At 35.3% G+C, this 72089-nt stretch overlaps 1 long non-coding RNA gene across 1 annotated transcript; it reads right to left on the minus strand.

Annotated features, from left to right (window-relative positions):
• Positions 1-461: 461 nt before the first annotated feature.
• On the minus strand, positions 462-53825 carry LOC143647959 (uncharacterized). Its single transcript, XR_013158279.1, has 3 exons — positions 53740-53825; positions 7021-7121; positions 462-526 (listed from the first exon to the last, which is right to left on the minus strand). It is a non-coding gene; the product is annotated as an uncharacterized LOC143647959 (long non-coding RNA).
• Positions 53826-72089: the final 18264 nt, after the last annotated feature.

The raw sequence follows: 72089 nt of genomic DNA on the forward strand, positions 1-72089 counted from the left end.
TTCCTCTAAAAGCTGTAGGGGAGAATTCTTCTTGCCTCTTCTAATCCTGGAGTGCTCAAACCTTGACGTTGATTGGTTTGGGGCTACAGGGCTTCAGTGTTCACCTCTATCATATAATAGCCTTGTCCTCTGTGTCTGCCTGTCTCTATGGCCAAGCATCACTCGTCTTATAAGGATAACAATCATGTTGTATTAGGGTTCATCCTAATCCTAATTAGTTGGCTTCAACTAATCACATCCTCAAAGACTTGAGTCCCCAAAATGGTCTCACTTTCATAGGACCTGAGGTTAAGACTTGAGCATATCTTTTTTGGGGAAAAATGCAGCCTATGATTAATATATCATATTCTCATGAGTAGAAAATAAAGGGACTAGGGGAAAAGCTTTCTAACTGATATCTATCATGTAGAGCTTGCATTCTTGTGGATTCTATTCCATTATGGTAGATACCACATTTCTCACCATTTTATGCTTCAATTTTTACTTGCCATATCTTCTACTCTGGTTTTTCCTCTCTTTTTTTCACCTATAAAGAAAATTTTAGCAGCTTATCATAGCCATTTCCAATAGAAGATGTGAATAGTTGTACAACTCCTGAGAACAATATGGAAGGAGAAAAGTCTCTTCTCTTTTTCCCCCAATTTTTTTAAAATTTTTACTATAGTAGCATACATACAGCTCAAAATTTCACATTTCAATCTCATTAATTTGTACAATTCAATGATAATAATTACATTAAAATTATTGTGCTGCCACCACCAGCATCCATTTCCCCAACTTTTCCATAACCTCAAACAGAAACCCCACTCCCATGAAGCAATAACTTCTCTCCTTCAATCCCTATCCCTGGTAAGCTGAAATCTATGGTCTCTATGAAATTTGGTTATTCTAGATATTTCATGTGAGCAAGATCATGCAATATTTATCATTCTAACTCTTAATTACTTCACCCCACAAGATGCTTTCAAGTTTCATACATGTTGTACCATGTATCAGCACTTCATTCCTTTATGTGGCAGAGTAATGTTCCATTGTTTGTAAGCCACATTTTCTTTATCCCATTCATATGTTGATAGAAACTTGCACTGTTGTCACCTTTTAGCTATTGTGATTAATGTGGCAATAAATTTTGGTGTGCAAATATCTGTTCAAGTCCCTGCCTGTGATTCTTTTGTACATATAAGAAGTGAAATTGCCTGGTCATATAGTAGTTCTGTGTCCAACTTTTTTAAGAAATAGCAAATTGACTTCCACAGTGGCTGTACCATATTACAATGCCACAAACAATATACACAGTTATACTACCCTCATCAACACTTTTACTGTGCATATGCGTTTTAATAAAAGCCATCCTAGTTGGTACCTCATTGTGATTTGAACTTGCATTTCCTTGATGATCAATGATTTTGAACATTTTTTACTTTGATTATTGGCCACTCATATACCTACTTTGGAGAAATTTCTAGTCAAGTCCTTGACTCCTTTAAAAATTTTGTTATTTGCCTTTTTGTTGCTGAGTTGCAGCTGTTCTTTATTTATTCTGCATAATAAATTTTTATCAGATATATAGTTACCAGTCATTTTTCTTCCATTCAGTAGTTTGTCTTTTCACTTTCTTGTTAGTGTCCTTTAATATACAAAATACTTTTTTCGTAAAAGAAAGAGTTAAATATTGCCCACGAATGCAAGAAGATAGCCTAATAAGCAGGAAACTAAGAAGGTTGTCCTGTGAGTTGATTTATAGAAAGAAAGGAGCTACACACTTTACGAAATCAGCATTATATATATGTCTAGTAGAACTATCTGGGTGTTGGAGTTAAATATGCTCCACACTTTCTTCTTTCTTTCTGAATAAAACAAAATGCTTCTATAGAACATACATTGTCTTTATCTTTACTATGATAGTTTTTAAGAAATAATTTAATTTTAAGGAAAGATAAGCCAACATAAAATTGAAAAAAAATACAAAGTGGAAGAAAATGCTATTTGCTTCAGTGTGTAGTTGTATTTCTGCTAAAGGCCCCCAGAATTCTTAGCCAATTATTTTATTTCAGGTTATTTTAGAATATTTAATTCAGAATATTTAGTCTAGAGATTATGGTTTTCAAAAATAAATCAAATCTAATGAACTACATCTCCTTGAGAGAAGTAACTTTGACTAAGTCTTTTCTGTTCTACCAGTATATCTATATTTAAAAATAAAAAAAATTAAAGATGAAAAAATCAGATTGAAACTGCATAGACACTTCACAAACTGATAGCCCCAATTCTTAATGAAAGCTTAGCTCATCCTAACTCAATTCAGTCTACTATATTTCTGGACTAAATAAAACTCACCTGTGAATAAGAAATAAATATGAGAGTAAATCTGGAGATAAAGCCCAGTAATTTTCTTTCAGTTATCACTGTGTTTATGATGCCAAAATGTTGACTAATTGATTCTCCTAAAATTTTATTGCTTTTTTACTGCTATTACCTGTTCTACTTATTTGAACATTTTTATACTGGGTGGCTCCAAGTTTTAGATGTGACTAGATATTAACATACTCTAAAATAAATCAAATTTATATTGTACTAGTAAACAATCTTTGTTTACTAATTGATACTATTGAGAGTGAATGAGAAGCTAAATTAATATTTCTTCTTATACTTCCAAATTGTAAATGAATTGTATATACTAAAGACTTCAGATATTCCTAAGCTCAAGTCTATATTTGTCTGTTTAGTAGGACCTAGTCTGTAGATAGTAAAATTTTCAACAGGTTTAATAATGGCACTAGTTAACACAAGTCAATTTGCAGTAGGAAACTTACTTCAAATTCAGAATTTTACTTTAAGTCTTTACTTTCTAAGCACAATGAACTATATAGTGAAGACTTGAAATTGAATACCTAAAATCTTTTGTTTTACTGAGGAACTCTTGTCACTGAAATAGAGAAAGATGAAGTAGCTAATTAACCTTTAAAAGGGTTTTAATCCATGTCTACTGAAAAATGCTTAGAATATTCTGATTTATAATGTTTTTAATCCTTGAGAAATGATTTAGAAAATGTAATCATGACACTGGGTTTGAGTTCCTCTGACTCTGATGCTGAGTTTGTGTTTTTCATTGTGACATTACATGATACCATGGATGATAATTTTCCATCAAGTCAACTCACATCACTTCAATTCTATTAGAAATGCCAGCTCAGTTAAATATAATAAAACTATTTTGGCATGCCTGTTTATCCATTTTTCCTTCTTTCCATGTTTAAAAAAGGAGAGAAGTCTTGTTTTGACAACATTCTTGTCGTTGTTACTGCAAATGGAGTAACCAGATGATACTATATAATATTGTCTAGGTTTCTTATGTTGTGAGAGCTTTGCTAGCTTCCTTGATATTTGATGTCATGTCACAGGACTATAAATGTTAAAAATTACCACCAGAAGAAGCCTCAGAGACCTCTTTAAACATGCTCCTTTTTCCAAAGAATTGTTCAAAGCTTAGAGATATAAAGGACTTGCACAAGGATGCCAAGATATTAATGGGTACAACTGGATCTTGATCTCAATATTCTAAGTTTATTGTCCACTTCTCCTTAAGTAATCATAAAACTGAATACTAAAGAGGTGACAAGGACATTCTTCTGTACCCATAACTCTCTCCTAAAATAAACTTTTACCTAAAGAGTTGCTCTCAACATTGATATATACATGATTGTTTAAAATATGGTGAGATATTTTCCTTCATAAGCACATAAAAGTTCCCCCCTTAACACAAAAGTAAATTGCATTTTCTATTTCTTCCCCTCTTTTGAAACGTTCTTTGTTATGATCATTACTATCTCACTGTCCTATAACATTGACTGTTTCACTTGACTGACTCCTTTGTTGCATTTATAATAACTGCGTTTATTTTTAACTTTTTTTTTACTGAGAAAGAAAAATAGCATTGTCCTCTTCTCAATCAGCTAATCAGAACGCCTACATATAAAGAAGTCTTTGAAGAAATTCTATTTCTACAAATTTCCCTTAGCTTTATTGTCAAATGGATGGAATGAAGAAAGATTTTTCTTTTCAGTTAAAAAACACATTTTTTTCTTGCATTTTAAAAAGCCATTTGAGCTCACATTTAAGGAAATAAATTCTTTATGTTTAATTGAATCCTCTTGTCTTCATTTATTTATCATTAGGTCAAGTGCTGGAAAGAAATCTTTTGTGATTTATTCATTTTGAAATCATCATTTATTAATTAGGGTGTTAGCACATTTACAACAATCACTGGTAAATGATGTGAAAAAATATTTAGCCCACTCTTCTTGATTGTAATATATTCTCTGAAACCTTCTTGGTTTTCAAATTGGCATTTAGAAACTTCATTTGGATGAAGTAAAGCATATTTTGCTTGATATATGACTACAAGATCTAACCTGATGTCTTCCCAAGACTAGTACCCTCTTCCCTATTTTTTGATGTATGCTCTCTACTGCTGTTTAATTACTCCTGGAGGATGACAAAGGAAAGAATATGGCATTTCCAATATATCAGGCAGAGAAATTCTGTGTTCCAACTTGGACCATTAACAATCAAATAAATAGTCTTTCCAGATGCTAAGTGTATATCTGTATTATTTTATAAATGTGAGCCAGACCTCAGCTCCTTTATTTTGGTTATACCACATCCAAATCATAATTGCCAGCATTCAAATAAAGGTACCAGTCTACAGCTATCTTTAAGCCTTGTACCATCTCTCTTCAGAAGAATTGGTATAGGGCCATTAGCAGGCACATCTTGTGATGTGTGCAACAAGACAACTACTTAACTATCAGAAGTAGTTTACTTGGTTGTTTTATGTTTACATAATAAAAGCTTTATTATTATAACTATTTGATTATGGCAGCTAAATGTTTAAAGGCATATATTTATCTATATAGTGAGATCATTATCTTCAAGCATCCATATAAAGTCACTACAGATTGCCGTTGATCTTGAAAATATTGCTGTCCAATCTGTATTGTTTTAGGTTACTTCATTTGGTCCATGATACTTACATTTCCTCATCTTAATCCAAAGTTTATGGATTCTATGAAACTGATCAACGAGTTCCTGTCAGAGTCAATAGGAATTATGTGAGACTACAATATTGTATTGACTATTTGAAAACACTAAATTATAGTTAACAAGGAAAAGGAAAAGATCATAGGTCTACTCTAAAAATTGGTATTATCTCAATTTGTCTAAAGCAGTTAGTTATATTGGTGGAGGCAATGTTTGAAGTCTGAAATGTGAGACAAAAAAAAAAAAAAAAGCTTGAACCAAAAAAATGGCCAAGTCTTTTATCTTGAAAATTAAACAAGAGCTAAAAAAATGTTTATATCTCATTGCTTTGAACTTAAGATGTATTCTTGTGCTCTAGGATCCATACCTTATAAGTATGCATTTCAAAAAAATATGCCTTACACTATGTATTATAAAATGGCAGCTGTTTCTGTCTCTTCATTCCACTTTCTGAGACTGTTAAAATTATTTCATTGGTCACACTATGCCACTTCTTTTTCATCTTCCAATTTTCTTGAAACAATTCAGTAATTTAAGTAAGAGATGATTTTTAGAAAATACATGTTTCTTCATAACATTTAATGGGCAGAAGCTAGAAGTCAAATATATATTTATTATTGGTATTAACGAACTTATTGAAGCCTTTGTGACTGGACATCTGTGCTTTTGTGTCTAAAAATAGCAAAAAAATGTAATATAAACCCATTTTCTTGTATCTGCTATATATTGTCTAATAAAATTCAAGGACATTTGCCAATAGTTGGTAAAACAACTTGGGCAAAGCTGTTGAGTATTAATACTAACAGTATTTTATTTCATGGAGAGATAATACAAAGCCTTTCTCACGTAAAATAAAGAAGTAAATTGGCCACTGTCATGATCGGGTTCATGTGTCAACTTGGTCAAGTGGTTGTGCCTGTCTGTCTGGTTGGGCTGGTGCTGGCTTGTCTGTTGCAATGAGGACATTTCATAGATTTAAATCATGATCACGTCAGCTGCATCCACTGCTGATTCTGTTTGTTGTCAGCCCGGGGGGAGTGTCTACTGCAATGAGTGATGCTTGATCTAATCGCTGGAACCCTTTAAGGAGGATTCCGAAGAGACAGGCTCTCTTCCTGTTTCAGTTGGCAAGCCTCTCCTGTGGAGTTCATTGAGACCCTCCATTGGAATCATCAGCTTCACAGCTTGCCCTGCGGATTTTGGACTCTGCATTCCTATGATTACATGAGACACTTTTACACATATTATATTAGCGAGTGTTTCCTGTCGATTCTGTTTCTCTAGAGAACCCTAACTAATACAGCCACTCTCTGAATTCAGGAACTCATTTTATAATTCTCTCTGTTCTCTTTCTCCTCAGTTTTTATTTTTAAAGATTCAGACACCCTTCTCTGATGATTTTATACTAAAATATCCTTAGATAGAGTTACAAGAATGTCAGCATGCATCAGATAATTAACAAAATTATTTGGTTCAGGTTATTGCAATAGGGAGAATGTTCATTATTGAGAAATATCTCAAAGAAAAGAAAGGGGACTTGGGGATTTAGAGACAAGGAAAATGAACAAATGTGGATGACAAATTTTAAGCATGCCAGGAGAAAAGGTGGAAGCAGAGTAAAGGTAATGAGTTCTTGCAATATGCAGAAAGATTCTTTGTGATTCAATTCTGGCCCTGCTCATTGTTGTTCATGTTTTTTGCACCTCTTTTAAATTGTGGGCAACTGATAGATAGCCAAAATTTGTCTCAATTGTTGGAGACATAATTAATGTTCTCCACCCCCTATAAAAACAGAATTGGGGAGTTTTCAAACATTCTTGCTTCCCAGTAGCACAAGACTCAGATAATGTTCTACATTTCAGTCATTTTTTTTGTTCAGAATGAGTATAATTTGTTACTGAGCAACTCAGAAGCAATCATAACCCTCTTGAGTCAGAGGACATAGAGTCTAAGAAATAGTTTCTAGAAGACTCTGGTTACCTTTATTCCTGAAAATCAGTTGAACCCATCTGTTGAAAGTTGATAGCATAGGTCAGTTGTTTGGGGATTCTGGAGATCAGGCATCTTAAAAAAAGGGATGCCTAAAATGGAAGAGAAATATTAATGTAAAATGTTGCATTAATGTAAAAATTCAGAGTTGAATCCCAAAAGTAACCAATATTAAATGGATTTTATGAGGTTGATGAAAGGAAATGTTCTGTTTATCCTCATTGAATTTCTTTATGCTTTCAAGCTCAGATGCCAATGCTCTTGGCCATATTTTTCCATATCATGGTTAATCTTCATATAAGGACATGCATGACTCAAGCATTTCTCCAGATGTTCTTAGTGGTCAACACAAAGGTTTGTTCAGGAAAAGATCCAGTACATACATGGTCTGCTGTGGTGAGTCCTTTGAAGTTATATTAAGTCACCATGCTTCAACTCAAAAAGCTCAAATCCTGGGGAAGTGGGCCAGCTGTAAGGCAACCTCAAGTCCCCACAGAGATCTGTGCAGTCAGGTTTAGTTTCTCAGTGATGCTAAGTCAATCAGAAGGGAGAAAAATTGAAATCACTACTTTGGAAGGCTGCAGTCATATTGTAAAGGTGACTGGAAGAACTGAAAATTTGGTTAAGAAACCACGGGGCTCGAAGAAACCACGGGGCTCGAAGAAACCACGGGGCTCGAAGAAACCACGGGGCTCGAAGAAACCACGGGGCTCGAAGGTCTGGAGGGCGCGTGACCACAATAAACCGAGAGCAAAGAAATACTTGCAGCAGTTTATTGCAGGGGTAGCTCGCGGAGCCTAGCTGGCTGGCAAGGCTTACAGGCTAGGCTCCCGAGAGGGGGAAAGCACAGGGTATATATAGGGTTGGTGAAGGGGCGGTAACATAGGCGGGGAAACTTTGACGGACGGCTAGTATGGAGTATGTGGATTGGTTAAGGAGGTGTGAACATGGTCCAATGAAATAGCTTGAAGATGTTGCTAGGCAGAGAGCGAGAGGAGGAAGGTTGGGCCAATCGGAGAGTGAGAAGACAGTGGTGCGATGTGAGGTCAGCAGTTGCTAGGTGGAGGGTTAGATTAGCAAGGCTTGCAAGATCGAGAGATGTTTGGACACGTCAGGGCATGTCAAGGACTGATGATAAGGCAATAGAATCTAGTCCAATTTACAGGTAGATATCAAAGCCAGCTTTTGTTTTTATTTTTGTTTTTGCTTGGAGTGGATGTCAATTAAATCTCTACCAGACAAGATGGAGTTTACCTATATATTTGTTATCTGCAGTTTCCAAAGAGGTACAAAAATCACTCATAGACTAAACAGGGCCAGTATCTCACAATGTGGAAAAGGGGTGCTATGGAAAATGCATAATTTTCCATTGAAATACAGAAAATGTTCCCTACAATAACCGCCCTTTTGATGAAAAATAATTTCATGGAAAAATTATTTTTGCTCAAAAAAAGACTTGTATCAATAGATTGGCTTCTTATTAACACAGTTGTAGCAAAGTGGTAATTTACCATATAGGCTTTCTGCAGTTTTGCTGGAAGTTTGCATAAGCAATCTCACATAGGACTTTGAAAACTTCTTGAGGCTAGGAAGCCAAACCTTGAACTTGCCACCAGATTATATCTGCAGTGCCTATATATATATGGGTAAATGCCTCTCTTACTGTGGTCTTTCAAATATCCTAAATATCCTAAAGCTGCCAGGTCATGACTTGGAATGTCTTATTAATTATGTCTTATTAACAAACAGGGCAGATTCTTATTGAGGCTAAACAAATAATTATATTGCCACAAAGATAAGACTATTCAACAAGAATTTCAAAATCTTTAGGGATGAGGGAAGAGTTATAAGATAAAAGTTACAAATGTAACCTGTTATTAGTTACAGAAACTTAAGAAGATAAGGGTTTTCATACATTCAGAAAACAGGACATTAGAACTTCGGTAATATTCCTAACAAAAGTCACATTTATCCTTCATACTTTATACAATCCTATGCTATTAATTCTTGTTCTTCTCAATCTTGCTTTAGCATTCTCATGACCCATCTGCTCCTTTACTAGGCTTCCTGAAATCCTGATTTGATCCACTGGCATGGTCTCAAAATAATTTAAGCAATGCCATTAGCAGTGTAAACCTGAAAGTAACTGGGATATTCCTTTTCCACGGTGCTTTGAAACAGATTTTTTTGACTATGATGCATTCAGGCTTGTAGCTGATTACAGGAACTTTCAGAGCAACATTTTAGTAAAACAAAAAACTGTAGATTATAAAAGATTTAAAGCTGTAGTAGTTAACTTGCCCTAATAATTTTCAAAAGTGAGAAATCTAAGGGGAGTTCATTACCAAAATAGTACAACCAAAAAGGAAATTTTGTTGTTTTTGTAGCTTGAAAACACAAGATAATAAAGTCAATAAATGAAAGTAATTTTAGACAAGATAACTATAAATATAATGATTAGCTCTATTTTCACAGATTAAACTTATAAAAATGGAAAAACATAATCCTTACAGAGTAAAAATCTTTAGTAATAATAAATAATAACTCTGAGATATAGTATATGCTAAATATGTCAAGAACATAGTTTAGTTAGAATATACCAAAGAACATATAATCAAGTAAATAGATTCCTTAAGTCTACAGTAGGTCCCAAGCATCTCTATATTAATCTGTATATTAACAAAATTCCATAGGTAAGTGATGTTGATCTCAAACTGAAACTGCTGGCCCAGAGGACACTAGATTCAAATTAAAGAAATAAAGTTGTAATCAAGTTAACTTTTTAAAAAGTAACAGAAATTCAGAGTGAAAGAAATAATCTGTTCTAATGGATACTAGGCAAAACAGTACCAGAAACATATTTCTGATAAATAGAAACATATCATGACAAATTTCTAGGAGCCTCCCATATAGCATACAGTTTCTAAAATATTTTTAATAATTTCTTACTTACATAAATTTGACCAAGGAAAGCTAAGCATCTCTTTTGCCAGAATGCTAGGCATCTCATCAATAGTAAAATATCAAATAAATTTAATGATTCTTATTGTCACTCTTTGTAATTTTAAAGGACAAATGTTTGTGCTGTCCAGAGACCCTCCAGCTCTAGGAAATCTCACAGATGGTTTTAGGTGCAAAAAAACATCAGGGATTCAGTTTTGGAAAAGCAAAATCAAATGTTGCCTGGAGTTTTGAACACCTGATTAAGGCAAGATCATGGGTTACTGGGAACATACTTGAAACAAATGCAATCAAAGTGTCAATAAATGATTTTAAGAGATCTTATAAAAGCTAACATGATTGTAAAGAACATAATATTTTTCAAATTAAAAAAACCTTTGTTGTCTTAAATGATCAAGGACATGGTAAAGCCAATATAAAGCATCTATAAATGAATATGTAGTCCAAGCCAGTCCAATGAGATTTTTAAGTACATGCTAAGAGAGAGAAAAACTCTCCTTTTCTCTGAGAAAGAATGATGAATGCCTGGAATTGTTTGCCACAAGGTTTTCACCTTCATCATTCCAGTGGAATTCGTGTGCAACAAGGAAGAAGGATGATTAGGACAATACACAAGAAGTGATAAGTTCTCAAAGAGAGAGACAATGAAAATAAGCCACAAAAACAAAGACACATAGAGAAATCTGAAGTCACTAAATCCAACTCTACTTATAGACTTCTCAGTTATTTGAGCAATAAATTCCCTTCATGAATAAGCAGTGCAAGTGGAGTTTCTGTCACATACAGCTGAAAGAACATTTACTAATACATTATTTAAGGATAAAAGTAATGTTTTATTCATATATTTATCTCAGTGTCAACATACTGTCTGGCATATTCTAAGTAAAGTATTTGGCAAATTTTAAATCAAAGAATAAAATAATAGATATTCTTAAGATCACCTTAGGCAAATGTTTTTAGTCATCCCCAAATTCATGAAATTAAAGGCTTAATTCAGCCTGTAAATCTGTTAAAACATATATACACTTTATTTAATTTAAAATAATTTGAATTGTATGTAGTAAAAGATATCCTGATTTTTGTAATATAGAATATAATTGCCACTCTTAATGTATAGTAATAGAAGCACTAATTTTGACTCCCCTTATCCCTTTAAATTAATTCATGGTGCTAGTCCTTGAATGCTTCTAGAAGAAATTTTGGCTAAATCAATGAGTTTTCTGGTCACTTCCTTGTGATGCAGTATCTTCTGATCAATAATAAATAAGTCCAGTTCAATAAAATAATCAAAACTTTAATCTTCATTTCAAGGTAAAACTTTTCTTATCCTCCAGGTCAGACTTGATACATCTGTCTACAGTGGCTAGGATTTGGGGGGTTAATTATGTTTCTCTCTTTTCAACTTTCACATCTATGCTCACTTGTCAGTCTGGTAGAGATGCTTCTATACATTTCCAGGACAGGAAGTGAATCAAAAAGATAGGAACTTCTTGGGAGAGATGATCTGAAGGAGGTAGGAAGAAAAGTTCCAACTTGTTTGAAATTACAGTGATTCAATGTCATGATCTCAGGCTGTGACAGGCTGAATAATGGAACTTGTTTATGGGTTTCTCTATTGCTGGGATCTCTCATTTACAATTCTATAGTCTATTCTGGCTGGGTTGCTAACTTGTCACAGACACTAAGCATCTGGAGTCAAATGCTTCTTTTTGCTAAAATCCATTTGCCCCTGAATGTGCTTTCTTGGATAGTAACTGGGATTTACCCACGCAACCTCTCTCCCATTTCCCAATCAAGAGAAACTTGTTCTCTGGAAGATTCATAGATTCTTGGCCCAGAAAAACTCTGAGCATGCAAATCACTCTGCACCCTTTTGTTGTTAGATGTGAATTAAATTCCAGTCTTAAATTGCAGGGGACAATTTTGAAACTTTCTGAATTGTCTCCTTAAAAGTTTCTCTCCCTTGACTGAATAAAGTAGGAAGAAAACCCAACCCTATAACAAAATTGAAGTCTGACTAAAACTCTACTTAAAAAAATAAAATACTTCTCCAATATCCAAGCAATTTATAACCTTGCAACAAATGGGGAGATTAAAACAGCATTATCTTGTTGTAACCACCTCTTTCCGTGTGTTCTTCTCATACCATTGAAATGTACATTGTCTTTGGGCCTCAGTAGAGAATTCTATTTGGAAATAAAAATATATACATACACTCACTAGAAAGAATAAAGTACATAAAAATACTGTCCCACAAAATCTTTAGAAGCCCAGGTTCTAAGAAGAGATATCCTGGTTTGAAGTTCCTTCTCTGCCTGCCATTTTTACCAGATTTATGATGTTCACAAGTAGTTTACAGATGTTATGCTTCAGTTTTATCTCAAATATTAAAGATGTAACAATACATCCCTCCAAGGATATTTATTGGTAAGACCAATGATTTAATGTATTTAGAACACCAGTGTATCTTGAACATGGCAATTTCTCAATCACCAGTATCAGTTTTCACTAAAACTCTCCATATATATATATATATATATATATATATACTATTATACTGTTGCTGAGTTGAGTGATTTAGAGTGATATATATTTATTTAGAGTGATATATATATTTACTAATTTGAATATTGTTTTACTGAAAACATGAAGAAAGAAACAAAACTAAGTCAAAATTAAAATTAATTACAATTGAATATAATAAATAATATATTTCTATGACACTTGAATACATGCTTATGGGGATGCAGGGCCCAGAAGTCCCTTCGACATTAAGAGCATTGTACTCCATATGTAGAGCAGGTCATTGCATGTAGCCATCTACATGATTGGGACAGACATTAAAGGTCATCCACACTCCTCAGGGGGGAAAGAATGTACAAATGGTATCATAAACAAGGCACTGAAGTTCCCTTCCCTTATAACTGCTGAGAACAAACTTCCAAACCCATGTCATGAGATGCTGCTGAAATTCTCTTGTCACACTTAATGAAATTTCTTTGTCTTGAATCCCTATAAACCACCCTCTGGCATTCCCCATCCTTTGGGGAGCCTTATCCTTCATTTTCTACAGCTGGCCACCACCAGGGAAGAGCTCTTGCTCAGAAGTCCTAATAAACTCATGCTTAACTCTGTACCAGTCATATTCTTAGGTCTTAGGATTCAGCTGGGTTGTAAAAATTGGTGAGCCAGCCAGGAGACCAAGAAGCTGCCAGCTCTAGTGGGAATGAGTTCTGGGAAGTGAAAATCCATAGAAGAAATCCCAAATTAGCCTCAATCATCCATGTGGGGAGGGGTGGCTGCCCTTATAGATGAATGGGGACTACCGCGAAAGTATGGGGACACACTGAAGAGTCTGGTAGGGTTGTTAGCTGTTTTGCAACAGATGGCAGAACAACTAAATTTGAGTAAAAAGAAAAAGATACTGCCAAATAGTGGCAGCCATAGCATAGCCCATTTCAGGAGCCCAGTAAATGGCTACCAAGGCAGAACAAATGACAAAAGCCACTGCATGCTATTTAAAGGAAGAATTAAAACTAGAAAAAGACATGTACCTTGTCGAGGTGGAAATGAAGGACTCTCTGGCTGATTGCCTGTGCATAATAGACAGTCAGTGAGAGACTCTGGCATGCAGACATGCCCAAGTCAAAGGCCATAGGTTGCCTTAGGCTTGAGTCTGGAAGAATTTAGCTACTCTGGGATAGGACCCTAAAGAGTGAGACTCCATAGACTCCTTTTTAGAAAATGAAGGCGAGGAAGAATTGGAGGCAGAAGAGGATGAAAAGAAGAGTCTCAAGAGGCGCACCCCATAATAAAACAGAAATGGAAGACAGCCAAGATCAATCACACAGGGTTCAAAAACTCTAACCATCTAAACAGAAATCACACAATATTAGGAGAGATTATACTGTTGCTGAGTTGAGTGATTTAGAGCAGTAATATATACAAACAAGCAAACAAACAATAAGGGAATCCCTACCTGATTGGCTTCTGGGAGCAGAGAGGATAGTGCTATCTGGAGTGGAAATGAGTAAACTGATCTATCACAATCAACCCTTTACTATGACAGTGCTTGTATGCTACCTCCTTGCTGATATGGCTGATTAATGTGTATAAGGCTGTATGCCTTAATGAGGGCAAAATACTTGCACAATACCCCTCATTGGCAAAATATGAAGGAGCTACAAGATGTTTTAAGAGGGCTGGGAATGAAACACACCATTTATACCATGGTCTTTGTAGGTCCTGACACTGAAGATTTTACTACAGGAATGCAAAATGCAGCACTAAATACTGCCCCCAACTAATATTATAGCCACTCCTGTCGATCCTGATTAATAGGACAACCCATTTCCCCTTGCTGCTTAGGCCATAGCTGGCCTCAGAGAGGCAGAGAAGCTGTGGGAAAAAGGAGTAACGGCAGTTGAAAGTGCTCCCTGGGGGATAACAGCCCTAATCAGGTATCCCACAAGCAGATGTGAATGGATCTCATTACTGCAGACACAGAAATAGTTACTGTAGATAGGCAACCTAATGAAGTCCTGGCAAAACTACAGAACAAACTGCCAAAGGATGAAAGATTACTGAAGTAAACTTCCAAGACTCCAAGGGAAAAAAGAAGTCAGGAAAGAAACTTCTGATTGAAGCCTTGGCTGGGGACCCCTCCACTCTGCTGGAAGACGTGTGGCAAACCTCTTACTCTTTCTAGAGGTGTTATGTCAGGATCCCCAGGTCTGAACAATACCTAGGGACCTGGGGATCACAGGCTATATGTATAATGAATGATTTACTGGTTCCCCATTAACCAACAGCATGTGTTAGCACTAGTAGACACGGGAGTTAAATGTACTCTAATTTATGGAAATGTAGCTGAATTTAATGGACACATGCAGTCATAGATGGCTATGGGGGAAAGACAATCAGAGTGAAACAGCATAATTTGATCTTTCAAATTGGGAGAGTGCCCTCCCCCAAGTGTATATGGTATATATTTTTCCTATACTGACATACATTTTAGGAATTGATCTTCTACAAAATGCTACACTGCAGACCACCATAGGGGAATTCTGTCTCAGGGGTAGAGTGAACAAAGTGGTCTTAAAGGGGCAGGGAAAATGTTCCTCTATAAAAGCATCTTTGCCTCAGAGGGTCATGGCTACAAAAAATATATAAATTTACAGAAGATCACCAAGAAATCCTAGCCACTATCAAAGAGCTGGAGTGGGTGGGGATAATAATACCTACCCATAGCACTTTCAATACTCCTGTATGACCAGCACAAAAACTTGATGGAACATGATGCATGACAGTAGATTATCAGGAATTAAATGAAGTAACATCACCATTGTATGCTATAGCACAAAATTGCTAGTTTATTACAAGAAATTAATATCCAATTGTGTCAATATCATTTTTGTGTTAGATCTTGCTAATGCTTCTTTCGTCTCTTCCTAGAAAAATCAAGCCAGCCTGCATTCACCTTCCCTTGAGGAAGCCAATGATAAACTTTCATCGTGCTTTCCCAAAATTAAGTACGTAGCCTGACCATCTGCCAGACTCATGGCAAAGGATTTGACTATGTGGAAAAGTTCCACATGTGTAACTCTATTTCACTATGTTGATGATGCCATATTGACCAGCAACTCTATTTTCATAATTAAAGGAAGCTTCAGGCTCATTGCTTTCTCACCTTGAATATCTGGTATGGGCAGTAAATTGAGAAAAGCTACAAGGCATTGGCTGTTCTGTCAAATTCTTGGGTGGTATTGGTTAGGTAAAACAAAAACTATATCTTCTGCTGTAATTGATAGGTGAAATAATTCCCCATGCAACAAACACATTAAAACAATTAATGGCTCTCTTGGGGTTGTTGGGACTGAAGGCCTTTTGTTTCTCACTTAGCCCAAATGTTAAAACCTTTATATATTTTGATTAGGAAAGGCCATCCATGAGAATGAGATTCCTCCCAATAGACTGCTTTTGAAAAAAGCTAGAGAATAACACAAGCACAAGTACTGGGGGTGGGGGCTGTTCCAGACCTGCCCTTTGAATTGGATGTAGCCAGCATTGATATTAGATTTAGCTGGGATATGTGGCAGAGGTAGCATTCTAAATAATTGTCTCTTGGCTTTCAGTCACAATTATGGAAAGGGGCAGAACTGAGATACAGTCCCCTGGAAAAGCAATTGTGTGTTGCATATAATGCCTTACTGCAAGTGGTGGAACTGACATAAAGATGCCCAATCACCTTGAAAATGGTCATCCCTATTCAGGTGGACACCTGGCATGGCTTCTAAGCTACTCTCTAGCAGTGCCTGACTGAGCACACTGACCAAATGGAAAGACTACCTGCTACAGTGTAGCATTTTCAAAACCAACCCTCTGAGTGTAGAAATGCACAAAATTCACAGGTCACTTCCAATGTGGAGCATTTAATAGCTAAACTCGCTGCACCTGAAATAGCTGTTGAAATGCCTACTTTAGAAGGCACAGGTACTGTTCCTGAGTCTGCTTGATACAGTGATGGTTCCGCTAGTGGGCAACATCCCACCTGAACAGCTGTGGCAGTATAACTCACTACTGATACTATATGATGGATGACTGGTGATATGCAAAATAAACAGTGGGCTGAGTTAAGAGGAGTATGATAGTAATAGTTCATGAGCTAAGAGATGTGCTAACTGTCTGTATGACATCTGGGGTGTTTACAAAGGCCTTATGACCTGGATGGCAACCTGAAGCAGGAGCAATGGATAGTCATAGGTCACTTCTCTGGGGACAAGAATTGTGAAAAGACATCTGGGATGCCTGCTAATAATGAAAGTAACTGTTTATCACATCTCTGCTGACACTACCAACATGTTACCCAGAAATGTGGAAATAGATGCACTTGTATGAGTTTAGAGCAGCACAGCTGAAACTAGGAAAGTGGCAGAATGGCTTCATTGGAAAAGCTAACACCAGGACTATCAAATCCTGTGGCATCTCACCCAGCAGTTCCAGTTGCCAGTCATGCACCAGCAGTTGGTGGACATCACTAGAGAATGCCTTTCATGATGCCTGCATTGACCACATAGGATACAACACCAGATGGAGTACATCAACTGGTCACAAATTCCAGTGACCTGGTAGCATGTGGACAGCATCAGTCCCCTTCTGCTCCAGGAGGGGGTAAGATCTGCTTTTATTGGCACAGACATGCTACAGGATTTTTTTTGGCTTTCCCAGTGTGGAAGGCTAACCACAGGGCCAATATCAGATGTTTGGAAAAGATGAGTACTCTGTATGATATACCTATAAAGATAGATAGTGCTTGGGGAATTCCTTTCACTATGCAGATAACCCAATCCTAGGCCATGAATTAAGAGATCATGTGGACATTCCATCTGCCCTACAATCCCACAGGTGCAGGCCTTAATGAAAGACAATGGTTTGTTAAAGGAAGAACTAAAAGACTAATAAGAGATCTTTGCAGCAGTGGACTAAAAGACTCTTTCAGGCTTTAGCCGGCTTGAATACAACACTGTGAGCTGCTGCACTGCCCCTCCCCCTGTTGAAATACTAAGGACAGGACTGATGCAAGTGCTAAGAATACAAATTAAAGGGCCAACTGCCTTACAGTCTAAATGGGGAAATAGTAATAACTTGCATCTCAGACCATACAAAGTGGGGATCGATGAGATCAGTTGGCCATGGGACTGGCCAATATCTTTCTTTTTGTTTATAGCACCCTAGCAAACACCTTGCTACTGTGGACTTCAGTGGTAACTCATGCCCACAATCAGACCCAATGTTGGGTTTATAAGGATTTACCATCTTCCAGGTGCTACTGACCTTCTTTGGACTATCAAGACTGTGAATTGACCTAAGTGGAATACCCTGCTGGCCTGGCAGAAATCAGCACTTTGGAAAATCTGGGAAGTGATCTCTCATTTAAGACTTAAATCCAGCTACCATCTTACAATGATAACAGGGCTTGCACCTCCTCCCTTGTATGGGAACAGATGAAAAAGACCATACCTGTATTGGGGTATGTGGTATATGATGGTTTAGGGTGGTTTACAACAGAAGCTTGTTACAGTAGACCATGTTGCTCTTGTTCATATGGAATGACTTCATGGAGTTCATGATGTGGGGTGGCTACCTATGAATTATGTAATTTTACTGTTAAGCTGAAAAATAGCTGGCAAAATATCTCCAACCCACATAGAACATATCCTTCCCTGAAGGGATGGCAATGGGCTTGTGGGCAACATGATTGGCCTTATTTACCCTATAACTGGATAGAACGTTGTATGTGGGAACAACCGTATGTCCTTGCTACCTCATGCGACTCTTTATCCCATATTGCTAGTAATTGGGAAGTGGTTAATTCTAGATATGGAATGAAATGTACTCCCTGGTGGCATTATCCTTTTGCCATCCTTATATCAGGTGGAACTGCAATAGCCACTGAAGTACATGCAGCAACTTTAGCCAATCACATTGGCTAGGCACTTTATTTCCAAAATGGCTATAGCCTTGTTAAATGAAGAAACCACATATCTTAGAAAAGTAGTTTTACGAAATAGAATGGCTTTAGACATCGTCACTGCAGCACAGGGTGGCATCCATTCCTTAATTAATGTGAAGTGCAGCATATGTATTTGTGCTGGTTTGAAAGGATATATGTCCCCTAGAAAAGCCATGTTTTAATCAAATTCTGTTTCATAAAATAGAATAATCCCTATTCAATATTGCATGTTTGAAACTGTAATCAGATCATCTCCCTGGAGATGTGACTTAATCAAGAGCGGTTGTTAAGCTGGATTAGGTGGTGACATGTCTCCACCCATTTGGGTGGGTCTTGATAAGTTTCTGGGATCCTATAAAAGAGGAAACATTTTGGAGAATGAAGGAAATTTTGGAGAGAGCAGAGAATGCTGCAGCACCATGAAGCAGAGAGTCCATCAGCCAGCACTTTGGAGATGAAGAAGGAAAACATCTCTTGGGGACCTTCATGAAACAGGAAGCCAGGAGAAGCTAGTTGGTGACACCATGTTCGCCATGTGCCCTTCCAGATGAGACAGGAACCCTGACCATGTTCACCATGTCCTTTTCCAGCTGAGAGAAACTCTGACTGTGTTCACCATATGTCCTACCATTTGAGAAAGAAATCCTGAACTTCATCAGCCTTCTTGAAACAAGGTATCTAAGTGCCTTAGATTGGACATTTCTATAGGCTTGTTTTAATTGGGACATTTTCTCAGCCTTAGAACTGTGAACTAGCACTTATTAAATCCCTCTTTTTGAAAGTTGTTCTGTTTCTGGTATATTGCATTATGGCAGCTAGCAAACTAGAACAGTGTTTCTCATCATTTGAGCAATGTTTCACAGGTTCTAAGTGTATTGTTTGTTTTCTTGAATAAAAATATTTACAAGATAATATGCATGTGCATTTACGTATTAGTGATCAATTATCAGTAGACCCTTTATCTAAATGGTTTAATTCCCTGTCTTGGCCATGAAGACATCTATTTGTAGGGTTGTTTAATCTATATGGGGGACCCATAATGCTTTATTTTCTCTTATACTGTTGTTGTGCTGTCTATAGTCAACATAGAATGCTGTGTAGGGGTGGATTTTCGGGATCCAGAGCCCAGAATTTGCCTCCATACTGAGAAGATTACCCTGCATATGGAAAGCAGCCATTATATGTAGGTGCCTACAATACCAGAACAACACTAAAGGCCATTATACCTCCTCAGGGTGAAAGAATGTACAATGGTATCATAAACACGGCATTGAAACTCCCCTTCCCTGATCACTGATAATAGCAAACATCAAAATTCCTTCATCATGAGACCCTGCTGAAACTCTGTTGTCATAATCCATGAAATATCTTTGTCCTGAACCCTAAAAGCTGATTTCTGTACTTCCTACCATTTTCAGAGCACTAACCTTCATTTTCTTAGCAGCTGGCCACTACCATGGAAGATCTTCTCCTGTCCCTAAGTCTTAATAAACTCATGCGTAACTCTGTGCCTGGTGTATTCTTTGGTCTTAGGACTGAACTGAGTTATAACAAAGCTTCATTCTCTTCAACTCTTTCCCCATTTTCTACCTTCTATTTTTCTGTCCCTTTATTTCCAACTTTCATTTTTCCACTCTCATTATTTTTCTTATTTTTGTCTCACTTCTTTCCTCCTCTTCCTACATAAGCTCTAGTGCCACTAAAAATCCACAACCCCTCAGCTTTTTAAAAAGATATCAACAAGTACTTAAATTTTGAAAATTTTGTCAAAACTTTAATGAACTAAAATGTCAGTGCATTTGATATCTTCTCTGAGAACACCACTGCACATAATTTAGACTCATAAAGTAGGAATACTAAGAAGAATCTCTCTCATTTTTATCATTGTTAGACATCCATAAAGAAAGGTAGATCCTCATAACACAAAGATTTCCCATATATTTAATAAAGAATCTAACATGTAGTGTCTGTCTACGAAACCTGTCTGAACTGATCACAAAAAGAGAGAGGAGCTTAGAAGAATGAATGTCTTTCATAATCAGGCATTACATGGGTGTTGGAGCAGGGTGATAACTTCCTGTTCTGTTCTATTTCATAAGACTTGGAGAAATTACATGGATGAAAGAGGATCAGATAGCTTATTCCTTTTAGTTCTCCTAAATTTCTTACACTTAAGTCTGGTATAAGACAAGGAGATGAAGAAAAATCAAGTTAGACACATCATTGGAAGCATGGCATACTAAAAGAAGAGTTCATTATGATCAAAGTGGAGGAAATCTTTTGCAGACAAGAAGTATGGAAGTAATGTATCAAGTCATTTACAGGATTTCAAAATTTATGTTACCCAAGGCTGTAAGTAGAAAGGGTGCAGAACTTCCTTCCTCCCACCAAAGAGCAGAATAAAATGAATCTGTCCACTCTGCAATGTATTTCCCACATTTCAAATGACAGAAGTTTTCCCTCAATTGCTCCAACCCAACAGCCTGTCTCCTTGCTTTGTTTCTGAATTTGGTAAAACATTTTATGGCTCAGTAGCCAGGTAAACATTTTCACAGGAGAGGAAAAGAAAATGACACCTTAAGCCCACACAGGCACTCTGCTAGCAGCCTACTATTCCTCTGGTCATTAATAGACACTAACATCCTAACTGGTGTTCTCAGGACATCCTCTCCATGCAATAATATTAATTGAAATATCGAATACTCATTGAATGCTTCTGAAATATCCAACATGATTCTAGGATTTTTAAATGCATTCATTAATTTTAACATTCACAATAACCCTCTTAACATTCTTATTAAAATAAAGCTCCATTTTAGCCTCACACATAAGTTAAAGTTTTAAAATATGAACTACTATTTATTTTCAACACCCTACCATATTGACATTCCTAAATGTCAATAGACTGAAGCAAAAAATGCTTATTTGGCACAAAATTTATATTTTGACTAATGCATTTCCTAATATAACTTATGTGGACAGCTTAATTGAACACCATAGTAGTTAGAACCTTGAGTAGAGAATGAGATTTTGTAAATTTGTCCAGAGTGATGCCCTGATAAATCCCAGAGTGATTTGAACAGTGAATAAAAAAGTATCTGTAATGTCCTCTTGGGGGAATGGTGAGGAAGTGGGAAAATTAAAAAATAAATAAATAAATAAACAAAGCTCTGAGAGCTAAACAATGTGATCATGGTAACTTAGCCATCAAGACCCATGACTGGGTTTTAATGTAAGCTATATAGCTCCACAGCCCACAATTTTTATCATTTATGTCATACTGTATTTCTTTAAACAGATCCCCCATGTAGTTGCATATTTACTAACTCAGACCAACTGGTATAGATCAATATAAGAGGCACCTTTCAGAGCAGTTCTAATGTCAGAGATTATAACAAGCAATAATTTTACTATATTTATAATTCTTAATATAGCTACTGCCTTTATTTTCAGCTGCTGGAAAAGTGGCAGCCATTCATAGAAAATTTTCTGTCTAAAGGAAACTGCAATTTCAATCCATAAGGAATCATCATTAGTACAGCCCCAAGGATAAGGAGTCTTGATTTTTAGATTATTGGTCCTTATACCAAGTATTATGTTACTTCCTGGTCACCAAATGGTTATAAAAACCTTTATATGTTTATTAAAAGTCATCTAAAAGGGAGAAGGCTCATCATGAAAATTTTTCAAGATCATTTTTCATGGAGATAGAGTAAAAATGGGCCAGAAGGTGAATTATTTTCAAATTCTTACCAGATCATAAAATTCTTCTAAAGTTTCTAAATCTCCAACTAAATTTTTACAACTCAGCATTAATTATAATTAGTTTTCTATTTTGATAATTTGCTTTTTAATTTACAAGGTTGACTAGTCATGACTTTGAAGAATGTAATATTTGATTTACATTTAAAATGGAATATAAAAATTAATCTTCCTATTGACATTGGGAAGCCATTTCTACATTCATGAATGTATCTATTAATATTTGAGGTAGAAAAAAACAATTAATGTGCCCATTGTCCTTTCCTACAGCACCTCCATCTTGTATTAAATTATCTTATTCTATTCTTTAATTTTGTATCTCTATGTGATCTTGATCCAACCTTTTAGAGTATAATTGGTTTGTTTAGAGCTCTATTAACTTCATGTCATCTGTATTACTCCTCTAGATGTACTTAACAGCACAGCACACCTTTTCCACAGATATTAAACAATACAATTCAAACATGCTTTTAGTTTTACATAAACAGCTGGATACTTATTATTTGTGCACTTTACAATAAAATTAGTAGGCCCCTATTAGGTTATTATTGCTGCTGTAAAAATTTCCACAAACTTAGTGGCTTATAACAACACACATTTAGTCTCACACAGATCCAGATTTCAGAAGTCCAAAATCAGTTTTATGGACAAAGTTTTCAAGGTGTTGGCAAGATTGTTTCCTTCTAGAGGCTCTAAGGGGAAAACCTGTTTTTTGTCTTTCCAGCTTCTAGAAGCCATCTGCATTCCTCAGCTGAAAGTACTTCCTTTGCATCATTTCATCCTCCTGTTTCCTAAGTCACATTTCACATTTCTAATTCTGACTCTTCAAGGGTCCCTCTTATAAAAACTCCCTTGTGATTACATTGGGCCCACCCAAATAATCTAGGATAATCTCCTCATCTCAGGATCTTTAATTTAATCACACGTACAAAATCCCTTTTATCATGTGAGGTAAAATATTCATAGGTTCCAGAAATTAAGAAGTGGACATACTTGGGCAATTGAAAGAGGGTCCATTATTTTGCCTACCATAACACCTTACCCTATAAAAATGAACTGGCCACTATAAGAAAAAAAATTCTTTTGCTTTCTCCCACCCAACCCCATGAACAATTATTCAATAATATTTTAGTTAAATGTGTACAGATTATTCGTATAATGTTAATATTTTTTCATCATTAAATCTTATAAGTGTATTTAAGAAAAGTATCCATTGAGCATTCTAAACTATGCTATATAAAATTTTTATACAGAAAAGATAAATGGTGATTAATAGTTGTTAATTTTGTGACAAAGCACACATACACACAAAAAACCCAAAACAAACAAACAAAAAAAAACTCTTTTTTTTTAATTTCTCAAAGCATATTGGGTTTTTTGGTGTGGTTTTAACTTAAAATTAGCAAAGTTACTTTCATGCAAAACAGTAATTCATTCATTCAAACATTGATTTAATCCATTCAAAAATATTTTATTAATCACTCAGCACTTTATGTGAAGCATTGGCCTTGGAAATGAAACACTAAATAAAATCTCTGCCCACATTGAGTCCTTGTTCTCATGAGTATGGGAAGAATAAAAGTTGCTGGAGCAAAATATAAACCAAAATTGAAAAATAAAATTATACTATTACATTCAGAGGCAAGTCAATAAATTTTGAAAATATACTAACAAAGGAAAAACATATATATTCTATCAGAAGCCATATCTGCCCACAGAAAATGCCAAAGGAGATTCATTATGCTTTATATTTCTTAACACATGATTTAATACTGGGGGGCTGAAATTGTCTTAATCATGCATGAATTGACTCCAGTACACATTTGTTGATACATATCATTAGCACATTTCTTATGTAATTTATTAAATAATTTAGTTAAGGTAATACAAAGTCATCTATTTCTATGAATGTGTATTCTGGTAATTTACTTACCAGTCTAAAACTATCATTTTAACCACTTCTAAGTGTATAATTCAGTGTTAATTAATTTTATTTGTAACATTGTGCTACCATTACTGTAATCCATTACCCAAAGATTTCTGTCACCCTAAATAGGAACTCTGATCCCATTAAGCAATAATTCCTTATTCTTCACACCTTCATCTGGGCCCTGATAACCTGTAATCTACTTTCTGCTTCTGTGAATTTGCTTATTCTAGGTATATCACGTAAGTGGAATCAGACAATAATTGTTCTTTTGTTTCTGGCTTATTTCATTCAACGTGATGTATTCAAGGCTCATCCATGTTGCAGCAAACATCAAAACTTCATTCCTTTTTATAGCTGAATAATATTTGAGTATTATAGTGTTCAATATTTTATCTATTCATCTGTAGATGAACACTTCAGCTGCTCCCAACAGTTATTCCAACTGTTGTGAATAATGTTACCATGAACATTGCTATACAAATATCTGCTTGAGTCCCTGTTTACAATTCTTTGGGGCATACACCTTGAAGTGGTTGACAGGACATATGATAATTGTATGTTCAAAAGGAATATAAAAATTAATATTCCTATTGACATTGGGAAGGCCATTTCTACATTCATGAATGTATCTATTAATATTTGATATAGAAAAAATGCTCTATAACAGCATTTCATCCCAGATAGCTGCAGTATTTTCCTCTCTCTTCTACTGCTCTCTTCTACCTCTCTATCCTACTTCTCTTTCCTAGGTGAATTCCAGGTTAAGTGACCCAAGTTGGTTTTTGAGTATTTCATTTATGGAGTTACAAATTCAAAGGAAATGTTATGAAATTATTTGGACTCCAAATGAACTATCAAACTGTGTTCCAGAGGAGCTGCACCATTTTACACCATTTACCCACTAACAACATACAGCAGTGTGCTATTTTTTCACATCCTTACTTATACTTTTTATTTTCCATTTTTAAAATAACAGTCATGTTAGTGGGTGTAAAATAATGTCTCACTATGCATTTTTTTGATGACTTATGATGATAAGCATCTTTACGCATATTTACTTATTCGTATGTTTTCTTAAGAAAAATGTCTATTCAAGCTTTCACCCATTTGAAAATTGGACTGTTCATCTTGTTGAGTTGTAGCAGATCTTTTTATGTTCTGGATATTAATTCATTATCAGACATATGGTTTTTAGCCATTTTCTCCCATCTCCTATATTTTTGAGTTGAATATCTCTTCCAGTGACTATCTTACTGGCATGAATTGAGAGACAAAGAAAACAGCCAGCAGCAGCATTGAGTGAGAGACATGAGAATTGCCTCCAATACTGGATTACATTTTAATTTAGTGGTATTTCTTAATCCAAATAATTTCATAAGATTTCCTTTGAATTTGTAACTCCATAAATGAAATACTCAAAAATCAGTTTGGGTCACTTAACCTGGAATTCACCTAGGAAAGAGAAGTAGGATAGAGAGGTAGAACTGAGAGGTAGAAGAGAGAGGAAAATACTGTGGCTATCTGGGATGAAATACTGCTATAGAGACAAAGGGCAAAGTGTCTTTCTGGGGCATCAGGATGAAAATCTGGGGAAAGAAACTCCCTTTTGGGAGGCTGTTTGAAACAAGAAGCCAAAGTCCCCAGCAGATGCCAGCCACATGCTTTTTGAGCTGACAGAGGTATTCCAGACCCACTGGCCTTCTTGAACCATTGTATTTTTTTCTGGATACCTTAGTTTGGACATTTTTGTAGATTTACAACTGTGAATTCACAATATAATAAATTCATCTTTAAAAAGTTGTTCCATTTCTGGTATATTGAATTTGAGCAGAATTGACAAACTAAAACAGACCCCAAAACATGAATAGGTTGAAAGTGAATGGATGAAAATTACCTCCCAAGCAAATAGTAGTCAAAGGAGAATTGGGGTGATTATACTAATATTAGACAAGATACACTTTAATTCAAAAATTTTTAAAAGAAACAAAAGTCACAATAAATTAGTTATGGGCCAATATTCCAAGAAGCATTAATAAAAATATATGCACATAGCAACAGAGCTTCAAGATACAAGAAACAAGCACAAAATTGCTGGGAGAAATAGACAATTCTACAATATGAGTTGGTAACTTCAATTCACAAGTTTCAATAAAGGATGGAACATCTAGACAAAACTTCAATAAGGACACAGAACAATATTATAAACTAACTAGACCTAACAGATATATATAGAACATAAACACCCACCCCCAACAACAGCAAGATGCACCATTTTCTCAAATGTGCATGGTTTATTTTCCAGAAGAGACATATGTTAGGTCATAAAACAAGACCAGTTTAAATATAGTTTTACTACATTTAAAAATATTGAGATCATACAATGATTCTTCACCAACTACAATCGAAAGAAACTAGAAATAAAAAGAAAAAAATTGGAAAGTTCACAAAAATGTGGAAATTAAACAATGCACTTAAATAATGGGCCAAAGAAGACAGTGTAAGAGCAGAAAATTCTTAGAAATGAATTAAAATGAAAGCATAACATACCAAACTTTATATAATACCTGCAGCAATAGTTGGGTGCAGAGGAAAATTTTAGTTATAAATATCTACATTAGAAAAGAGAAGAGATCTCTAATCGATCACCTGACTGTACATCTTGAGGAATTAGAAAAACAAAAGAGAAAGTAGAAGGAAGAATATGTTAAAGATTAAGGTGGAAATAAATGAAATAGAAAATAGAAAAACATATGCAAGAATCAAGGAAACCAAAAGTTGGCCTAAAACATCAATAAAATTGGAAAATCATCAACTAGATTGAAAAGGAAAAAGATGCAAACCACTAAAATTAAAAATGACATTACAATAGCGTGCCAAATATTAGAGATATCCAAATGAATAAGCCAAGCCCTTGATCTTGAGACTTGCTCTTGTGAAGCTATGAATGTAGTGGAGAAGCTCAGCCTACCTATAGATATGCCTAAGAGTCACCTCTGGAGACCCTCTTTTGTTGCTCAGATGTGAACTTTTTCTCTCTAAGCCCAACTCTGCAAGTGAAACCACTGCCCTCATGCCATGTGGAACATGGCATCCAGGGATGAAATTCTCTGTGGCAGCATAGGAGATGACCCCTAGGAACGAACCTGGCCCTGGTACGATGGGAACAACAATGCCATCTTGACCAAAAGGGAGAAAGGAAGTGTAACAAATAGGGTGCCAGTGGCTAAGAGAGTTCAAGTAGAATTAAGAGGCTACACTTTTATACATAAGAGATCACTCTTATGCATGCTTCAGTTAGGCATTACTACCTATCATAGCTGACCAACAACAACCAGAACCATCCTTGCCAATCCTCAAGAATACCTAAGGCATGACATAAGATTCTACAAAGGTTCCAAGCACCAGGGTAACTCTCCAAAACCTACAATCTCCAGATGGATCCCTGGACCAGATAAGTCCTGAAATGCATAGGAGCCACCTTTTCCAAAACATCAGCTACTTCCCATCTGCCCTTCTCATATTATGGACAGACCCTCTAACATAAAATAGGAATAGCCCAAATACCCCTAAAGAGTTGGAGAAAGGTCAAAGGTGAAGATGGAGTTATACAGAGAAGGCTGGGTTTAACACTCATACTGAATCATTACACTGATATTTCTTTTAGCTTCCAGTACCTTAGAGAAACTAGAAATAAAAACCTGAAATTGAAATTGTAGTTCATATCAAACTCTGAAATCTATTCTACAACTAATTGTTGCAATATATTTTGATATATATTGCTTTTAATTACATATGTTGCTTAAAGAGAAGGAGGAATATAACAGAGGAGATAGGATTTCACAAATGAAAATGACTGCTGAATCATTATATTGATATTTCTGTCACTCTCCAGTGTTTTGGAGCAGCTAGAAGAAGAAAAATGAAAAGTCATGGAACTGTGACCCAGACCAAATTTTAAAAGTTGTTCTATAACTACTTTTAAAATGTACTTGAAAATTTATTGCTTTTTTGTATATATGTTATATTTCACAATAAAGAATTTAAAAAGAGAGAGAAAAGCAAAAAAAATGACATTACAAAAATAAAATGGGTTATAAGAGATTACAATGAATAATTGTCTGTCAATGAATCAGATAATCTAGAGGAAGTGGGCAAATTCCTAGAAACACACAACCTACCTATATGGACTCAAGAAGAAATAGAATATCTTGACAGGCCTGTAACAAGAAAAGAGATTGTATTAATAAATGAAAACCTTCCAAGAGAGAAAGGCCTAAGGCCAAATAGTCTTATCAATGACTTGAACAAACACTCAAAGAAGAATTAACATCTATGCTTCCCAAATGCTTCCTAAAAAATTTGAAGATGAAGAAACTTTTCCTAATTCATTCTATAAAAGTAGTATTACTCTGATACTAAAGGTATATAAAAGTGGGTTAGTGAGGTGTAGAATTTAGTTCATCCTCTGGAGCAGCTAGTAAATAGCCAGGAACAGTACAGAACAACTGCTGGGGCTACATCATTCACTGAACACAGTGTGAACCAGTCTGGACCAAGTGGAAAGGCAGAGACCCCACAGAACTGTAAGACCCTCAAGCCACAAGGGCTGGCACCCCTATCCCAGAAGGCACTGTGGGCTGGTTCCCTGAGGGGAAAGGAAATAGACTAGCAGCAAGAGCTTAGCTTAATCAAACACCAATTGTGGAGCTAATTAACAAATTTTGACTACTGAAAATAGAACCTCAGTACAGATAAAACTGTCATTAGGAATCTTTGCCCCAGCAGAAACAGGGCAGGGCTGATTGAAAATAAAAAGAACCCTTTTGAGTTAGACAGCACAAAATGCTGGAAAAGGGCTGGACCCATAAAAGGGAGCACAGAGAGCCTGGAGATACATAGAGCCATGTACCAACTTAAGCTCCTGTTTGACAAACCCTAGGAGCAGGGGTCCATCTATGAGAAGCCTAATTTTTGCTTTTATTCTACTCCTTAATAGCACAGTAGATAGAACTGGGGTGCCCTCTCAGGTTACAGCACTGCTGCAAGCAAGGGTGGAATTAAGCTTTTCTGAGAGACAAAATACTTAGGTAAAAGGACAAATTCCCTAAAGGTTTTATCTTCCCAAAGAGGAAGGTGGGGCCCAGTTCAAGTGGAATCCCTCCTTCAAGGATTTCAGGCACCAGGGACTGGAAAACTGAACCAAATTAATGACATCTTATAGCCTCACCTCTGTGTCAACCATGCCCCTGACCGGGAGAGTCTGCTAAAATTAAAGGCACCACATCACTTTATGCTGGTGGGAATCCACAGAGAGACAAGCATCAAATGCTAGGCAGGAGAGGAAAAGCACAGACTCAAGGATCTTCATAGAAAAGTCTGACATTCTGCTGGGTCTCATCATCAGGGAAAAAAGATACTGGCAACTCTTTCCTTCTGAGACATTGACTTGTATGGCCTGGGAAAATCTGACAGAGGTCTATAGGATCTGAGGAGACCGTCCTCAAAAAAGGAAAAAAAGGAAAGAAGGAAAGGAAGGAAGGAAGGGAGGGAGGGAGGAAGGAAGGAAGGAAAGAAAGAGAAAAAAAAAGAAAGAAAGAAAAAGATCCATATAGGCAGGGGACTCCTCAAAATTAAACACTTTTGTGCATCAAAGAATTTTGTCAAAGAGTAAAAATGCAGTCTATGCAATGGGAGACAATATTTGGAAACTACATATCAAATAAGGGTTTAGTATCCAGAAGATTCTTCAGCTCAACAACAAAAAGACAACCCAATTAAAAAATGGGCAAAAGACATGAACAGACACTTCTCAGAAGAGGAAAAACAAATAGCTAAAAGACACATGAAACTTCACTGGCTACTAGGAAAACACAAATCAAAACCACAATGAGATATCATCTTTCACCCACAAGATTGGCCATTATCAAAACAACAACAACAACAAAAAAAAAAAACACAGAACTTCCATCTGATCCAGCAATCCCATTATGAGGTATATATTTAGAGGACTTGAGGGCAAGGACACCAATGGACAATTGCACATCAATGTTTGTAGCAGCATTATTTACAATTGCCAAGAAATGGAAACAGTCCAGATGTTCATCAATGGACAAGTGACTAAACAAGCTGTGGTTTATACATACGATGAAATATTAGGCAGCTGTAAGACAATAAAGTTATGAAGCATGTAATGACATGGATGAACTTTGATGACATTATGCTGAGTGAAGTTAGCCAGAAACAAAGGACAAATACTGCATGGTCTCACTAATATGAACTAATATTAATGAGTGAACTTGGAAAATTGGAGTTAAGAATACAGGTTATCAGGAGATAGAAATAGGGTAGAGATTGGACACTAGAGTACAGATTGTGCATCAGGACTGTTTATAAAAATTCAGAAATGAATAGCACAATACTACCTGATTGTAGCACCATAATATAAGTACACCGAATAAAGCTGAATGTGAGTATGATTGAGGGAGAAGGACTGGGGGTATATATGAAACTAGAAGGAAAGTTAGAGGATAAAAACTGAGACAGATAATTTAGGAATGCTTAGAGTGGACAATGATAGTGAATAAACATATGAATAAAAACATTTTTGCATGAGGGAGAACAAGTGAATGTCAATATTACAGGGTGTTAAAAATAGATGGTATAGGGCAGGCAGTGATGGTCTAGTGGCAGAGTTCTCGCCTGCCTTGCCAGAGACCCAGGTTTGATTCTGGTGCTTGCCCACGTTTTTTAAAAAAATAGGTGGCATCTGGGAAAACGTATAATTAATGCAAGCTAGGCTGTATAGTCAACAGAATTATTGCAATATGCTTCAACCGAATATAAAGGCACATAAAGAGATTCAGGAAGAAAACAGATTGCACACCACGAATATGTAAGATTTATCCCAGGAATGCAAGAATGACTCAACCTATGAAAATCAATCAATATAATAAACTGCATTAATAGAATAAAGGAAAAAAAAACATATGATCATCTCAATTGACCTGAAATCTTTTGATAAAATGCAGAACTCTTTCCTTAAAAAACATTAATAAAGATGGAAATAAAATGAAACCTCATCAACATGATAAAGAGCAAATATGAAAAACCCACAGGTAACCCTATACTCAATGGTGATAAATGGAAAGATTTCCCTGTAAGATTAGGAACAAAAGAACAATACTTAACTCACCAAAGTTGTTCACATTTTACTAAAAATATTAACCAGATAAATTAGGGAAGGAAGAAGTAAAATAAAATTGGAAAGGAAGAAGAAATAATAATAATAATCCAATCTATTTGAAAAAGAAGAACAAATATGGAGGATTTACAACTCCTGATTTCAAAATTTACTACAAAGCCACAGTAATCTAAGCAGTAATGTGCTGGCATAAAAATACCCTATCAATCAGTGGAACTGAAATAAGTATTCAAATATGAATGTACATGTACATGGCCAACTACACTTCCACTGAGCTGGCAAGTATTTTGAGTAAGAAAAGAATGTTTTTTTCAACAAACGGTGCCAAGAAAACTGGATATACATATGCAAAAGAATGAAGTGGACTGTGTTCTAGTTTGCTAGCTGCCAGAATGTGATATACCAGAAATGGAACAGTTTTTAAAAAGGGAAATTTATTAAGTTGCTAGTTTACAGTTCTATGGCCCTGAAAATGTCCCGATTAAAGTATGTCTATAAAAATGTCCAAATTAAGGCACCAACAAGAGGTTACCCTCACTCAAGAAAGGCCAGTAGAGTTCAGGATTTCTCTCTCAACTAGAAAGGCAACATGGAGATGTCTGCTAGCTTTCTCTTTAGGCTTCTTGTTTCATGAAGCTCTCCCAGGGGCATATTCCTTCTTCATCTCCAAAGTTTTCTGGTTGCATGGGCTCTGGCTTTCATCATTCTGAATCTTTCCCAAAGCACTTCCTCTTTTAAAGGTTTCTGGTAAACTAATCAAGGCCCATGTGGAATGGGTGGAGTCACATCTCCCTCTATTCAATAGTTAATACCCACAACTGGGCGAGTCACATCTCCATGGAGATAATCTGATCAATTTTCCAACATACAGAGCTAAATTGGGTTTAAAAGAATGGGTTGCTCCCACAAGATTTGATTAGGATTAAGATAGGACTTTCCTGGGGTACATAAATCCTTTCCAGCACAGACTACTACCATATACCATATACATAAATTAACTTCTAATGGATCAAGAGCCTAAATGAGAGTTAAAACTATGAGAAGAAAGCATAGGAGAATACCTTCATGAACTTGAGCTTGGCAACAAAAGCACAAGAAACTAATGAAAAAAAAAAATAGATGAGAAGACTTCATCAAAATTACAAACATTTATATCAAAGGACATAATCAAGGAAGTGGAAATACAATGCAGAGAATGAAAGAAAATACTTGCTGAACATATATCTGGTAAGGACTTAATATTTAATATACAGAGAATACTGCTACAGCTCAACAACAAAAAGACAAATAATTCAATTGAAAAATGGGCAAAGGATTGAATAGATATTTCTGCAAAGAAAATAGTCAAATGACCGATAATGATATGAAAAGATGCTCAACATCATAAGTTGTCACAGATATACAAATCAAAACCACATGAGATACTAACTCATGCCCACCCATACAGGATCACACATTTATTTAATTGTAATATATCATTGAAATGATAGTAAAGAAAATTTTAGAAATTTGTAGAATCATTTTTAGATAACAGAATAGTTGCAGGGGCTACAGGAATCTAAAATAATCCCATCAAGTTTTAATGTGGGTGAAACACTATTTGTAATTTTTTAGATGCGAAATTATTAACAGCTATATTTAAAAAGATTTCCCCCCATGGCTTTAGTATAGAGAATTTTCCACAAATAAAGCTATTTTAAATCTAAGAAAATTATTGGGCACTAATGAAAGAAGCAATGGTACATTTTATAAATAATCTTACCCTGGATTTTAGATTTAATTCCATTATTTAAAAAGCAGATTGAATTTTTAATGATGTTTTATTAGGATTAGCAATAAATTAATCTGTAATTACTGTTTACATCAAATGTGATAACAAGGAGACCTATGGCTGTTGCAGTTCAGCATGGGTATGAACCAATCAGAAAAGAGAGTGATCATAAATAACCACCAAGAATTTACTAGTTGCCACAGGCTGAAGAGCCTCCTGTGGCAGGAAAATATTACTGAGTTTCAAACATTCACTCTTTTAATTATTTGGTTTAGGATTTTAGCAAGTATTTTTTGTCATTTTTGTAAATCATGTCACCCATAACAATGCTGCTCATTCTATCTAAGTTGCCAGCATTCCATCATATACATACACACCCTTATCAATTTTCATGTTCAGTGCTTTTTTTCAAATAAATTTCACACATGGATGCAAATATCTGACTACCTATGTCTTCTAATGCAGGAATTGACACACTAAGTCCCTGGACCAAATAAAAGTCCTCATTGTCAAATCAACTTTCATCGCAACACAGGCACATCCATTCATTTATATAGTATCTATGCCTTTTTTTTTGTTTGTTTAGAATGTAAGAGTTTAGTAAGTGTGAGAGAACCTACGACTGGTAAAGCCAAAAGTATTTCTTTTACCCGAAATGACTGCAGACCCCTATTTTAATGTATCATACTTGTGGGACTGAATTTTGTACCCAGACCACAGACATATTCTTAATCTTAACCATTGTAAATAGTATCCTTTGAAGATGTATTTTTGATTAAATTGTGAATAAGATATTTTAATATCTATTTAGGTGTGGCCCAGCTAAATCTAATATTGAAAACATGCTTATATAAAATATGGTACATCCATATAATGAAGTAACATGTCAATGCAAATAATGTGGTGGAAACATATTTAAAGATATGGGAATATATACATAATATACCTTTAAATACGTAATTCCATTGGTGATAGGTGAAAATATACATTGTCTCCTTCTTACTCACAGCAATTACTCGAGTTACTGCCGTAGTAATTCATAGAATGATAGATAAGAAATTATATCTCTTTCTTTTTAAACTTTCCATGAGGTACAGTTTTTACTTTTTAAACAAAAAAATATTATTTGGGGTAGTAAGTATTCTATTGGGTGTCAAATTGAACTCTTACTTTCTCTCCACTAGAAAAGCTCCTCCAGTGACTGTCTTCCCATACAAATTGACTCACACGTAACTCTATCCTTTCAATTGCTCAAGCCAGAGACCTTGAAGCTATAGTAGGAACATGACTTTCTTTCACACTTATTTCCAATCAGGGTATACTTTGACTCTATCTTTAACGTATGTCTAGAATACAACCAACTCTCACCACTCCCACTGCTACCACCCTGGCCCATATCACCATTATGTTCAGACTGGATTACTGGAAAAAGGTCCAAAAAGACCTCACTACAAAGACCTCCCTGCAACCCTCTTCAAGACCCTTACTCCTTGCCCTTCCCAAGACAAGTAAGGTAGAGAGAAAGATCTTTTCAAATTGGGTCAAGGCCCATAAATTCATTGCTTCAAACCTTCTCAGGATAATAAAAATCCTCGCAATGTCCTGTATGGCCTTATGGGATCTATACTGCCTTTCTCTATGGCCCTTTATCCCATTACACTCTGAGCTCCATCTTCTTCCATCGCTTAACCATGCCAGCTCACATTCCACCTCAGGGCTTTTGTTCTAGCCACTCTCTCTGCTTCAATGTTCTTCCTATAGATATTCCCTTGACTAACTGTTGCATCTCCTTCAATTCTTTACAAAATCTCACCTTAAAAAGGTCAACCCACACCACCCTATGTAAAGCTGCAAACTTCTATTCCAGCACTCTCCATCTCTATTAAACCTTATCTACAATTTCTTTATTTCATAACCAGAGTTAAGTTCTATTATTGGGCACTAATGAAAGAAGCAATGGTACATTTTATAAATAATCTTACCCTGGATTTTAGATTTAATTCCATTATTTAAAAAGCAGATTGAATTTTTAATGGTGTTTTATTAGGATTAGCAATAAATTAATCTGTAATTACTGTTTACATCAAATGTGATAACAAGGAGACCTATGGCTGTTGCAGTTCAGCATGGGTATGAACCAATCAGAAAAGAGAGTGATCATAAATAACCACCAAGAATTTACTAGTTGCCACAGGCTGAAGAGCCTCCTGTGGCAGGAAAATATTAGTGAGTTTCAAACATTCACTCTTTTAATTAACCACAAAGGAAATCATCCACACAGGAATATTAAGGTTTTAAGCACCTGATAAAATGTTCCAACAAATGTTTTATTCCATAACTATCTGTACTTTTCCTATACTCTCAGATTTTTTCACTCTGTTTCCGGAGACAGTAAATTGTTGTTTCCTAATTTCCGAATCGGGAAAAGAGGTATGCAGCAAACATTTACAAGGTTCATTCTTTTGATATTTCATTTAACATATCCATTGAACACTTAGTATATGGTAGCTTCTGAAATTGGAAATGGAATGACTGAGACAAATGAAATTATCAATTCAATTAAGGACCCCATGGACTAGCAGAGAGACAGCCATTTATAAAATTGGTTCTAAAGTAACAAAATATTCTAGACTACGAGTGTGAACAAAAAAGTAAGAGGGTACTTACTTTTGTAAAATAGGCAAATGAGAGACTAATGTTATAGACATAAACATTTATAAATTGCCAATAGGGATTCCACAAGAAGCAATGATAGTCAGTATCAATGTGTATCCTTTATAATAACATTTTTAATGTCAGAGTGATTGCTTGTATACTAGTTTATTTTTAAATCTCATAACTATTAAAGAGAATGAACGTACTTACTGGCCACAAGGCTTATTGATCCCAGTAGAGAAGGGTACTACATTCTTCCTAGAAAGAAAATACAAGCATCCTAGAAGTATTGTTAACTAAAATATCAAGAGATCTCTCTTCTCCTGTTATTGTGGGACCTTGGCTATCTGTGTAACTATGTGGTTTCCATAACCTGAACACTATGCTGAACCCTAAGTACCACACATTCAAAATGACAGCCTTGCATTTACCCTGTCAAGAATTTCAAGTTCAATATCTGCTTCACTTAGTAAATTCATTTCATTGCTAGTGTGATATGACAGACAACTCAGAATGGTATAGTTTTGAATAGTGATACTTTCTTGGATGGGGTATCTGGAAAACATGATATATAGAAGTACATTGTGGAAGGTATGGAAAGCGGACTATTGTTTGATAGATTATTTTAAATGAAATGAATTACTCTAATGAAATTTTCAAAGAGATGACCCTTCACAGATACTTTCTCATAATTGAATGTATCAACAACAAAAAAATGTAAATTTAAGTAATGAAGAAAATATAATTTAACAAGACAAATACATTTTAAAAACCAGACTTGCTGAAGCTTCAAACATGAATTCAGGTAAAAGCAATGTGTCAATAAAACATACTCTGTCCCCTAACATTCACAGTTGGTCTCTAATATCTAATTTGTTTTATTTTTAGTATCCTCTGGTCCTACATAAATTTTAACACACAAAAAAGCACTTTTTCAATTATTTTTTCTTTCCTGACTCATAGATGAGAACGGGAATAAGGTATCATTTGCTTTGTAATCACAGCATATGGATTCTAATTCAATTCCTAATTTTCCCATAAAGTAAATCATTTTTGAAAAAAAATAAGTATTAGCTATTCAAAAATATGCCACCTAAATCACTTATAAAACAAAGAGACCCTCCTATGGGCCAGGACCCAAGCTTTCTAATTATCATAAGAACTGACATTTCAAATTATGAAAGATCTACATTTTCCAGGATGGTTTCTAATGGCTTTACAAGATCGCTGAAGATTTCAACAAGCTCTTTTTTAAAAAGTTAACAATTAAAACTCCCCAACTATATCATCAGTATTCAGTCCTCCTATACAGTGAGAACACTTTCTATCCTAGATATGACAGGAAATGATAGTAAAAGAAATTTCAAATCAAAAGGTCAGGAGAGCTTAAATGGAGGCTACTTACAGCATATTAAATCCTGTCCTTAACACAAAGTTGCTCTACATTCAAATGTGATTTTTGTACTTTGAGTTTGACATTAAAATAACATCATAATAACTCTCTACAAAAAAGTTTAGTTCCTTTTATTTCTGAAAAATTATTTAGCCACATCATTGTAGAATTTCACGACCAAATGACTTCCTTAGTTTATTTCATTCATTTTTTTCTCTGTTAACAGTGTATCATGTTTAATCAGATTATAATCCCATATAACTAACCACAATGACAAAGCTTAAGGCAATTTTTTTAACATATCATGATTATCCTATCCATAATAGGACCTAACAGAATCTCATGCTTATATAAACATTTAAAAATAATTGAATGTTAACATTTTCCTTTTTAAATCACCTGTGTTTACTCATTTCTGAGGGCCTAAAGTATAGGAGATGATGTTCATCTTATTTATTTTTAACTTTATTGCTTGTACTTTTGGTGTAAAATCTATAATTTCATTGTCTATTAAAAAGTCCTTGATATTTCCTGTTTTCTTGCTAGAATTTTACAAGAAATTGTTTTCATTTGCTAATGCTGCCAGAATGCAGTATGTCTGAATTGGATTGGCTTTTATAAAGGGGATTTATTAAGTTACAAATTTACAATTCAAAGACTACAAAAATGTTCAAACTAAGGCATCCAGAAAAAGATATCATGGACTCCAAAGAAAGGCTGATATCTTTAACATAGAAAGGCATATAATTATGTCACTGATCCATTTCAGATTAATTTTGTATATTCTTTTGCATGTTAATTTACAATTGTCCCTGCACCAATAGTTGTACATATTTTTCTTTCACAATTCAACAGGCTTGACATTCATTAAAAATCAACTGGCCATAGATGTGTAGGTTTATCTCTGTACTCTCAGTTCTACTCCACTAGTCTATATTCACATCCTTATGCCAGTATCATACTGTTTTAATTATTATGGTTTTAAGTACATTTTGAAATCAGTAAGTGTGAATCCTTGAACTTTGTTCATTTTTCAGGATCCTTTGGCTATTCAGGTTTCCTTAAAATTCAATATGAGTTTGAGGATCAGCTTTTTCATGTCTTCAAAAACGTCTCCTGGGATCTTATAGGGATTGCATTGAATTTGTACATCACTTTTGGCAGTATTGAAATCTTAACAATATTAAATTTCCTAAACCATGAACACAGTATATCTTTCCCTTTATTTAGATCTTCTTTAATCTTTCAGCAATATTTTATAGTTTTAAGTGTACAAGCCTTTCACCTCCTTGGTTAAACTTTTTACTAGGTATTTTATTCTTTCAGAGACTATCGGTTATGGAATTGTTTTCTTGAATTCCTTTTCAGGTTGTTCATTACTGGTGTATAAAAACCCAACTGACTTTTGCATGTTTAGCTTGCATCCTATGACTATGCTGAATTAGCTTATTAGATATAATAATTTAATATTAGTTCTAATAAGCTGCCTTATGGATTTGGGGGGGGGGGTTTCTCTATATATAGGATCATGTCATCTTGTAATAGGAAAAGTTTTACTTCTTCCTTTCAATTTTTTTCTCTTTCCTGATAGCTGTGGCTAAAGCACCCACTAGAGTATTTAATAACTGTGGTGACAGAGGACATCCCGTCCTGTTCCTGATTTTAGGGGGAAAACCATATCTGTTAATTTCCTTGGCTGCTCAAGCAAAAACCATGTAATGGATTGGCTTAAGCAAAGGGAATTTATTAGCTGATACTTTTGAGGCTAAACTAAATACAAATCAAGGCATCATCAAAGCAATGTTTTCTTCTTAAAAGCAGGCATTCTTGCCAAAGACTAGCTGCTGGTGATCATTGGGTCTGGGTTCCTCTGTAATATGCAATGAACATTGCAGCTTCCTTAGCTTCTCTCTTTTCTTCCAGGTTATGTTAATATTCAACTTCTCACTGCTCCCTGTGTGGCTTTGTTTTATTGTTGTTGTTGTTGTTTGTTTTTTGGTCTGAATTTCTTTCTGCTTATAATAGACCACAGTAATAGGATTAAGTCCTATCTTGATTGATTTGGGCCATACCTTATCTGAAGTAACCTCATCAAAAGGTCCTACTTAATGTGGGTTCATACCCACAGGAATGGATTAAGTATAAAAGCATGTTTTTCTAGGGCACGTAGGTCCAAACCACCTCTAGCAGTCTTCCACCATTTAGTACAATATTTCCTGTGGGTTTTAATAAATGCCCTTTATGATATTGAGAAAGCTACCTTCTATTGGTAGTTTTTTGAGTATTTTTATCAGAAAAGGATGTTGAATTTTGTCAAATGCTTTTTTTTTTTCTTGCATCAAAGTGATGATGCTCTGTGTTTTTCTTCTTCCTCATTCTCTTATTTTGGTTGTGGTAGGATAAATTGTGCACCCAAGCTTGAACATGTTCTTAGTCTTGTTCTACATGTTAGTGGGTATGGACTTATTGTAAATAAGATCTCTTTATGATGTTACTTCAATTAAGGTCAGGACCAACTCAATTAAGTTGGGCTTTAATCCAGATTCCTTTATATGCAGAGTGAAAGTCAGACAGAAAGAGATGCTAGGTTATGCCATCTGTATTGTCATGTGACAGAAAAGCCAAGGACCAAGGACTGCCACAAGCCAGACCCAGAATGCCACAGTTCCCGAGAAGAAAGCATTGCCTTGCAGAAGACTCAGTTTTAAACTTCTCCTAGCCTCAAGTTTTGAGCCAATAAATTCTCATTATTTGAGAATAGTCATCATATAATATTTGTTTTAACAGCAGGAAGCTAAAATAGTAGTGTACTACTTTGATTGATTTTCTTCATTAACATTAGAAACTTTGTTAATCAAAGGACTTTATAAAGAAAATGAAAAGACAATCTACAGAATATACAGTTTGGAAACTATATATGTACCTAATAAAGTCTTAAATACACAACATTTATAAATAACTGCTACAACTCAACAACAAAAAGACAAACAGCCTGTATTAGCTAAGGTTCTTTAAAGAAACAGAATCAGCAAGAAATATCCATAGATGTAAAATTTATAAGTGTCTCACATAACTTTTGAAGAACATAGAGTCCAAAATCCACAGGACATGCTGTAAAACTGATGACTCTGATGAAGAGTCTGGATGAACTCCACAGAAGAGGCTGACTGACCAAAGCAAGAAAAGAGACTGTCCCCTCTGAATCCTCCTTAAAAGCCTTCCAGTGATAAGATTAAATGTCACTCATTGCAGAAGACACACCCCTTGGCTGATTACAAATGTAATCAGCTATGGATGCAGTTGATGTGATCATGATTTAACTCTATGAAATGTCCTCATAGCAACAGAGAGTCTGGCCTTTGCCCAACCAGATAAACAGGCACCACCAGCTGGACAAGTTGGCTCATGAACCTGACCATGACACAACCTGATTTTAAAAATGAGCTAAGGATTTAAAAAGATGTTTTTTGAAAGAAGATACTCAAATGGTTAATAGCCTATGAAAAGATTTCCAGTGTTATTAGCTATCAGAGATATACAAATGAAAATTATATAAGATGCCCCCTCAAACCCACCATGATGAGTATTACTTAAAAAAACAACAGAAAATACAAGCATTGGCAAGGAGGTGGGCAAATCACAATGATGATATATAGTTCAGAGGAATGTGGAAAAGAATTTGGCAGTTGTTCAGAAAGTGAAACATAAAATTAGCATATGTCCTGGTGGCATATACTACCATATATAACCAAAAAATTAAAATCAGGCATTAGGACAGGTTTTTATACACTATTGTTGATTGTAGCATTATTCATGAGAGCCAAAGGATAGAAGCAACCCAAGTGTCCATGAAAGGATAAATGGATAAAGAAGTGCTCTATATCCACAAAATGAAATATTATTCAGGCCTAAAAGTAAAAGGAGAGCTGGTACATGTTACGTGGATGAACCTTGAATACTTCATGCTGAGTGAAATAAGCCAGACACAAAAGAAAAAGTATTGTATAACTTCTCTTCTATGAAATACTTAGAATAAGCATAGAGACAGGAAGCAGAATAGTGGTTATCAAGGATGGAGGAGTTAAGGCCAGCTAGCTATTACTAAATGGGTGTTGGGGATAATGAAAACAGTCTAGAAAATAGATAATGGTGAAAGTTTCACAATAATGACAATACATAGAATGTCACAGAATTGTCCACTTAAAATGATTTAAATGTTTTTTATGTTATAATTTTTTACCACAATTAAAAATAATTATTGTAAAAATTTAAGAGATGGCAAGAGAAGACTTCACTTCTATGATGATTTTACCTGCAAATGTATTCTTCCTTATTTATGTTTTATATTTCTACTTTTTTTCCATTTCAAAACTATTTCAACACAAATGAGACTTGTTTATTCATTGTAGAGATTTTCTTCTGTTAGATGTATTAGTGTAGTGATTAAAATAGTTAAAGAATCATCTTAAATTTCATTGGGTTTTACAGAAGCATAGAAGTATAAGTTGAAATTTTCAGAGTAAATATAATCTACTATTCCAAAAATCATTAATTAATTTTTACTGAATGTAAATTTAAACCTGGTTCTGCAATCTGAACTAAATGATCATGCTGTAGGTAAAAGATCACATTTTCTGCTCCAGAAAAAAGTTTCTCCAAAAAAACATTCAGCATAAATTCACTTGCTAGTAATCCCAAAGGAAATGGGCATACAAGAAAGAGTTTCCATGTAAACTCTAACAAAATTAATAAAGTAAAAAGACAGTTCCTGAGATTTATGTCCTTATAAAATTTGCATTGAAACTCTGGGATAATTTCTATTACTTTTTGTACTAATGTACAATTTTTACTGTTTTCTAATCAATTAGTTTTTTCCTCATTGAAGACATTTTGCCTGGATGGGTGCAATAGTTTTACCTGAATGATGGCAAGAAAGAGGTCACAAATATGATAACCTAAAAAAAAGCATGTGTATTGGGGACCATTTCTAATTGTCAATTATTAAGCTAGAGTGATTTCTATTCTTGAAAAAATAAATAAACAGTGACACATTTTAGAAAGCTTAGTACTCTAAGATTTACTCAGTAATTCATTAATAAGAATGATATTTTTAGCATAGGATTTAAGCTTGTAAATTTTATCCAGAGTGTACTCCAACTTCTGGTCTTATTGATTTTCTCTATTGTTTTCATGTTCTCAATTTCATTTATTTCTACTCTAATCTTTGTTATTTCTTTCCTTTTGCTTCCTTTGGGGTTAGTTTGCTGTTCTTTCTCCAGTTCTTCCAAGTGGACAGTTAATTCCTGCATTTTTGCCTCTTCTTCTTTTCTGATATAGGCATTTAGGGCAATAAATTTCCCTCTTAGCACTGCCTTTGCTGTGTCCCATCGGTTTTGATATGTTGTGTTTTCATTTTCATTCACCTTGAGATATTTACTAATTTCTCTTGCAATTTCTTCCTTGACCCACTCATTGTTTAAGAGTGTGTTGTTGAACACTCTTAACGTGTTCAACACGTTATTTGTGAATTTTCACATATTTGTGAATTTTCTGGCACTCTGCCTATTATTGATTTCCAACTTCATTCCTTTATGATCCAAGAAAGTGTTGTGTATGATTTCAATCTTTTTAAATTTGTTAAGACTTGCTTTGTGACCCAGCATATGGTCTATTTTTGAGAATGATCCATGAGCACTTGAGAAAAAGGTGTATCCTGCCATTGTGGGGTGTAATGTCCTATAAATGTCTGTTAAGTCTAGCTCATTTATTGTAATATTCAAATTCTCTATTTCTTTATTGATCCTCTGTCTAGATGTTCTGTCCATTGATGAGAGTGGCGAATTGAAGTCTCCAACTATTATGATAGATGTGTCTATTTCCCTTTTCAGTGATTGCAGTGTATTCCTCATGTATTTTGGGGCATTCTCGTTCAGTGCATAAATATTTATGATTGTTATGTCTTCTTGTTTAATTGTTCCTTTTATTAGTAGATAGTATCTTTCTTTGTCTCTTTTAACTGTTTTACATTTGAAGTCTAATTTGCTGGATATTAGTATAGCTACTCCTGCTCTTTTCTGGTTGTTATTTGCATGAAATATCTTTTCCCAACCTTTCACTTTCAGCCTATGTTTATCTTTGGTTCTAAGATGTGTTTCCTGTAGACAGCATATAGAAGGATCCTGTTTTTTAATCCATTCTACCAGTCTATGTCTTTTGATTGGGGAATTCAGTCCATTAACATTTAGTGTTATTACTGTTTGGATAATATTTTCCTCTACCATTTTGCCTTTTGTATTATATATATATCATATCTGATTTTCCTTCTTTCTACACTCTTCTCCATACCTCTCTCTTCTGTCTTTTCATATCTGACTCTAGTGCTCCCTTTAGTATTTCTTGCAGAGCTGGTCTCTTGGTCACAAATTCTCTCAGTGACTTTTTGTCTGAAAATGTTTTAATTTCCTCCTCATTTTTGAAGGACAATTTTGCTGGATATAGAAATCTTGGTTAACAGTTTTTCTCTTTTAGTAATTTAAATATATCATCCCACTGTCTTCTAGCTTCCATGGTTTCTGCTGAGAAATCTATACATAGTCTTATTGGGTTTCCCTTGTATGGGATGGATTGTTTTTCTCTTGCTGCTTTCAAGATCCTCTCTTTCTCTTTGACCTCTGACATTATAACTAGTAAGTGTCTTGGAGAACGCCTATTTGAGTCTATTCTCTTTGGGGTACGCTGCACTTCTTGGATCTGTAATTTTAGGTCTTTCATGAGAGTTGGGAAATTTTCAGTGATAATTTCTTCCATTAGTTTTTCTCCTCCTTTTCCTTTCTCTTCTTCTGGGACACCCACAACACGTATATTTGTGCGCTTCATATTATCATTCAATTCCCTGATCCCCTGCTCAAATTTTTCCATTCTTTTCCCTATAGTTTCTGTTTCTTTTTGGAATTCAGATGTCCCATCCTCCAGTTCACTAATTCTAGCCTCTGTCTCTTTAAATCTACCATTGTAGGTTTCCATTGTTTTTTCCGTCTTTTCTACTTTGTCCTTCAATCCCATAAGTTCTGTGATTTGTTTTTTCAGACTTTCCATTTCTTCTTTTTGTTCAGCCCATGCCTTCTTCATGTCCTCCCTCAATTTATTGATTTGGTTTTTGAAGAGGTTTTCCATTTCTGTTTGTATATTCAGAATTAGTTGTCTCAGCTCCTGTATCTCATTTGAGCTATTGGTTTGTTCCTTTGACTGGGCCATATCTTCAATTTTCCTGGTGTGATCCGATATTTTTTGCTGGTGTCTGGGCATTTAATCAGATTTCCCTGGGTGTGGGACCCAGCAGGTTGAAAGACTTTCCTGTGAAGTCTCTGGGCTTTGTTTTTCTTATCCTGCCCATTATGTGGTGCTCGTCTGCAGGTCCCACCAGTAAAAGATGCTGTGGCTCCTTTAACTTTGGAAGACTCTCACTGTGGGGGAGGGTCGCCAGCCACCGCGGCTTGGGGGAGTGCCGAACCAAATCTCTCAGCTGGCCCGGGGAGGAGGGAGGGAGGGTCTTCGGCCGCCAGCCGCCATGGCCCGGGGAAGTGCGTGCCTCTCGGGGACCTCACCACAGTGGATTCTCTTAGCTGATTCAGCCATTCCAGAATGGGGTACGCTGTGTTGGATGCAGAGTGTATTCCAAATCAGCACTATTAATGGCAGGAGGTAACTCTTACTGCTATACCACTTCTCATCAAACATCTAAAATTCTAACACAACTTTATACTTTCTTAACCTAACTTTACCTTTTTTTGCTTTGAAATAGCTTGTTTTTAAATGAACTTATCTTCCATATTTACTTCAAGCATGCAACTATGACTCGAGTACTGAAATTTTATATAACAAGCATTTAGTAAATGCACCAGGCACATTCCAGCTTTCAAATACTTTATATGTCAGTGGGTGCCAGAAAACAAACAAGAAAATAAATAAAGGATAGCATTTAAGTTAGGAAATGCTGTCATTAAAGAAAATAAATTAGGGGAAAAGGAGAGATAGATACAGGAGCAGGGAAATTTGAACTATTTTAAAGATTGGGGAAGACCTATTCTTAGAAATGACTTCAGACTAGAGATCTGATTCAAGTGGGGGACAGAGCATTAAAAAAAAATGGAGATAAAAATTATGAGTGAAAGGTAAACAAAAGGTAAAAGCCTTGAATTTAGCATATTTAAGAAATAAGAAGATTAGAAATAAGAAAAAGTGAGCCAGAATAAATAGGGAGTGATTAGCTCAGAAAAGTGAACAGGGTTGGTGTCAAATAAGAAACAAAAAAGCAAATATATTTAGGAATTTGGCTTTTATGCATTATAGGAGATATGTTAGAATTTGAATAGGGGAGTGATGTGATTTGTTTTCAAGTTTTGGCTAGGTTCAATTTAAATGACCTATTAGCCTTCCAAGTGAAATACCAGGAAGTAAATCAGAGAATTTCTGTCCTGCAATAGCTTTACAAATTCACGTCTGTTAATTTTAAATAAAATTAAATTTGAGTTAAATAAATGATATATCATTTCCTTAGAGCAATATGCTTTGCAAATTTGAAATAAACTTAGTTTATTCTACTCCCAAATTATCCTAGAGGTTCTTGGAATTCAGACTATTATATTCGCAAATGGGTTTTCAACATTGTGATGTCATTATTTTGTTTTGCAGCCTTTTAATATAATTAATTGTTTATATCATTTTCTGAAATGACTGTTCTTTTTGGACATCCAGGTAGAATTTATAATCTATTTACTTGGGAGTGATCTATATAGATTGTATTTCCCTCATAAGTGAATGTGAAAAACATCAACATTCACAGTCTACATTTTTCATTTCAGGATATAATGGTCTAGAAGTCTCTACAAAGAAAGAAAAAAGACAGAGGAATTGCTTTTCTTTCTTATAAGAAAGACAGAAATATTTGAACTATCTTAAAGCCCTTAGTGGACAATTCCAGCCTTTTCTTCATAATTAAGGGCAAGTAATATTTTATTATTTAAATTGAATACATGGATACCTCATTTTTTACTTTAGATCATATCGTATAAGTGCCCAATTACTGTGGTGTGGTATTATGCTCAGAAAGAAAATCACAGGCTACAAAAACAACTGTGTATTTCTTTACAACAAACTGCTATTTATACTGTCAACACACACACCACACACAGCTTTTTCTGGAAAAAGAAAGACATAGAAAGTACTGAAAATCAAATCCAGAGTGATCCTTTGTTTAGTCTCTTATAAGATAAATGACTGGGCAAGTCATGTAACTTCTGTGATTTATTTGCATAATAAAATAATGAGATGAAATATATGTGTCTTCTATTGTAATATGCCCAAGAATTAAATATTTCAAAAATATAAAATACTAGAACAATATTGATGATATTATATGTGGATAGTGTTTGGTTTATTAATGCTTCCAAGTGCAATATATCAAATGGATTAGCTCTTACAAAGGGTGTATACTAGATTATAAATTTGCAATTCTAAGTCCATTAAAAATGGCCAAATGATGGTATCAACAAGAGGATAATTTTACTCAAGAAAGCCCAATCACATCTGGAGCTACTCTGTCAAATGTGAAAACACACGGTGACATCTTCTGGTCCTTCTCTCCTGGGTTGGTTTCAAAATGGCTCTCTTAACTACTGTGGGTCCTTCTTTCTCCTTCACTTGGATTCATCTCTCTGCTCTTTCTATCAGCTCTCTCAAAACATCACAGGGTGTGTTTTCTTCTCTCTTTAAACACCTCTGACTCTCTATAATAAAGGCATCCAGGAAAGGATTAAGACCTATCCTGAATTGGGTGGGTCACATCTTCATGGAAGTAATTTAATCAAAAGTTCCTACCTAACAATAAGCCAACTCCTATGAGATTGGATTGAAAGGACATGGCTGGGTTACATAATAAGTCCAAACAAGTACAGGTAGTGTGAGAGGTAATTCTTTGCTATTCAATGCATTTTTTTAACAGCTACATTATTCTAAGCATATAATTTTAGAAATGAACAAATGAGATGGTTTCTGCCCTCCTGATGTTTGTATTCCAGTGGGGAAAAACAAAATAACAAAACCAAATAAGCAGTATGTTAGATTGGGATGAATGTTAGGGGGAAATAAATTATGAAAAAGAGAAGAGGCAGTGTGTGACACTCATGTGATATTTCATGTGTAAACAGAGTAGTCTAGGAAGGTCTCATATTCAAGACAATATCTGAGAAAAGACATGATGGAAGTGAAGTAATAACCCATCAAAGCCCTAAAGTTGGATGTGTGTGTGTGTGTGTGAGGGGTGACATACTCCCAATTCAAAGGAACACAGAAGTAGCAAGAACAATTGGAGGAAAGTAACTGAGGGGACACTGGTAGGAGATAAAGATGTAGAGAAAGCTGGGCTTGAAAAAACATAAGGCTCTTAGGCCATTGTGAAGACTTGTGATTTGGCTGTGAATAAATCCTTAATTAACAGGTAGGCTTTAAGAAAAGAAGTGAACTGGTCTCTGTTTCATTTTAAAATGATTGCTCTGGTGTTTGCATGGAAAAAAAGAATGTGGTAGTGGAGGTAATTATAAAGGCAGGGAAAGCAGAGTAAACAAGCCATTACTAGAAAACTCATCATTTTGAGTTAGAAAATGATTCTAAATAATGTAAGTAAATTATGCTATGCAACAACTACTGTATAAAAATTATATCATTTTATATGGTAATAACTTAATGTTAATATTGTTGTAAGGATAGATAAATCCAGAATGGCAAATATAGAAAACAAACCAAATGTCTATTAGGAAAATGGATAAATAATTTGTGATATATGTTAGGCACAAGGTTGTTAAAGGATTCCACATGAGAAAGTAAATTAAAGCTTAAGGGGTTTATTGTTAGAGAGAAATAGATTGACGGAGAGCAAAGGTAGAGCAGGCAGGTGGGAGCCAGTGAAACCTGCTAGCAGAAGAGAAAGGAAAAATGGCTCCAACTCTCTTCCTGACAGTTTGTTGTTTTAAAGGAACTACATCAAGAGGGGTGGGTGTGACGTGTGGCCACAAGCATCACCGGGAGATATCGGGCTGGTGCAGATCTTTACTTCATACTTATGGTTATCTGGTCTGGCCTCTAGTGGGTGGGGTGGTGGCACATTTGTGCTTACTATTTTGCTGCCACATCAGGTCCTGTCAGAAGAGCTACTGAGGGAGAGAAACTGAAGGGTCTCCCATTCCATAGAACCCATTTTGGATGTTAAGTTTCATTTTCTGATAACTGACAATATATCCATATGATGATATACAACTCAGCAAAAAAAAAAAAAAAAAAAAGAATGAATTATTGATTGTAATTCATTCAAAAATCACAGATAAATCTCAAAATTAATTATATTGATTGAATCAAGCCAGACATAAAGTATCATAGACTTATAGGATGACTCAGAACAACAAAGCTAATTTATAGTGATAGAAATAAGATGATGGCTGTTCCAGAGGTCAGGATTTGAAAGGAATGTGGAGGAAATTTCAGGGGTCATTAACATGTTTTTATTAATACTCTTATCTCTTTTTGTATGGTAGTTACATGAATATATGCTAATACCAAAAGTCATCAATCTAAAAAGTTATAATCTGTGTGATTTATTGTATGTTAATTGTGCATATTTCAATAAAAATCTCCATTTACTTAAAAATATGAAATTACAAAATAATTATTTCTATGGGATAAAAATGATCACATTACATAAACACATCAGATAAATTTAGTTGTGTCAATTTTAAATTAAAAAGAAACAGATATCTAAAACACAAGTTTCTTTTATTTGTATATTTTGATTGGGGATTATTTGTTTTTGAAGAACAGAAAGATAGAAATACATTCAAACTAATTTTGGAATGATACTGGTATACTGGTATATGTTATGAAATGCACAAGGTAGGAAATCCTATAATAGTTCATGTTCTAGTTTGCCAGCTGCCAGAATGCAATATACTAGAGATAGAACGGCTTTTAAAAAGGGGAATTTAATAAGTTGCTAGTTTACAGTCTAAGGCCGAGAAAATGTCCCAGTTAAAACAATTCTATAGAAATGTCCAATCAAAGGCATCCATCCATGGAAAGATACTTTGGTTCAAGAAGGTTGATGAAGTTCAGGGTTTTCTCTCTAAGCTGGAAGGGCATATGGTGAGCATGGCATCATCTGCTAGCTTTCTCTCTTGGCTTCCTGTTTCATGAAGCTCCCTGGGAGGTGTTTCTCTTCCTCATCTCCAAAGGTTGCTGGTTTGTGGACTCTCTACTTTGTGGTGCTGCAGCATTCTCTGCTCTCTCCGAATCTCTTCTTCATTCTCCAAAATGTTTCCTCTTTTATAGGACTCCAGAAACATATCAAGACCCACCCAAATGGGAGGAGACATGTCGTCACCTAATCCAGTTTAACAACCACTATTGATTAAATCACATCTCCAGGGAGATGATCTGATTACAGTTTCAAACATGCAGTATTGAATAGGGATTATTCTGCCTTTACAAAACAGGATTTTAATTAAAACATGGCTTTTCTAGGGTCCATACGTCCTTTAAAACCAGCACAGTTCACAAAGAACTCCTACATGAAATTAACTAGAATGAAGTCTCTCTTTCTCTCTTTTTCTCATTCTCTCTGTCCTGTACTCTCTTTCTCTCTTACTGTCTTTGGTCTGGTTCTCATGATCCATCTTTCAACAAACCTACTGGCTATTCCAAGTTGGAGCCATCAGCTATTAATTTACATAACATAACAAATTCTATGCTTATTCGACTGCCCCAGTCTCCAGAGAAAGCAAGGTCATATGCAATAAGCAGGACAGGAGGATCTCAGCTGTTGAGTAATGGAGTGTAGTCTCAATAACAGCAATACTAATGAAATAATATTGGGTCTATGTTAATTACATATTTCATATTTAATAATATACAAAATAATTATATACATAATATGCTGTTGTTTTATGTTTAATATTATATATAGTTTGCTAAAGTTGCCAAAATGCAATATACCACAGATGAATTGGGTTTTAAACAGGGGATTTAGTAAATTACAATTCTAAGGCCATGAAAATTTCCAAATTAAGGCACCAACAAGGGATACATTCTCAGTAGAAAGGCTGCTGGCATCTGCGACACCTCTGTCAGCTGCAAAGGCATATGGTGACATCTGCTGTCCTTCTATCCCTTCTGGTTTCAATGGCTCTCAGCTCCTGTTTCCTGTGGCTCTCACTCTAAAAATCTATGTTTCTTCATTTAGCTTGTTTCATCTCTCTGTTCTTTGTGTTGGGTCTCAACTCTCTGTCTAGGTTCTTTTAAGGACTCCAGTAAACTAATTAAACCTACTTTGGATGGGTAGGGTCACATCTCCTTGGAAATAATCTAATCAAAGATCTCATCCACAATTTAGTGGGTAGTATCTCCCTGAAAACAACCTCATCAAAAGATTCCACCCCCAATAAGTCTATACACCCAAGATTGGATAAGAATTCTAAAATATGGCTTTTCTGGGCTACATAACAGTTTCAACTTTTCAGTGCTTAATGGCACACCAAAAGCCATTAAACTGAAAATAATAATCCAATAAAATTAGGAAATTGCACTTTGCTTATATGTAATTTCACCGTTTCTTGATTCTGAGCTTTGGGCTTTCTTCAATTTGTTTGTTTCCCTATGTAAACAAATGAATACTATTTTTTATTGTCTATGATAGGCTACTATACTATCTATATACAAGAGAAATTTTCCTTGTTTTCCAAATTTAATTTCAAGAACCAATTTTCCAGTTTATTGGTTGGCAAATGATTTTAAAAATAATAAAATTCAAAACAAACATTTTACTCATGACATACTACAAATCTGTTAAATTGAAATAGGAATCAAGATACACTTTGCTAAATTCCAAACTTAATCATTCAAGAAGGGGGAAAGGACGAAGTCTTAACTTTATACATTGGTTTTTAGGCATTTTAAACTCCGTTGGGATATTTTTCTATTCTCTCCGAATCAAATGGTGTCTGAAGTAATGTCTAAATGCTATTGATATTTTAATAGAGCTTAGGAATTTCTTTGTAAGTGAAAAAACACAAGTTCTATTCTCCTTGAAACCAAATATATTTCTTCAAGGCATCATCCTAATGAAATAAAGTCCATTTACCTCTGTATGTGCACTTGAAACAACTATTTCTATTAAAAATGAAATTTAATATCAAAGAACAATAGAAGATAGATAGAAAAAATACATATGTTTATCTCCTATATCCACGTGGTAAAGACATGCCTTACTTTATGTCATCTACCAATAATCTTCATAAGCAACGTTTAACTAAAGTGTCAAAACAAAAGGTTGATGGCCCTGAAGACTGCAGTGGGGTTTACACAGAATTAAGAAGGTGATTTGCTATCTTTCAGCTAAATAAAAATTTTAGTTAAAAGCAGAAGTTAACATATGCTAACCTAATTTATCTCAGCTTTATTTGATCTGAATGTTTTCTGCATAACTAATGAATTATTATTTAGGAGCAAGAATAGTACTGCTTGATTATGAGAAACTTTAGTAGTCTTCTGTTTCAACTAAACTTTTAGTTTTTGAATACTAAATATATTATCCCACAATATGAAAATTTCTAGTTTTGGAAAACTCACCCCCATCCTAAGCAGTCTCCCTTATCTCCAGAATACTGTGGAGCACAAACATTAAGGCATCAATTAAACTGGGTCAAAAATTTTATACTATTTTCTGAAATAATTCGAAATGTTGATTTGTCAAATACTATTAATAATAATGGGGAAAACAAAACTTTGTTAAATTAACCCATTCATCTTTTATGTTTCAATACTGTGATATTTTTTAATTGCTTTTGGGATATGGTATGAGACTCCATAAAGTGCTTGGTCCACTGAGGTTCATAAAATGGCTCTATCGCTATCCCATAATTGTCCATTCTACATATTAAATGTTTCTGCTTCTTTTAATTATATCTCATATGTGGCTGCTGCAAGTCTCTTCACGATGCCCAATACCTCTGAATATGCATCCATTTATATTGTTATTCTTGGACTGCCATAAAACAGTTCAAGAATAAAACTGTTTCATTTTTTGAAACAAATGAAACCAAACAGTGTTTCATTTGTGGTCCTGCACCAGATTCTGTGGAGTGATGTGGAACTATCACTTCCTACCGATTATTACTAATAATGAAGCCTAAGATTGTGTCATTTGGCCAACAAGATCTCACTGCTGGCTCACATTGACATCATAGTGAGATAGCGTCAAAATCTATGTATATGCTTGTGATGGAGAAGTCATAAAACATTGCCAACATGGCTGCCCTGGCTGATGGAAGGCAACACAAAATGGCCTAACCCGCCACTGCCTTTCTTCCCGGAACTGGCGGTGGTTCGCCAAAAGCGCTAACCTTAAATCTGCCCTCCACCCTAGCAACAACAGTGACCAATCCCAGCCCAACACGTGTCCCTGCATGCTCCCAGCCTATATAAGCCTCTGTACTTCCTCAATAAAGTGGACGTGTTCCACTCACCCCTGAGGGGTTGTCTCCTGAGTCATTTCTTCGTGACTGTGTGCTGTGTGCTTGACTCAGTACGGCCACTTACCCCCAGCCATCAGCTAACCAACAAGTAGCGCCCAACGTGGGGCCCTCCAGCGGTTCTCCGTGACAGCCACCCCCTTCTCGGTAAGTGGTCCCCTCGGCGGTTTCTCTGTGCACACCGCCCCCTCTAAATTCTCCCTAAAATGGACAACACTTCCTCCTCTGATTTCGCGCCTCAGGCTCGAGCCATCCACACCTTATTGGCCACGAGGCAGGTCAAAATCCCTGAGAAAACCTTACCTGAGTACCGGGAAGTCCTTAAGCGATTCAACTCCTGGCTCGAAACTGCCTCAATATGGAACCCAAATACTTGGTCCAAACTCCTTCAGCACATTCACCCTGCTGAGGAACATGAGGGAAAAACCTTTCCTCTAGGTCTCGTTCCCACCCTCCTAGCGATATATGCATGCCTCATGGGAGCCCCTTCTGAGGCGCTTTCACTTTCGCCTGCCACACCGACTTCATCCTCTCCACCACCCACCCTCGCGCCCGATCCTCCGATCCTCCGTCTGCTTCTGAGCCCGAGCCTCCTCTGCCTCCATAGCATTGTTATATCCTCCCTTATCCTCACTCCCTGCAGCCGCTGTCGCCATGGCTGCCCCACCACCTGCTCCTCCTTCACTCCCCCCTCCTTCCGCTCCTCCCCCTCTACCTCCTCTTCCCCCTAGCGTGAAGGCCTGTTGCAGCAATTCCTGCTAAATCGTTTAAGATTCCATTGCAGACGCGGCTGAGAGGAAATTAAGTACTGGGGAAACACGATGAAGAATTTTATCGTGAGCTGAAACACGTGCCACCAAGTACCCCCTGACCTACCCCCCCCTCACATGCACTCCCACCTCATATAACAAATGATCTCATTGTCTAAACTTTGGCCTTGTCATAAAGATGACCTGCATATCCATGGTCTCCATAATAGCCAGCCTAAGCTGCGCATCTCAGCCCTCTCGTGTGGTGATCAGCAGGCAGCCAATGACCTCCTGCGGAGGCAACCTGAACCCCCGAGGGTTGTCACCGGAGTCGTTTCTTCATGACTGTGTGCTGTGTGCTTGACTCAGTACGGCCGCTTACCCCCAGCCATCAGCTAACCAACATGCTTGTACAGAGGTCTTTCACATACTATGTTGTACAGATGGATTTTGGGGGAGACTCAAATCTAATGTTAAATTTATTTCTATGAAAATATAATTTTTTTATATTTAATCCTCCAGCACATTTTTCAACATCTTTTTAATCACTGATTCTGTTATTAAACCTGTTTGCTGTGACTTGTAACTAACAACCTGCCATTTAAATGACCTTCACAAAAACTTAGCCACCATTTAATCAATGACATTTTGGAGGTTAATTCCCATGATTCCAAAATTTGAAGGCTATCTTAACTGTTTCATACTGTTTGCTAGACTCCAAAACAGCTCCAGAACATAAAGGGGAAGAGAGGGCAGAGGATATATTTCCAGTTTTGAGGTCATGCTCTTCTGCTGAGTAGTACAAGAGGTCACAAAAGCTTCTTTAAATGAAAAATATAAACGTGGGAGGAAGAAACAAAAGAACATGGTGGATAACACTATCATTTACAATTAAAATGAAAATAAGTTGATTGGAAACACGAAACATAAATTAATATGACTTTAGCATGCTTGCAGTCAAATAGGTCTTTGTGGATTATCTTAAAGATAAGATACCATTTAATGCATTTTTAAGGATAAAACATGTTCATTTTCTAATTACTTTATGTTAGAATGCTTGAGAATTCTATTTCTGTATATAACAATAAAATAAATACATTATTGTATATTCAGGCAACACTACTAGGTTTTATTTGCAAAATTATGACAGGTAGTAATTTTCAGCTTTTCTATCTATACCTTTTCACATCAGGATTATTGGCTCAATCATGTACCCTCTTCTTGCTCCTGTAATTTTACAGAAATCTATTCTTGTTCAGGCATTTTGTTTGCTTTCTAATTTCCCTGAGATTCTGTCTCTGGAATTTGTAATTCCTTATATATCATGGCTGGATTTTCTTTGCATTAGCAATCACTTGGAGGTTCAACATACCTCATATTGTTTTGTGCTCAGCATAAACCATTGTGATCTTTTGAACTTCAAGAAACATTTCTTTAATCTTTGTTTGACAATTTGGCTTCATTTTTTGGTTTTCAAAATACTTAAATTGATCCTAATATCCCTCTAGGGCAAGAAATTATCTTTAGTGTTATTATTTCAAGGAGGTATAGCTGTTTTAAAATGACCTCTTGGCATGATTATGCAAGAGTCCAGGAAATGACTGCTTTCTGGACACTGGATCAAGATACTTTCTTCAGCCAGAGTGGCCTGAATTGTCTGATACTGAAGCCAACCTCTGCTAAACAGAATGCTTCCTTTATATGAAAAGATTTCTCTTTCAGATCTCCTGCTTTCTCTTCTGGGGAAGCTCATTCTCTGATCTGCACTTGAATATATATTGACCTCCAGGTCTTTTAGGTGGCTTTGCTTCCATTTGCTGTTAGTTTTCTTCTGGTGTGATGTTGCTTTTATCATATTTTCAGAAAAAGTCCGATTTTTCATCTTCCTTTTCTCTGCTGAATGTGTCAGATCTTAGAAATAAATATTTCCCTGAAGCTGTGTTCGTGAGACCTCTAGTGCCATCTCATCCTCAATGACCCCAGAAACCAAATGTTTCTCCTTGTCTACAAGAGTTGAATTAAGTTATTTTAAAAACAACACATGAACTTGTTGGAAATATGATGTCAACTGAGGTAGACGCAAAGCAGAAAGCAGGCCATAAACACCTATGGTCAGTAAGAGTAACATATAGTATTATAACTTTGGAGAAACAGCCAGAAATAGCATCCTTGGGGCATTTAGACATATAACAGCAAGAAGATTTCTCTTTAGGGTGAACTGTAATGTTACCACAGATTAAAGATAACAGTGATGCCTCTAAAGATCTGGCAATCAAACTATCTCTCCTCTTTAGAGCTACTTCCAGACATCAATTGGAAGTGGCATTGCACTGAATCATACAAAAGATATATTTGTGCTTTTTGCTTATTCAAAGTCAAAAAACTTGTAAATGTAATCTGAACCAATAAAAAAGAAAGAAAACTTTACCAAAAATAAAGCAACAACACAACAAAGCCTCTTTGCTCCTTTTTCTGTTCTTTAACTGCAACTGCCTAAAACAGACTTCTTTCTCTGAGGAACTGTCTTCTATACTCTCCTCATTGAGTCACAAGCTTTGCCGATTCACTTCACAAAATGTCTCTCTTCTATCCCCATTGCCATTCTTTACCAATGAACCTGGAAGAGAAAAGAGGAAAGATGGATTTTAATGCGTGAATGAAAATATTGCCAGGGCAACTGCAGAAAAATAGTGTGCAGTCTTAGATGTAAAGAAATTTCCAAAATGAAAATTTGGATTTATGCAAAGCTTGTGTCATAGAAGGTTAGGTTATCAGATGATAAAAAGAGCTATATTAAACATTCATTTTTCTTTTGCTTCTTCTGTCAAAGAGAATTACAATCACTTGAGAATAAAAAGGGAGCAAAAGCTAACCAATATGAAGAAGTAGAATGGGTGAACATAGCTTTTCTAAAGGTAACTTTTTCAATCAAAATATACTTTAACCTATGGAATTCATAAGTAAAATAAGTGATCTTTTGTAATCAACCTTTGAGGGAACTTGCCGAAGAGCAAAAGTATCTTCTCCCTACATTTCTTATCTAAACTGTGCCACTGCTGCACCCAGTAGCCCAATTCAAAAACCTAGGAACCATCCTCCATTCATCTCTTATCTTTTCTCTATCTAGCCAAATCTACCTGCCCTGATGTCTTTCACAAAGGTTCCTTCTGCTTTCTTCAATTCGCAACTGTCTTTTAATTTGGGGATTATAATACTGTGTATATTCATCAGGGTTCTCTTGGGAAATAGAACTGACAGGAGATATCTGTAAATAGCATGATATTTTTTATAAAAATTGTCTCACAAGACTGTGGGAATGCACAAGTCCATATTCCATAGGGCAGGCTGGGAACTAGGAACTCCCATGAAGCCTTTCAGTGGATTCCCCAAGAGAAGCTGACTAGCTGAAGTAGAGCTGGACATTCTCTCTTCTGACTGCTGAAATCATCACTTCTCTTTTAAAGCCTTCAACTGATTGTATGAGATATGTCTCATTGCCAAAGGCAATCTGCTTAACCAAATAACTGGACACCATCATTTGGCCAAATTGATATATGAGCTTAACCATCACACTGTGATAACTTTTTTTAATATGAGAAGTATTTGTTGAGTGTCTACTAATATGCCAGGCACTATTCTAGTGCTGTTCATCTATTAGTAAAAATAATTAATAATGTTCTGTACTCTTCTGGGTTTTCAAATAATTTATCTTCTTCAGCCTTGCCTTTTTCAATCCATACTTGATGCTGCCCAACTTACAATCTCTTTAGTATGTGTGTCTGGGACCCCATCAGCTACCTTCGTGCTTGATAGTCCTCTGCAAAGCCCAGAGGAACTCTCGTGCTGTGGTTACAGTTTAGTGCAGCAAAAGCATGCAGATTAAAATCAACAAATAAAACTTGCATACATTAGAGTCTAGGAGAGATGGGCACAGGCTTACAATTGTCCTCTCCCTGAGTCTTGCAGAGTGCTTAATTTTCCCAGCAATGGTATATGACAAAATGTACAAAGTATTGGCAAAAAAGAGAGGCCTCCCTAAGCCCTGGTGTAGAGGATTTGTATTAAGGGTTGGTCACATAGGCATGGAGCACCTTTGTGATGAACTGCTAACTCCCACAACTGATCATAAATTTTGTCATTTCTTGTTTTTTTTTTTTTTCCCCAACCTATTTTCATTGGTTGAGTTAAAAACTCTGTGTGCTTCTATAGCTCCTAAGGAAAACACTAATACAGGACCTTATTATGCTAATTATAACTTTTATTTATTAACAAATTTATAAAGTCTTTGATGGAAGGAAAGATGTCTTGTTCTCTGTTGCATGCCCAATACCTTAGCCAGTACATAGCATATATTAAGTAGAAGTGTGATAAATGTTGGTTAAAAAATGAATCAGTGTGTTAATTCAGCCGATAGACTCTTTTTTTTTTTTTTTTTTTTTTAAAGGAAAGACAGAGAGAAGGAAGGAAGGATAGAAGGAAGGAAGGAAGGAAGAAAGGGAAACATCTTTTAAACATTTTCTTGTTTTATTGTATTCTGTTTCTCCGTTTTTGTTACATGGGCTGGGGCCGGGAATTGAACCGAGGTCCTCCGGCATAGCAGGCAAGCACTTTGCCCGCTGAGCCACCGCGGCCCGCCCCGATAGACTCTTTACTCCATTTTTCTTTTTGTCCTAGGACTCTGATAAGTCTTAATAAATTTTCCAAATTTACTAGTATCAATTTATGTTTCTCCAATGCTTAATTCTAAATTTCTAAGCATGAAATATGTTGGTTAAACATCACTGCATTATCAGTTCATTAAGTGGCAATAAATATGTGCAATGAAACTATTCAGATTATAAACTAGGAATATTCCTTTGCTCCTCTCCAATCTTTAAGAAGTGACTGAATTTCATAATCAATGCTTTATTTTTTGCAAATACTAGGTTTTTTACTTTGTTAGATAACACAACTTGAGAGAAGGAACCCACAAAAGTTAAAGTAACATCTTGTTAAAGATAAAAAATCTAAATAGAAAAATTGTTGAAATATATGACTAAATCTTGAAGATATGAAAGAAATATAGCCCTTTACATTTTATTTTTATAATATATAAACATTAGATCCATAATAAAGGCTACATCTTTGAAGTGTACTCTTTGACACATTAATCTAGTTTGGGTATGCAGGCTTTTATCTCACAATATCCAAATTTGATTTAAAAGTTTCAGATAAGATTACATGTAAGAAGACTTTCCATTAAAAACTTATGCATCTCACACCAATGTTTACAGTAGCATTATTTACAATTGCAAAGAAATGGAAACAGCCAAAACATCCATCAACAGACGAGTGGTTAAACAAACTGTGGTATATACATACGATGGAATATTATGCAGCTTTAAGACAGAATAAAGTTACGAAGTATGTAACAACATGGATGGACCTTGAGGACATTATGCTGAGTGAGATTAGCCAAAAACAAAAGGACAAATACTGTATGGTCTCACTGATATGAACTGACATAGTGAATAAACTTGGAATATTTTGTTGGTATCAGAGCCCACCAGGAGATAGAAATAGGGTAAGATATTGGGTAATTGGAGTTGAAGGGATACAGATTGTGCAACAGGACTGAATATAAAAATTCAGAAATGGACAGCACAATACTACCTAACTGTAATACACTTACGTTAAAACACTGAATTAAGCTGCATATGAGAATGCTAGAGGGAGGAGGGCTGGGGGCATAAATGAAATCACAAAGAAAGATAGATGTTAAAGATTGAGATGGTGTAATCTAGGAATGCCTAGAGTGTATAATAATAGTAGCTAAATGGACAAATTTTTAAAATGTTTTTGCATGAGGAAGAACAAAGGAATGTCATTACTGCAGGGTGCTGAAAATAGATGGTAATTAATATTTTAAAATCTCACCTTATGTGCGAGACTAAAGCAAAAAATGCTTATTTGGTACAAAATTTATATTTTGACTAGTGCATTTCCCGATATAACTTATGTAGATAGCTTGATTGAACACCTTAAGTACTTGATATCTCAGGTAGGACATGAGGTTTTGTTGGTTTGTCCAGAGTGATGCCTTGATGAATCCCAGAGTGATTTGATCAGTGAGCAGAAAAGTATTTGCAAAGTCCCCTTCAGGGAGTAGTGAGAATGGGAAGAAATTCAACTTCCCCAAGTTGAATTCTTGATACTCTCACAAGCAGTGCAGACACCCAAAGCTATAGACTGAGCCCCCAGTCTTGGGGTTCGTTCATATGAAACTTAACCCCACAAAGGATAGGTCAAGTCTACTTAAAATTTAGGCTTAAGAGTCACCCCCAAGAGAGCCTCTTTTGTTGCTCAGATGTGGCCTCTCTCTCCAGCCAACACAACAAGCAATCTCACCACCCTCCCCCTGTCTATGTGGGACATGACTCCCAGGGGTGTGGACCTTCCTGACAATATGGGACAGAAATCCTAGAATAAGCTGAGACTCAGCATCAAAGGATTGAGAAAAACCCTAGAATGAGCTGAGACTCAGCATCGAGGAATTGAGAAAACTTTCTCAACCAAGGGGGGGAAGAGTGAAATGAGACGAAGTAGCAATGGCTGAGAGATTCCAAACAGAATTGAGAGGTTATCCTGAAGGTTATTCTTGCGCATTAAGTAGATATCACCTTGTTATTCAAGATGTAATGGAGAGGCGGGAGGGAACTGCCTGAAAATGTAAAGCTGTGTTCCAGTAGCCATGTTTCTTAAGGATAATTGAATAATGATATAACTTTCAAAATGTGACTGTGTGATGTGAAAACCTTGTGTCTGATGCTCCTTTTATCTACCTTGTCAACAGACGAGTAGAACATATGGAATAAAAATAAATTATAGGGGGAACAAATGTTAAAATAAATTTAGTATGAAGTGCTAATGAAGGCAAGGGGTAAGGGGCATGGTATGTATAATCTTTTTTTTCTGTTTTCATTTTATTTCTCTTTCTGTTGTCTTTTTATTTCTTTTTCTGAATTGATGCAAATGTTCTAAGAAATGATGAATATGCAACTAAGTGATGATGTTGTGAATTACTGATTATATATGTTGATGTTTTAGTTCATTTTGTTAAACTTTTTAATTAATAAATAAATTTAAAAAAATACACAGAACAAAAAACTCATGTATCTCATTTGAAAATAGCTTAATTAAACTTTGCTATAAATACTCTACTTGGTTAAGAAAATAGTTTCTGTTTTAATGATTGCAGGTTGCTAAGTGTTACCTGGGCAGTTTAGCTGAAAGATGCAATTTATAAAATTATTCACTATTGAAACTTAATTCATGGAGTATCTAGACTGAAAAGAGAATTGGATAAATTACACCAATTTTCTTTGGGGAAAAAAGTCTATAGTGGAATACAAAACAAAACAAAACAAGGGCCATCATCAGAGTTGTAGTATTTCAAAATTAATTTAATGTGGGGTTTCTCTTGCTTTCTTTAAATAAATTAATCAGCCAAAAGAGGTTGTTTCTTATGAAAGGCTGTGAATTCAGTGGGGAGATGCTTCAGTAAAAGTTCTTAAAAAACACAGTTATAAATTCACCATGATGTCTTCAAATTCAGGTAGTTATTAAAGGCTGAACCAACTAAATCTGCAACTGGATCCTACAGCCACCAACACTTTTGCTTCAATAATATTCATGGGATATGCTTGATAATCCCATGGAGATAATAGATAATCATGGAGAAAATTCATTTTCAAATATTAAGTATGAAATGACACATTCAAGACAGAAACCAACTCTACTCTTTAAAAGGATGAGGCTGTTTTTTTGGAGGCATGTTAATTCCTACAATCCACAAGAGTCCCAGGTGACCAATATGAAGAACCGGTACAGTCACAATGGGATAGCCTGATCCATCATAACCTCCTTTCATTCCATCCTAATAATTACCTGAGGTATTTGGGCGTTGGTATGATGTGTGGAAGTATTTCCCTACCAATTCCTTGTACTGTGATATACTACAAAGATGATAAAAATTATAGTGGAAACTTAAAGACAAGCACAATGTAAGGGGAAATATTTTTTTTACTCATAAATAAAAGGAAGAATGTGTCTGTGCTTGTGTCTATGATGTGAGATATGATAACATTATAGTCATATCCATATGAGTAACTAAATTGTTCACCTTTACTGTGTGCAAAGGTAATAAAGAAGGCAGTAAATAATATTGTGTTTTTAAAATATCTGTAATTGATAGTTCTGCTTTCCTCAGTTTAATTGCATGTTCCCAGATCAGGGAAATAGCTCTGATTATTAAAAATATTGGATGGGAGGGATTAAATTAGAAAAACTCCTTCTGATGTTTCTATAGGCTCTCAAGATTAGAATGTTTTATACTTCTATATAACACACACACAATAGAACTCTAGTCATGATATTAGTTTTCATTCCTACGTGTAACTATTATGTGACCCCGTTGCCATTTTCTGGGTCCCAACATTGTGTATATATATATATATAATCTGTTCATTGCTTTTCACTATGCAATTAAAAACAACTCTAGCAAATGTTACAAATTTTCTATTGTTAGGATTTTAAATCTCAAAATAACTAAAATTATTTTGTCCAAATATCTCTGCAAACAAGATTCACATTTCCCCCCTCTACATTTTGAAGTCCACAGAAATCTGTGTTAACAAATGACACATAATTGAGAATTTTTCTAATATCTTATATGAATTGATTCAATAAAAAATGTGAGTAAAAATTACTAGGTGGTGAAAGTGACACATAACTCTTACAAACTGAGTTAAAGAATCAAGTAAATGTGTGTATGTGTTTTTCTAGGATGTGATTTAACAATTATACCATATTGTTTTAAAAGAGTATTTTCGATATTAGCACAGAATATCTGCATATTGCGCAATGTTGAACTGATAGTTTTGGTTCCCATATGAGTAGTAGAAATAATCATGAGCAGAAATTGAATTACAGCTTGGATCCTAAACTTCTCTTTATTTTCTTATTGTCTGTTGAAGGCTCTGCAGAATATGAAAGAGAAAATAAAGACAAGGGAAAATTGAAAGTACAAATCATAAAAAGATTGACACTTGAAACCTTAAGAAAGCTTCAGAATTACAATATAAAAGTTTATTTTCATTCAGAAGAGGTTAAACCTGTTAAGAGATTATGTTGCAAATGTAAGCAATTAGCAGAAAGCACAGGAAAGGGAATATGGGAAACATTTCTTTCTCTGACATCATAACTTCAGTACAATGGATTTTTTCAGACAGCTAAGGTAATAATATCTTTATGAGGTTTTTATTGAAAATGGCAAAATCTTATGAAAAAATAACCAATCAAATTAGTAAAAGATTTAACAGCCAATATTCTAGATTTTATAAATCTGTCTCTTTTATTATCTTACTATTCTTTCTCTCTGTTTCTGTTGAACATCTTTTCTGTCATCCTTCTTCCTTTGATTTTCTCCAATTTCATCATGATGCCTTACTTCCCTTCCATAATCTCCACTTAACCTTTAAAAGTTCACATATCAAATGAAGTCAACATCAGTCAATTTGTCCAAGAGAACAAAGGGAAGATGGAGCAGAAAACATGTAGAGGAAATGTGTGTTAAGAATATGATAATTGAACAGATGTTAAACTACATCAGCAAAGATCAAAATATATTAATAAATCAACCAAACAGAAGTCATCCAGACAGAAAGTAAAAAGGTGTTGTTTTAAGTGGGTAAACATGCTTTGTTTTCTCTTGCATCCCTACTATTAAACATAATGCAGCTCTTTAAAATGTTTTATGCATGTCCTAAGTAATATATACAAACTACAATCTGAGCCCCTGTTTATATCTATGACACTAATCAAATGCTCAAAAATCAAAAAAACACTTCCTAAGGCCATATAATCATGTTCATAATCAACCAGTTGTAGCAGTACAGGGCTGTAACAATTGTTAAAATATACTAATATTTCCATACTAGTTAATTTCTATAATATTGGCCACCATGACAGAAAAATGAGACCTAACAGAGATGCTTATAGGTGGATTATAGTGGTACAGGTGAAGGTATGTGCTAGATCCTCCACTTTTCCTACAGGAGCTTAACTTTGGTAGGAAGAATGGAGCAGGTGACAAAAGAGGCAGCACTGTTGGAACCATTAGCAATGGTAGCCAAGTTGTTAACTTTCTGGGACTAGTCAGTATGAGAAACACTGTTTGATAAAAATGAGTAAAAGAAAACCTATGTATGGTGGACCTGCATGTTGCTCATTTCTTTATAGCAGCCCTAGTCTATTAGAAAAAAACTCACTGATGCCAAATCCAAATTCTTACAAATCCTTTTTGTTAAAAAATTAGCCCAAATAGTGATTTTGAGCCATTTGGAGTTACTCTGCTTTGCATACTCCACAAAACTTCACCCAACTTTGGCCAGCATCTGTTCTTAGTTGATTAGAAAAGACTCTGCACTTACAAGGTCACAAGCTGCTTTGGCACCTCAGAACTCTCTAGTCTAGGCACCCCACCATCCTGATTCTATAATACCTAGACATATAAGCCCCCCTCTCCTTCTTTCCTTTCTCCTCTCTCCCAGAAGTTTTGACGTTTTCCTTTTTCCTCTTCTCTTTGGTGGCTCCCTGGAACCTCTGGCTTATGGAAAGTTTCCTACTGTGAGGGATTTCAGCTCACATGCATATTTGTCATCATGGGACCCACCAATAAATAGCTTTTGTTTGTCATCTAGTGGCCACATCTCCTTCTTGGTCAATTTCAAAATCCTCAAATCTAAACTCAGGTTGCAGAGCACCTGGTCACTCTCTGATTACAACAAAGTGCTAGTTGCTGGGAAAATCAGAGGGTATTATGCAATTATTTTGGCCAAATCACAGATCAGACAAGACATGTTTTATCTAGTAGTATCACTTTAAGCAGTTTTTAAAAATCAACAAAGGATGTGCATATAATTAAAGGATTTGATGAATAATTTGCACTCCAATGCATTCCTTTGATAATAAGATCTATGAAATATGTAGTTAATTTTTTAAAAGCACATAGTCTAATATAAGGAAACTAGCCACATGTGGCTATGTAAATTACAATTTAAATGAATTCGAATTACGTAACATTAAAATTTAGTTCCTCAGGTCACGTTATCTATATTTCAAGCGTTCAATAGGCACATGTATACTGGATACCATATTGCACAGTGCAGAAACATTTCTACCATTGTGTAAAGTCCTATTGGACAGTGCTGATTTAAAGACTAAACTGGAATACATTTTATTCATATATAATCATTCATATGTTAATTTATTTTAGTGTTCTGTTTCATATTTTAATAAATAGTATATTCCTAAAACAATATTATCATTAAAATTTCAATATATCCTTGGTATGTAATTAGCAAATCAATGCTAGGCAATGGCACCACGTCAGGGTGAAGAAATTGTCTAATATATTTTTAAAAAAATAAGAAAGCATTTTCAGAAGTTGTTTTAATACATTGTATACGTACATCAATAAAATATCTTTATTAACTAGCAGAACTCAGAGTCTATTAAATCACACTTTGGAAATATTAGCACCTCTCTCTATTAGGAAAAATTCCTCAAAGTCTCAAAAGGTTTATTTGTCATAATTTGAATTATGGCCTTAGTATTAAAAAGTTGTTGGCCTTCCTAACAGTTTGAATTCAAAATTTTTTTTGGTTATTTGCACATCACAGATGCCAGTTAAAGTAGAATGTTCTAGGTCTGTTTGAAAGACTATGCCTGAATTAGGCACAAATACAGCATCTAAATTGTAGTTTATATTTTGCTACAATAGATTTGTTCTCCAGCTCCATTTATATGTGTAGCAATATACAAATATCACTATTTGAATGTTAATTATTAGTGTCTTGTGAACATGTTAAAAAGTGGCATATTCTCTTCCAAAAAAAAACCATTACACTTTTTCTTCTGGTATTATAACAATAATCACAATTTTTATCCAGACATACAGACTTTCATTTCTGTGAAAATCATTCCTTAAAATATTATTGGTTATAAATACTCCCATTTTTACACTTTAAATGTTTTTGCTTGTTTTTCTTTACTAACATGAATATCTTAATATGAATGTTCATATTTTTAAAACCTAAACTTTATTTTATAAAATTTGGATTTTGAAAACTTTTACTTTCCTAAGTGGTTTTTTTTATTTCTTTATTTCAGATTATAGTTATTCTAGACTTTTTGTACACCACTAGGAATCCTTTTATGCAGTGTTTTTTTCAACATCATAATCACCAAGGTTTCAGGCATTAATGAATTACCTGTGGAACACAAAATCCGTAGGTTAAGAACCTTCTCCCCTTTCTGTTCTGTTTTTCCCTCCATCTTGGTTTTTGCCTTTATTAGTATTTATAGCAGAAGATTAGCAGGGCAAAATGAAGATGAAATTTTAAATATGTATTTGCAAGTTATTTCAAGATTTCAACTTGGTATAAAACAATAACAGAAAAATATCCAATTTTTGCATGTTTCCTGTGTGTCAAATGTTTCTCAACTTTACATATATTGTGTGCAATTCTCACAAAGGGGCTGCAAAGCAATTTCATCCCAAATTTATAGATTAGAACACTGAGGCTCAGAGAAATTAAGCATTGTGACCTTGATAAAATAAGTAAGAGTGAGAATATTCACCCAGTTCAATTTGACTCCATAAACTGTGTTCTTTTCCACAACAGAATCAATCCTGGCTATGTGTCTATAAATCACATCTTTTAGTATGTTATTAAAAATGCATTTGAGTAATGTTTTTTTCAGCTCATAGGCAAGTTGTATTTGTCTTCTGAAACCACAGCAAATCATGCTATAGAAAAGAAATAGAAGAGCTAATTACTGCCCTTGAAGAGCTGATGATACCACAATAGGCAATTAAATAAGACATTCCTTGCTTTAATTTAAGGTAAAGAATGTAGATGTTAGATTCTAGCTTTGAGGGGAGACTACCTTTACAAATGTTCTAAAAGAAGTGACTGAGAATCAGTCTTAAACCCCTTAGTCACTTTGAAATTTTGATAGCTTCAAAGGATGGAATGTTGGAGAATGGAGAATTCATAATGAGACTTCTTTGTAGAAAATTACTGTGAGCCACTTAGAGTGGGAAGAGAACGAGAGGAATGATACATGCTTTTCTCTTACTCAAGTCAAGAGAGGCACAGAATTTAAGGAAATCAGAGAATTTAATATTTAGTTCATTGGCTTTGAGGAAGCAGAGGTGACACATGGTAGACTGGTTGATGACTTTTGCCTGGAAATCTAAAGAAAAGAAGATGTGTTGCTAGCTAGCTTCTGAGAGATGACCCAAGGAGAGGCAGCATATGGGAGTCTTCCCATACGCCAAGACTTTGTAGTGCCAAATGCTTCATGAAATGTGTATCACTCATAAGTGTACCACCTGTAAGAATGCCTTACCCTGAGTGAATCTTATGAGCTGTGCAATAGGACCAACTGAAGCAGTTATAAGACCACAGTAAACAAAAGCTAGAAGTCAATATTTTATTCACCTCCTCTTTACCTTCTGAATGATTGAGCAGCCAAACACATGACTTCTGATTCTGGAAAGATGAGACTGACATGTATACCCACATACAGATGCATACACAAGAACATATACTTATAACTTATGCATATATTCATAGCCCACGGGAAGAGGAGGTTGCAGGCAGAGCCACATGGGAGTTGCACTTGGAAATAGAGTGAACCTGCAGAGGTTGTGAAAGTCAGGTTTTGTAGTGACGTGAGGGTGAAGTGCCTCTAGTTCCATGGGAGGATGCGACTGTCTTGTTTGAATAATTCCACAGGCTGGCAGGGAACTGAAGCCCAATACTCAGGAATAAGCAGGAACTGTGCTTAATGTACAGAATAAAGGTGATTGTTTGGCTGGGGTTCCTTATTAGCAGGGGCAGAATAGGAGCAGTACTCGTAATTGGGTCATTTGAGTCCTTCTGATTTTACTAGATGTCAAGGCAGAATATAATATTAATCTTAGGCCTTACAGTACAGTCAATGTCAATATTTAAAGGTACTATGGGAGGGATGAAGCAATCAGTTAAATCAATGATGTATTTTCCTATGGATAAAATTAGAAGATTTCCAGGATTGATATAAGTTTGAAGAACCTCACCCCCCACCCCCAACCTCCACACTCTTAAGATAAATTCAGCTTCAGACTGCCAGGCATAGTAATTAGGAATCTGTTTCATAAAGGCAAAAATTTCCTGTTCCCTGTACCTGTCTTCTCTTCTCTAGCTTCAACTCTGGAGAAATAGGAAACAGTTGATATATTTCAGAGATGAACAACAAAGAAAGAAGCTGCAACTATTTCCCTTTCCTAGGCATCACATGACTGTGGGTAGCCTTTTCTACATGAGAGAATGGATAGTGTTGGAAACACTGACTATTACAGATGACTGAATATTTTAAGTAGCCATTTGAAACTGTCATTTGTGATTAATTTTTATTAAACTTAGTATATAAGGATAATTAGATTAAAAAACATAGAATTTGCTGAATTTTTACCTGGAGTTAAATATCCCACAGTAAATAACTTTTAAAGGAACATTGGAAAATAATGTAAAATTGCTTTGTGATTGGATTTCATGAGCCATATTTGTTCAAAATATATTGTAATAGAGCTGGGTGAAAGGATGGAATTTGGCCTCTCTGATGTGTATCATTCTATATTTCAATATTAACAGAGTCTAAAACAATGCCATTATAAGAAAGTTAATAAAGAAGCACAGGATCATTCCTATCTTCTAAGAGTTTATCTTGTTTTGCTTCTTGATTTTCCTGGCATGTAATTCAACCCCTTTCACATCAAGTAAGTTTTCATTATTGGGAAATAGCTCTATTCTCTATGAATATTTTCATGTTTCTATATGGTCAAGACTGAGTGCTTGAATGGCAAGCAGGCCTTGGACATTAGTTATTATGTATTGCCCTAGAGCCATTTACATACATTCTAGGGTAACAAATACAGAGACTTTTTTCTTATTTCTGTGGAGCTTTTCCTGACATTCCAGGGCAGAGTTCTTTCCTGCTCTTCCCCAGAGAGGATTTGTTTACATTCCAGAGAAAAGGTCCTTCTCTTTCTTTCTCTTTCTCTCTCTGGCAGGGAAGAGAGTTCAAAGTATCAATAATTTTATAATGCTCAGAGTGCCTCATTTGGAGTTTTCTTTCCTGTGGTGCAAATTATACTGCATGTGCAGGTGACAGCTGGCTCTCTTGTCTCACCCTATGACGAACTGGAATGCAGGACAATCTCGGCTAAGATTGCTGTGTGAGAACATAAAAAACCTCTGAGACAGAGGTCTAGTGTGTGTGTGTGTGTGTGTGTGTGTGTGTGTGTGTGTGTGTGAAAGAGAGAAAGAAAGAGAGAGACAGAGAGAGACAGAGTCAGAGAGAGACAGAGAAAGAGAAAAGGAGAAAACAGTGGCAGGCTAACCTGTTGGTTTACTAGCAGGGCAACTTTTCAGACACTTCATAGTTGGGACTAATCATTCTTTAACATTTAGTACCATTTCTTTCAGCCAATTCTTAAGCAAACCCATAGTGGACCTAACTACTCATTCTAATGCTATCTCTTGAACATGAGACCACTATTCTTTACTCTCCCAATATTCAAGCCAGTTTCCACATTTCTATACATTCCAATAATGCTGTCTCCAAGGGAAGGTAATCAAACAAATCATGTATGCTCCTCACAGTTAGAATCCATAGCAAGATGAAATCAGCTCAAAAGGAGGACAGTTCTTTTGAGCAGTCATGAAATAGTTTGACTGTTTTATGAGAAAAGAGAAGAGTTAGACATGATTTTGGTCCAAAAGAGATGAGATGTTTAAGCACTGATCACATGTAATACAAATAATGTATTATGTTAATATACTAGCTATTGCCCCCATCTTGCAGAGCTCCCAACCTTAGCAGTTACCCTCAAGCAGCCTGGGGTTCCAACAACAAACATGCTGGATAGTACAAACAGATCATTGTACACTGTGCATTCAGTGCACTTTATTTCCAGCTAATTTTTGAGTTAAGTGATCTTTCTTTCTGAAAACACTAGAGAATTAGTTGACAGAAAATCCTCTAGGACTGTTTCTGATCATTTGTTTCCCTTTACAATAACTAAGACACGTGAGCACAAAGTCAGTTTTTCTACGCATATTCTGCCTTTGTTTCCATGATCCCCCCAATTTTGTGATGTCTTCTAAGCACTATACCTCATGAATCTCAGAGTCAAGTCTCATGAATGGCCATTTCAGTAATAAGTTACTTTTAGCTGGTGTTTTGCCATTCATTAATAAAGCAACTTTCCAACCCTGTTTACCTTGATAGCATATATTCTTCACCAGGAGTATCTCTTAAAGCAAAATACAATGATAATTTTTTTTTAATTATTTCATGTTGACTTTGAAGCATCTCAAGTCTCTGGTATTAAGAAATTGTGCAGGTTGGCAGAATCTCTCAGATTGCTGCCAATTCACAATGTGACTTTGGTGGCACCTTATCTTCTCTATACCTATGTTCCTTCATCTGTCAAATGAGGGGTTGCATCAGTAGTAGGTGGTCTTCAAATTCCTTTACAGAACTTATCTCTACTTTTTCCAAAGTCAGTGTAGATATGGGAGGCTACTCAGTAGTTTCCATTAATAAAACAATGTGTTTTGCTTTTCTTAATTGGTCCATTAAGGAAAAATGTGTCCATTCTTCCCAAGACTTATATAATTACAGTTTTGTTTGAATCTAAGCTCCTTCTTGAGAATGACATCAATCAATCAATTAAGTTTCACTCTATTTCCTCAAGAAAGCCTTGTGGGGTCTTTCTGAGCTGTTGATGTTTATTCCATATCTTTATTTAATCATGCCATGTAGAACTAATATGATTCTTATTTATCACTCTATTGGAAGAAGCTTGGCAATAAGGAGATGGTCAGATCTGGGAGCACAAAGCACCATTCCTTCAGAGAGCATGTGTATACTCTATCTTAGTCCTAAATTTTAGTTTTATGTTCTTAGGGTTTTCATTCTGTATTCTTTGAACCATGTAATTTTTACAATTGCAAAGTTAACCAACTGAAAGCTGTTTGTGCAGCATTATCTGTGGAGCAAAACATTGTTTCCTATACATTGATTTGGGAAGACCAGAAGCTAGCAAACAATTTGACAAGGAGTGAATGCCTTACAGATGATCATTCTTACCCTATTTACTTTTTTCTCTTGTCATAATAAGTATTAATATAGATTTTCCAGATGCCTACACTAGCCAGAGATTAATGAAACAGCAAAGCAGGAGTCCCAAGGAAGAAAAGGAATTTGAGAAATAAAGAGGAAAGAAAAATCCTGCCTGTCTGTAATCAGCATGAACTTTATATATAATAAAGACTTGTTTTTTTAATTTATATTTTCCTGCTTACAAAAAGACCCTTTCTTAATTGCTATGCATTAATTGTACAAGAAATATTCTATTCCCCACTGTTTTCTGTATATCATTAGGCCTAACAGGATCAGTCTGACATTGTCTCTTGTGCATATGTTTCTCCACATTTCCAGGTTTGTGATAGCAAACCTGTAATGCCAAGTTCTTTCTATCCAGGAGGTCTGAATTGCACTACAGAGCTGAGTCTAGGGCTAGCTGAGAATTTACTTCAAAAAGAAGGATATATTTTTCCAGAAATAGTAGTGATTTTAAAATACTATTCTGTCACCAGGATACAGTTCTGTCATTAGCATCTTTCATCTCATTACTATGATTCTCTATAAAAAGGCTGGATGTCTTGAGATTCATTCTTCTCTAAATTTAAGGAACCCCAAACCTCAAAGTTCATTATCCTTGCATCACCATAGGAACTAACCCTGTTTCAGTGGATTCAGAAAAGGAACAGGCACCAAATAGGGTTATTTGCAGATAAATTCACAATTTATTCCTTTCTATTTTTAAGTCCCAAAATAGTCTAAATTTGGGTCATTAGGTAATACAAATTGAATTTGAAGTTTTATATTTTAATTATAAAGATGTAACTTAGGAAATCTCATAAAATATGGATAAAAACTGATATATAAGTATTAATAAAAACAAAACTCTTCATTTGGTAGCAATTAATTCAAGTGAATATCAAATATTTTTTTTGATAAAGAAAATATAGTGGAGATATGTTCTCAGTAATAATTAATAGAAAACTCAATGTGATTTAACATTTTTCCATTCAATCTCTTCTGTATATATATATTTTTTTCATGGGCAGGTACAGGATATAGAACCCAGGTCTCCGGCATGGCAGGTGAGAACTCTGCCACTGAGTGAGCCTCCGTAGTACTTTCCTGTATATAATTTTTAAGAAGCACCAACTTATATTTTTAAGATTAAAAATGGCCTACGAACTTCATTTTATAAAAATAAAATTTTACATTCTGTTCCCTTTTTGTTCCTTCTGTGAATATCAGTGTGATTAGAGAAAGCAATTATTTTTCTAGTTAGATTCTCTAATCAGGACATTGTACCTTGTATATTT

The sequence above is a fragment of the Tamandua tetradactyla genome, chromosome 10, assembly GCF_023851605.1.
Source record: "Tamandua tetradactyla isolate mTamTet1 chromosome 10, mTamTet1.pri, whole genome shotgun sequence".
Classification (NCBI taxonomy): Eukaryota; Metazoa; Chordata; class Mammalia; order Pilosa; family Myrmecophagidae; genus Tamandua; species Tamandua tetradactyla.